Here is a 72,089-nt window from a genome sequence, read left to right on the forward strand (position 1 = left end):
TTGAGAGGTCCTGTAAAGAAGAATGGGTAAAACTGGCCAAAGATAGGTGTGCTAAGCTTGTGGCATCATATACAAAAGCACTTGAGGCTGTAATTGCTGCATCAACAAAGTATTGAGCAAAGGCTGTGAATACTTATGTACACGTGATTTCTTAGTTTTTTTATTTGTAATAAATTTGCCTCATTATGGGGTATTGTGTGTAGAATTTTGAGGGGAAAAGGTAATTTATTCCATTTTGGAATAAGGCTGTAACATAACAATCTGTGGAAAAATAAGATTTTAAACCTACTGGTAAATCTTTTTCTCCTAGTCCGTAGAGGATGCTGGGGACTCCGTAAGGACCATGGGGTATAAACGGGCTCAGCAGGAGACATGGGCACCTATAAAGAACTTTTAGTATGGGTGTGCACTGGCTCCTCCCTCTATGCCCCTCCTCCAGACCTCAGTTAGAGAACTGTGCCCAGAGGAGATGGACAATACGAGGAAAGGATTTTGTTAATCTAAGGCAAGATTCATACCAGCCCACACCAATCATACCATATAACCTGGAATACCCAAAACCAGTTAACAGTATGAACAAACAACAGCATCGGTCCAAGACCGATTCCAACTGTAACATAACCCTTATGTAAGCAATAACTATATACAAGTCTTGCAGATTTTCCGCACTGGGACGGGCGCCCAGCATCCTCTACGGACTAGAAGAAAAAGATTTACCGGTAGGTTTAAAATCTTATCTTACGTTCTAGAGGATGCTGGGGACTCCGTGAGGACCATGGGGTTTATACCAAAGCTCCCAATCGGGCGGGAGAGTGCGGATGACTCTGTAGCACCGACTTAGCAAATGCTAGGTCCTCATCAGCCAGGGTATCAAACTTGTAGAATTTAGCAAAAGTGTTTGAACCCGACCAAGGGGGTCATTCCGAGTTGTTCGCTCATTGCCGATTTTCGCTATATTACGATTAGTCGCTTACTGCGCATGCGCAAGGTTCGCAGAGCACATGCGCTTAGTTATTTTACACAAAAGTTAGGTATTTTACTAACGGCATAACGAGGAATTTTCATCGTTCTGGTGATCGTACTGTGATTGACAGGAAGCGGGTGTTTCTGGGCGTGCGCGAAAAAACGCTGGCGTTTCTGGGAAAAATGCGGGAGTGTCTGAAGAAATGGGGGAGTGTCTGGGCGAACGGTGGGTGTGTTTGTGACGTCAAACCAGGAACGAAACTGACTGAACTGATCGCAATGGCTGAGTAAGTCTGAAGCTACTCAGAAACTGCTAAGAATTTTCTATTCGCAATTCTGCTAATCTTTCGTTCGCAATTCTGTTAAGCTAAGATACAGTCCCAGAGGGTGGCGGCTCAGCGTGTGCAATGCTGCTAAAAGCAGATAGCGAGCGAACAACTCGGAATGAGGGCCCAAGTCGCCGCTCGGCAAAGCTGTAATGCCGAGACGCCTCGGGCAGCCGCCCAAGAAGAGCCCACCTTCCTAGTGGAATGGGCCTTTACTGAATGTGGTAACGGCAATCCAGCCATAACATAAGCCTGCTGAATCGTGTTACAGATCCAGCGAGCAATATAGTCTGCTTTGAAGCAGGCACGCCAATCTTGTTGGCTGCATACAGGACAAACAGAGCCTCTGTTTTCCTAATACTAGCCGTCCTGGCTACATAAATCTTTAAGGCCCTGACTACATCCAGGGACATGGAATCCTCCAAGTCACTCATAGCCACAGGCACCACGATAGGTTGGTTCATATGAAATGAAGACACCACCTTAGGTAAAAATTGAGGACGAGTCCTCAATTCTGCTCTATCCACATGAAAAATCAAGTAGGGGCTCTTGTGAGGCAATGCCGCCAATTCAGACACCCGCCTTGCCGAAGCTAAGGCCAATAACATGACCACCTTCCAGGTGAGAAATTTCAACTCAACCATTTTAAGGGGTTCAAACCAGTGTGACTTAAGGAACTGTAACACCACGTTCAGGTCCCATGGTGCCACTGGGGCCACAAAAGGAGGCTGGATGTGTAGCACTCCCTTCATAAAAGTCTGGACTTCTGGAAGAGAAGCCAATTCCTTCTGAAAGAATATCGATAAGGCTGAAATCTGTACCTTAACAGAGCCTAACTTCAGGCCCATATCCACTCCTGTCTGTAGAAAGTGGAGAAAACGGCCCAGGTGGAAATTTTCCGTAGGAGCTTTCTTGGCTTCACACCAAGATACATACTTCCTCCAGATACGGTGATAATGTTTCGCCGTCACCTCCTTCCTAGCCTTTATTAGAGTAGGTATGACCTCCTCCAGAATACCCTTCTCAGCTAGGATCCGGCGTTCAACCGCCATACCATCAAACGTAACCGCGGTAAGTCTTGGAACGTGCAGGGTCCCTGCTGTAACAGGTCCTCCCTTAGCAGAAGAGGCCAAGGATCTTCTGCGAGCATCTCCTGAAGATCCGAGTACCAGGCCCTTCGAGGCCAGTCTGGAACAATGAGTATTGTCTGTACTCTTTTCCGTCTTATGATCCTCAACACCTTTGTGATGAGAGGCAGAGGAGGAAACACATAGACCGACTGGAACACCCATGGCGTTACCAGAGCGTCTACTGCTATTGCCTTAGGGTCCCGGTACCTGGCACAGTACCTCCGAAGCTTCTTGTTGAGGTGTGACGCCATCATGTCTATTTGAGGAACTCCCCAGAGACCCGTTATCTCTGCAAAGACTTCTTGATGAAGTCCCCACACTCCTGGATGGAGATCGTGTCTGCTGAGGAAGTCTGCTTCCCAGTTGTCCACTCCCGGAATGAAGACAGCTGACAGAACGCTTACGTGATTTTCCGCCCAGCGAAGAATCCTGGTGGCTTCCGCCATCGCGAGTCTGCTCCTTGTCCCGCCTTGGCGGTTCACATGAGCCACGGCTGTGACATTGTCTGAATCGGAACCGGTAGGTTGCGAAGAAGACCCTCCGCTTGTCGAAGGCCGTTGTATATGGCCCTTAATTCCAGCACGTTGATGTGCAGACAGGACTCCTGGCTTGACCATAGTCCTTGAAAGTTTCTTCCTTGGGTGACTGTTCCCCATCCTCGGAGGCTCGCGTCTGTGGTTACCAGAACCCAGTCCTGAATGCCGAACCTGCGACCCTCTAGAAGGTGAGCACTTTGCAGCCACCACAGGAGAGATACCCTGGCCCTGGGGGACAGTGTTATTTTCTGATGTATTTGTAGATGGGACCCGGACCACTTGTCCAGAAGGTCCCATTGAAACGTCCTCGCATGGAACCTGCCGAAGGGAATGGCCTCGTAGGCTGCCACCATTTTCCCCAGAACTCGAGTGCATTGATGAACTGACACTCTTTTTGGCTTTAGCAGGTCTCTGACCATGTTCTGGAGGTCCTGGGCTTTTTCCAACGGGAGAAAAACCTTCTTTCGTTCCATGTCTAGTATCATGCCTAGGAACGAGAGTCGAGTTGTTGGAACCAACTGTTACTTTGGCAGATTGAGAATCCAACCGTGTTGCTGGAGCACTCTCAGAGAGAGTGACACGTTCTTCAGTAATCGATCTTTTGATCTCACCTTTATCAGAAGATCGTCCAAGTATGGGATAATTGTGACTCCTTGCCTGCGCAGGATCACCATCATTTCCGCCATTATCTTGGTGAAAATCCTCGGGGCCGTCGAAAGCCCACACGGCAACGTCTGAAACTGGAAATGACAATCCTGTACCGCGAATCTCAGGTACTCCTGATGAGCGGCATATATGGGGACATGAAGGTAAGCATCCTTTATGTCCAGTGACACCATAAAATCCCCCCCTTCCAGGCTGGCTATTACAGCTCGGAGTGATTCCATCTTGAATTTGAAACGTTTCAAGTACAGATTTAGGGATTTTAGATTTAAAATGGGCCTGACCGAACCATCCAACTTCAGGACCACAAAGAGGGTCGAATAGTACCCTTTTCCCTGTTGGCTCAGGGGAACCCCTATAATCACTTGCTGTTGACACAGCGTTTGAATTGCAGCTAACACTACTTCCCGCTCTGGGGTAGAAGCTGGTAAGGCCGACTTGAAATATCGGCGTGGGGGCACCTCTTCGAATCCAGCTTGTAGCCTTGGGAAACTATCTCCATCGCCCAAGAATCTACGTCTGACCAAACCCAGACCTGGCTGAAGAGTCGAAGGCGAGCCCCCACCGGTGCGGACTCCCGCAGGGGAGCTCCAGCATCATGCGGTGGATTTTGTAGAAGCCGGGGAGGACTTCTGTTCCTGGGAACCCGCCACGGCAGGTGCTCTTTTCCCTCTACCCTTACCTCTGGCAAGGAAGGAGGAGCCCCGACCTCTTCTGGGATTTTGCGACCGAAAGGACTGCTTCTGATACTGTGGAGATTTCTTTTGCTGTTGGGGAACAAAAGGTAAAAAGGTAAAAAGGTAGATTTACCTGCGGTAGCTGTCGAAACCAGGTCCGCGAGCCCATCCCCAAACAACACATCACCCTTATAGGGTAAAACCTCCATATGCTTTTTTGAATCCGCATCACCCATCCATTGGCGGGTCCATAAGGATCGTCTCGCTGAAATAGCCATGGCATTGGCTCTGGAACCCAACAATCCAATGTCTCTTTGAGCGTCTCTCATATATAAGACTGCTTCTTTAATATGTGCTAAAGTTAGCAAAATAGTATCCCTATCTAGGGTATCAAGGTCAGCTGACAGGATATCTGTCCAAGCTGCAACTGCACTACATACCCATGCCGACGCAATTGCCGGTCTAAGTAAAGTACCAGTATGTGTATAAATAGACTTTAATGTAGTCTCCTGCCTGCGGTCCGCAGGGTCCTTGAGGGCCGCTGTATCTGGAGACGGCAGCGCCACCTTCTTGGACAGGCGTGTTAGAGCCTTGTCCACTATGGGAGAGGATTCCCAACGTGCCCTGTCCTGTGTAGGGAAAGGGTACGCCATAAGAACCCTTTTGGGAATCTGCAGTCTCTTATCTGGAGATTCCCAAGCTTTTTCAAATAACTCATTAAGTTCATGAGATGGAGGAAAGTTTACCACAGGTTTCTTTTCCTTATACATGCGCACCCTCGTGTCGGGAACAGAGGGGTCGTCTGTGATATGCAAAACATCTTTTATTGCAATAATCATATACTGAATAGTTTTTGCAACCCTAGGGTGCAATCTAGCATCATCATAGTTGACACTGGAATCAGAGTCCGTGTCGGTATCTATGTCCACAATTTGTGACAAGTGACACTTTTGAGACCCTGACGGGCCCTGTGAGTCGGTCCAATCCGTGGATTGACCCCCTGATGTCTCCCTGGATTCTGCTTTGTCTAGCCTCTTATGCAATGATGCTACACTTGAATTTAACATATGCCACATATCCATCCATTCCTGAGTCGGCGCTACCGACGGGGACACACCACTCATCTCCACCTCCTCCTTTGATAAGCCTTCCGCTTCAGACATGCCGACACGCACGTACCGCCCCCCCCCCCCCCCACACGGATATAACTAAACGGGGACAATTCCCCAACCAGGCCCTTTGGAGAGACAGAGAGAGAGTATGCCAGCACACACCCAGCGACAAACTGACATTGGAAAATCCAGATAGCGCTTTTATATACACTGCTCAAAAAAATAAAGGGAACACTAAAATAACACACCCTAGATCTGAATGAATGAAATATGCTTATTAAATACTTTGTTCTTTACATAGTTGAATGAGCTGACAACAAAATCACTCAAAAATTATTAATGGAAATCAAATTTATTAACCCATGGAGGTCTGGATTTGGAGTCACCCTCAAAATTAAAGTGGAAAAACACACTACAGGCTGATCCAACTTTGATGTAATGTCCTTAAAACAAGTCAAAATGAGGCTCAGTAGTGTGTGTGGCCTCCACGTGCCTGTATGACCTCCCTACAATGCCTGGGCATGCTCCTGATGAGGTGGCGGATGGTCTCCTGAGGGATCTCCTCCCAGACCTGGACTAAAGCATCCGCCAACTCCTGGACAGTCTGTGGTGCAACGTGGCATTGGTGGATGGGGCGAGTCATGATGTCCCAGATGTGCTCAATTGGATTCAGGTCTGGGGAACGGGCGGGCCAGTCCATAGCATCAATGCCTTCGTCTTGCAGGAACTGCTGACACACTCCAGCCACATGAGGTCTAGCATTGTCTTGCATTAGGAGGAACCCAGGGCCAACCGCACCAGCATATGGTCTCACAAGGGGTCTGAGGATCTCATCTCAGTCCCTAATGGCAGTCAGGCTACCTCTGGCGAGCACATGGAGGGCTGTGCGGCCCCCCAAAGAAATGCCACCCCACACCATTACTTACCCACTGCCAAACCGGTCATGCTGGAGGATGTTGCAGGCAGCAGAACGTTCTCCTTGGCGTCTCCAGACTCTGTCACGCCTGTCACGTGCTCAGTGAGAACCTGCTTTCATCTGTGAAGAGCACAGGGCGCCAGTGGCGAATTTGCCAATCTTGGTGTTCTCTGGCAAATGCCAAACGTCCTGCACGGTGTTGGGCTGTAAGCACAACCCCCACCTGTGGACGTTGGGCCCTCATACCACCCTCATGAAGTCTGTTTCTGATCGTTTGAGTAGACACATGCACATTTGTGGCTTGCTGGAGGTCATTTTGCAGGGCTCTGGCAGTGCTCCTCATGTTCCTCCTTGCACAAAGGCGGAGGTAGCGGTCCTGCTGCTGGATTGTTGCCCTCCTCCACATCTCCTGATGTACTGGCCTGTCTCCTGGTAGCGCCTCCATGCTCTGGACACTACGCTGACAGACACAGCAAACCTTCTTGCCACAGCTCGCATTGATGTGTCATCCTGGATGAGCTGCACTACCTGAGCCACTTGTGTGGGTTGTAGGGAGGTCATACAGGCACGTGGAGGCCACACACACTACTGAGCCTCATTTTGACTTGTTTTAAGGACATTACATCAAAGTTGGATCAGCCTGTAGTGTGTTTTTCCACTTTAATTTTGAGTGTGACTCCAAATCCAGACCTCCATGGGTTAATAAATTTGATTTCCATTGATAATTTTTGTGTGATTTTGTTGTCAGCACATTCAACTATGTAAACAAAGTATTTAATAAGAATATTTCATTCATTCAGATCTAGGATGTGTTATTTTAGTGTTCCCTTTATTTTTTTGAGCAGTGTGTAATGCCAATGCTATTCCCACTCACTGCGCTTGAAATGTGCCTCCCTCCTCTTTTTTTCAGCCCTCTGATGCATTCAGCAGGGGAGAGTCCAGGGAGCCAGCGTTCTCTGCAGCTTCTGTGGGGAAAATGGTGCTGGTTAGTGCTGAGGGATCAAGCTCCTCCCCTTCCAGCGGCGGGCTTCGGTCCCGCTTCAATTTCATAAAAATGGCGGGGGATCGTCTATTTGCTGCCTCCACAGCCTAATATATATATTTGTGCCACAAACGAGGTTTATTGCTGCCCAGGGCGCCCCCCCTGCGCCCTGCACCCATCTGTGCCTGTGTGTGTTGTGTGGGAGCAATGGCGCGCAGCATTACCGCTGCGCGCTTACCTCATGAAGATCTGAAGTCTTCTGCCTCCTTGAAGTCTTCTTTTCTTCTAATACTCACCAGGCTTCTATCTTCCGGCTCTGCGAGGAGGACGGCGGTGCGGCTCCGGGACGAACCCCAGGGTGAGACCTGTGTTCCGACTCCCTCTGGAGCTAATGGTGTCCAGTAGCCTAAGAAGCAGATCCTATCATTTAAGTAGGTCTACTTCTCTCTCCTCAGTCCCACAATGCAGGGAGTCTGTTGCCAGCAGTGCTCCCTGAAAATAAAAAACCTAACAAAATTCTTTTACACAGAAAACTCAGGAGAGCTCCCTGTAATGCACACTATCTCCTCCGGGCACAAGATCTAACTGAGGTCTGGAGGAGGGGCATAGAGGGAGGAGCCAGTGCACACCCATACTAAAAGTTCTTTATAGGTGCCCATGTCTCCTGCGGAGCCCGTCTATACCCCATGGTCCTTACGAAGTCCCCAGCATCCTCTAGGACGTAAGAGAAAAGTGAAGCACTGTGAATACTTTCCAGATACAATACCCCATAATGACAATGTGAAAAAAGGTGTAGAGGGAGGACTGTTGTAAGCAACAACCATTGCGGCCCCAGCCGCCGGCAATTAACGGAACCCGCTGCTGTCTCACCCGTACAAACTTATTACAAAGCACTCCAAAAAGAGTTTTAAACATTTTACGAATAACCTTTTTGTTACAGGCATTGCATTGATATTTACACATTATTTTTCAAGCGCTCCCAACAAACATTTATTAAAACCTGAACTGCCAATGATCCTGGAGGACAGTTTGAGCAGCACTGATCTAAGGGCAACTATTTAAATCCTTGGTAATATTACAGATTGAATCTACATACGTATTTGAGACCCCATTTGTTGTCCAATAGGTTAACCCCCCCCCGCCCAAAAAAACAAACAAACACAAAAAAACACAGTTCTAGACCTCAGTGAAAAATAGTGCTAGGGGTATAAAATATATATATATATATATATATATATATATATATATATATATATATATATATATATATATAACATCCAAGAATAACGGCACTGGAGACTGTCAGCAAATATAGATTCTGTATTCAGAGGTAGACGTTTCGGAGTATATACTCCGTCCTCAGTACCACATACAATCAACTAACAGGACAAATACAAACATTTAAATACCTGTGCATTGCCGCGCTGTCCTCGCCGCCGCACGCCGGGTCCTCTCTTCCGGTCATCACCTCACACTTCCCCTATTTCCGCTGACGTCACCGTTGCCATGGTCACGCACAACGTGCGTGTCATCAGCCCCGCCGCCCGGAACTACAGGGGATTGGATGTGCGTCCGGCTATAGGAAACCCTGTGTGTTGGGTAACCGAGGGCAACTGCAGCTAAAAACATAAACATACAAACAAATTATATTGTACACACATAGAAAATGAAAAAAAAAAGGTTTTAAAAGACAAAATCACAAGCAGCATCAGGAAACATACTGGCCGAAGGTGCCTATATGGGGGGAACTCATCACAACGCTCAGATGTATACACCCTAACTGGCTCACTACTAATCTCAAAAATAGCTAAACATGAATACATATATTGTAACTACTGTAGTGCCCAGGCTATAACGCATTCCAATTGATTTTATCATTAAGCCCACCTGGGGCAAAAGTATTAAGTCGCATAATCCATCTGGACTCCCTTTCCAAAAGTGCCCCAGCCCTATCCCCTCCTCTAAGTGACAAAGGGATATGGTCTATTCCAAAATACCTAAGATCGTCAAGGGTATGCCTAGCCAACTTAAAATGGCGAGCCACTGGTTGGTCAATGGCCTTGCCCTCCAAGGTTAACTTAATGGCAGATCTGTGCGCCGCCATTCTCTCACTCAACTTACGTGTAAGTCTGACCGACGTAAAAAAGACCGCACGGACAGACTACAACGTATACGACAAAGGAAGTACTACATGTAATGACATGTCTAATGGTGTACATTTTATCAATGTGTGGGTGCTTGAACTTTTTACATACTACCATATATCGACATGTAGCACATTTAGGGCATCTATAACACCCTGGCGCCTTATAATGCACATTTGGAATGGCGCTGCCACCCATCCCAGTGATATCCGACTTCACTAAACGGTCTCTTAGATTACAACCACGCCTAAAAGCTATTATGGGCCTGGTATCCTTAAACACTGGTAGATCTGGATCCGAGGCTACAATGGGCCACAGAGCCTTAGATGCTCTGCGGACTATGGGACTTGCCGTGGTATAGTCACAAGCCCAAGGCAAGATGTTCCTATTACTCTTGGATCCAGATTGCAATAAATCTGCTCTGGGCATGTGCAAGATCCGCTGTTTCTGCTCTTCTAATAGGGTCCTATCGTAGCCTCGACTCACAAATTTAGCAATCATATTGTCAAGTAATCCAGGTACTTCTGCACTCTCACTAGTAATACGCGCCACCCGCATCATTTGAGATGCTGGTAGCCCCCTCTTTAAGGGCTCTGGGTGGTGACTAGAGGCTAGAAGAAGTGTGTTCCTGTCTGTGGGTTTGGAGTAGATCTCAGTCTGAATCATACCGTTTTTTAATCTAATTTTGACGTCAAGGTAATTAATTTCACAGCTGCTACAAGTGTATGTGAACTTGATAGGAGACGCCAAACCATTGATCTCTGACATGAGACTCAAAAGATTCCTGTCCTCCAACCCACATCGTCTATGTACCTCGTATACATTAGGATGTTAGCACTGACTGTTGGGTTGCTAAAAAACATCCTGTTCTCTTGTTCAAACATGAACATATTTGCATACGAGGGTGCGACTGATGATCCCATCGCGCACCCTCGTAGCTGGAGAAAAAAATCACCATCAAACAGGAAGTAATTTCTACACAGTGTAAGTTCAAGTAAGGTCAGAAACTATTTGTGGTCGAATGATTGTGGAGACAAATTAGAGTTCAAAAAGGCCTTCATTGCCCGCAACCCCTCCTCATGTGGTATTGACGTGTATAAGCTACACACGTCCAGACAACAGAGAAGGGTATGGGCAGGAATTTCTCCAAATTCCTGTAACTTCACAAGAAAGGAAGAAGTATCTTTAAGGAAAGTCCTTTGATTGACCAACAAGGGCTGTAGTATGCTGTCCAGGAGCTGAGCCACTGGTTGGTATAGGGAGTCTCTCGCGGAGATGATCGGTCTCCCAGGCGGAAGCGTTTCATGCTTGTGGAGCTTGGGGAGCGTATAGAGTATCGGATTTTTAGGATGACTCACGCACAGAATCTTGAATATTTTTTCAGGGAGTAAGTTCTTAACAGTAGCTTGTTTAAGGATCCCGAACAGTTCCTTTTGATATTCCAAAACAGGATTCACCTTTAATTTCTTATATACCCCAACCTCAGACAATTGTGATCTAATTTCATTTCTGTAATATTCCAGATCGAGGATCACTATGGCCCGCCCTTATCGGCGGGCCTGATAACTATGTCCTGGTATGAGGAAAGTTGATCCAATGCCGCCCTTTCACTTTGAGAAAGATTAAACCTAATTTTACCTGGCGCTGCCAGGAATCTCGTGACCGAATCATCCATTAATCGACTAAACGTCTTTATTGATGCATTCTGTGAGTTGGGATCAAAATTAGACCTGGAGACCTTGCCAAGAAATGGGTCAAAGATCGAAGAACAATTGGTTGACACAGAATTTTGGAAATGTTCTTTAAGACGTAGTTTACGTGTGAACTTATGTAAATCACGGGACCAATTGAAGGAATCATGTGTGTTGGTAGGAACAAAACTAAGGCCCTTATTGAGAACCTGCATCTCAAGGGCTGAAAATGATCTTTTAGATAAATTGAAGACTAGGGGTTCTTCTTGAGCGTTACGGCTCTTACCCCTTTTGTTCTGGCCACCCCTGCGGGTGGGAGGCTTGTTGTGCACGGGGCCCCATCTCGGCCACTCTGATCTAAAGGGACCGCTCTATGGTGGGTATTATCCTCTGATTCAGAAAAGATGAATTCACTGTCACTACTGGAGCCTCCACCCTTATCACCCTTCTTTCTAGGGTTTTGCCACGGCCTTCGTCTACCCATGGGTCTTGTTTTTCCAGTGGGTTCTGTACCCATAAGCCAACGGTAGACTTTGTTCTCTTCATAATCTTGGTCTACTAATGATTTTTTGTTGCGTTTAAATTTCAACAGTTCACGTCTCTATTGGTCACACTGTTTCTCCAATTTTTGTATCCAATCTTGGGAGGTATCTTTCTCCAATATAGATTTTTCTCTCTCCAGAGCTGCAATTTTGTTCTGCGTCAGCTCTAATTCTCGATGCGATTCTTCAATGACCAGAATCATAAGGTCAAATCCGCACCGATTCAATATCCCAATCCACTTTCTCACGAAATCTGGATTATGTCTCCCAATTGTGGGGACATTCCGTACCCTAAATCCATGTGGTATCTTATGTTCCCTGTAATATTCCGACAGGGATGTGCCATGTAGAAAAAAATCGATCTCACGGCGTTTAAGCTTCATCAGCTGAAAGAAATAATCATCCGCTTTCATGGTATGATTCATGGTTGATGGTGTGTCCTTAAATAGAATATTTTCAATTTGGGCTGGCGTATAGCCAAAGGTTTCACCAGGGGTCATCGCTTGCATAATATTGCATCCTGTGGGGTCAAGTGCTGCAGTGGAATGGCTTTCCATGATGTCCACTGAGCCAACAGGGATCACCAGATCGTATACACCACTGTTGCTGATGGTCAATATAGTCTGTCAATGATTTCTTGCAAAAATACAGCACTGCATACCACAAGGATTATGATGAATGCCCACCACTTGGCAACCTCCGCACACACCAGACCTGTGCTGCTTCTGTAAGGGAACAGGTATCTGAAGGCTTGTAGAAATAGTATATGTGGGTGCCCTGCAAACGGTGTCCAACGACACTAATGCAAACAATCCATAGCAGCCGGCACTCCGCAACAAAATGTAACAACTTCTCTCCGTGCCAGATGAAAGCAATAACATAACATCCAAGAATAACGGCACTGGAGACTGTCAGCAAATATAGATTCTGTATTCAGAGGTAGACGTTTCGGAGTATATACTCCGTCCTCAGTACCACATACAATCAACTAACAGGACAAATACAAACATTTAAATACCTGTGCATTGCCGCGCTGTCCTCGCCGCCGCACGCCGGGTCCTCTCTTCCGGTCATCACCTCACACTTCCCCTATTTCCGCTGACGTCACCGTTGCCATGGTCACGCACAGCGTGCGTGTCATCAGCCCCGCCGCCCGGAACTACAGGGGATTGGATGTGCATTAGTGTCGTTGGACACCGTTTGCAGGGCACCCACATATACTATTTCTACAAGCCTTCAGATACCTGTCGGAATATTACAGGGAACATAAGATACCACGTGGATTTAGGGTACGGAATGTCCCCACAATTGGGAGACATAATCCAGATTTCGTGAGAAAGTGGATTGGGATATTGAATCGGTGCGGATTTGACCTTATGATTGAAGAATCGCATCGAGAATTAGAGCTGACGCAGAACAAAATTGCAGCTCTGGAGAGAGAAAAATCTATATTGGAGAAAGATACCTCCCAAGATTGGATACAAAAATTGGAGAAACAGTGTGACCAATACAGACGTGAACTGTTGAAATTTAAACGCAACAAAAAATCATTAGTAGACCAAGATTATGAAGAGAACAAAGTCTACCGTTGGCTTATGGGTACAGAACCACTGGAAAAACAAGACCCACGGGTAGACGAAGGCCGTGGCAAAACCCTAGAAAGAAGGGTGATAAGGGTGGAGGCTCCAGTAGTGACAGTGAATTCATCTTTTCTGAATCAGAGGATAATACCCACCATAGAGCGGTCCCTTTAGATCAGAGTGGCCGAGATGGGGCCCCGTGCACAACAAGCCTCCCACCCGCAGGGGTGGCCAGAACAAAAGGGGTAAGAGCCGTAACGCTCAAGAAGAACCCCTAGTCTTCAATTTATCTAAAAGATAATTTTCAGCCCTTGAGATGCAGGTTCTCAATAAGGGCCTTAGTTTTGTTCCTACCAACACACATGATTCCTTCAATTGGTCCCGTGATTTACATAAGTTCACACGTAAACTACGTCTTAAAGAACATTTCCAAAATTCTGTGTCAACCAATTGTTCTTCGATCTTTGACCCATTTCTTGGCAAGGTCTCCAGGTCTAATTTTGATCCCAACTCACAGAATGCATCAATAAAGACGCATTCCTGGCAGCGCCAGGTAAAATTAGGTTTAATCTTTCTCAAAGTGAAAGGGCGGCATTGGATCAACTTTCCTCATACCAGGACATAGTTATCATGCCCGCCGATAAGGGCGGGGCCATAGTGATCCTCGATCTGGAATATTACAGAAATGAAATTAGATCACAATTGTCTGAGGTTGGGGTATATAAGAAATTAAAGGTGAATCCCGTTTTGGAATATCAAAAGGAACTGTTCGGGATCCTTAAACAAGCTACTGATAAGAACTTAATCCCTGAGAAAATATTCAAGATTCTGTGCGTGAGTCATCCTAAAAATCCGACACTCTATACGCTCCCCAAGCATGAAACGCTTCCGCCTGGGAGACCGATCATCTCCGCGAGAGACTCCCTATACCAACCAGTGGCTCAGCTCCTGGACAGCATACTACAGCCCTTGTTGGTCAATCAAAGGACTTTCCTTAAAGATACTTCTTCCTTTCTTGTGAAGTTACAGGAATTTGGAGAAATTCCAGCCCATACCCTTCTCTGTTGTCTGGACGTGTGTATCTTATACACGTCAATACCACATGAGGAGGGGTTGCGGGCAATGAAGGCCTTTTTGAACTCTAATTTGTCTCCACAATCATTCGACTACAAATTGTTTCTGACCTTACTTGAACTTACACTGTAGAAATTACTTCCTGTTTGATGGTGATTTTTTTCTCCAGCTACGAGGGTGCGCGATGGGATCATCAGTCGCACCCTCGTATGCAAATGTGTTCATGTTTGAACAAGAGAACAGGATGTTTTTTAGCAACCCAACAGTCAGTGCTAACATCCTAATGTATACGAGGTACATAGACGATGTGTTCCTGATGTGGGTTGGAGGACAGGAATCTTTTGAGTCTCTCATGTCAGAGATCAATGGTTTGGCGTCTCCTATCAAGTTCACATACACTTGTAGCAGCTGTGAAATTAATTACCTTGACGTCAAAATTAGATTAAAAAACGGTATGATTCAGACTGAGATCTACTCCAAACCCACAGACAGGAACACACTTCTTCTAGCCTCTAGTCACCACCCAGAGCCCTTAAAGAGGGGGCTACCAGCATCTCAAATGATGCGGGTGGCGCGTATTACTAGTGAGAGTGCAGAAGTACCTGGATTACTTGACAATATGATTGCTAAATTTGTGAGTCGAGGCTACGATAGGACCCTATTAGAAGAGCAGAAACAGCGGATCTTGCACATGCCCAGAGCAGATTTATTGCAATCTGGATCCAAGAGTAATAGGAACATCTTGCCTTGGGCTTGTGACTATACCACGGCAAGTCCCATAGTCCGCAGAGCATCTAAGGCTCTGTGGTCCATTGTAGCCTAGGATCCAGATCTACCAGTGTTTAAGGATACCAGGCCCATAATAGCTTTTAGGCGTGGTTGTAATCTAAGAGACCGTTTAGTGAAGTCGGATATCACTGGGATGGGTGGCAGCGCCATTCCAAATGTGCATTATAAGGCGCCAGGGTGTTATAGATGCCTTAAATGTGCTACATGTCGATATATGGTAGTATGTAAAGAGTTCAAGCACCCACACATTGATAAAATGTACACCATTAGACATGTCATTACATGTAGTACTTCCTTTGTCGTATACGTTGTAGTCTGTCCGTGCGGTCTTTTTTACGTCGGTCAGACTACACGTAAGTTGAGTGAGAGAATGGCGGCGCACAGATCTGCCATTAAGTTAACCTTGGAGGGCAAGGCCATTGACCAACCAGTGGCTCGCCATTTTAAGTTGGCTAGGCATACCCTGACGATCTTAGGTATTTTGGAATAGACCATATCCCTTTGTCACTTAGAGGAGGGGATAGGGGTGGGGCACTTTTGGAAAGGGAGTCCAGATGGATTATGCGACTTAATACTTTTGCCCCAGGTGGGCTTAATGATAAAATCAATTGGAATGCGTTATAGCCTGGGCACTACAGTAGTTACAATATATGTATTCATATTTAGCTATTTTTGAGATTAGTAGTGAGCCAGTTAGGGTGTATACATCTGAGCGTTGTGATGAGTTCCCCCCATATAGGCACCTTCGGCCAGTATGTTTCCTGATGCTGCTTGTGATTTTGTCTTTTAAAACCTTTTTTTTCATTTTCTATGTGTGTACAATATAATTTGTTTGTATGTTTATGTTTTTAGCTGCAGTTGCCCTCGGTTACCCAACACACAGGGTTTCCTATAGCCGGACGCACATCCAATCCCCTGTAGTTCCGGGCGGCGGGGCTGATGACACGCACGCTGTGCGTGACCATGGCATCGGTGACGTCAGCGGAAATAGGGGAAGTGTGAGGTGATGACCGGAAGAGAGGACCCGGCGTGCGGCGGTGAGGACAGCGCGGCAATGCACAGGTATTTAAATGTTTGTATTTGTCCTGTTAGTTGATTGTATGTGGTACTGAGGACGGAGTATATACTCCGAAACGTCTACCTCTGAATACAGAATCTATATTTGCTGACAGTCTCCAGTGCCGTTATTCTTGGATGTTATGTTATTGCTTTCATCTGGCACGGAGAGAAGTTGTTACATTTTGTTGCGGAGTGCCGGCTGCTATGGATTGATATATATATATATATATATATATATATATATATATATATATATATATATACATACATACATACACACACACACACACACACACACACACACACACACACACACACACATACATACACATCATATGAGGTATATGGGTCAAATTCAGAATTAAAGTGTAGTCTGTGTATAATATACATAATGTAGTGTGGTAAATAACAAGGCATTTAATATAAAGCCATAAAAAAGCCCCCCACTAAATTCATGTGACAATATGCATTAAAACAATCAGATTAACACAAGCAAACAGTCCCTACTAATCTAATGATGGATTGTTAATAATAAAATGGCTCAAATTCAAATGATAATTTAATGGGCGGAATTCAAATGGCACCCAAACGGAGCTAAATGAACGAAAAGGGACTTGTTTGGGCTCCCAAACTGCACTGTGTGTTCGTGCAATCAGTGTATTGAAAGGGACACAACTGTATATTGCCCCTGCAATCTCCCGTCAATTTAGACTGGAGATTGGGCACGATAATCAATTGAATTCCACCCAATGTATGGGTCAGAAACACTTAAGCCCCCTGTAATAAATACACAGGTCACTGGATATACAGTAGATTACTGTGGTGAGAGGCATCCAATCCCAATTAATGATCAGTAATATGGGCCAAATAAGTACCTTTTATTTAGAACAGTCAATGGATGCCATTCATAGGTGTATACAGCAGACAACTCCTGTATAATTGGCAGCAAAGAGGTGAATTGATGAGTCTGTAGACACCGCTAGCAAGGAATCCTTGCAGTATTTTGCAGGCATACGGTTGGTAGGGTTAACAATATCATCCAAAATAGGCACTGTTAGTCCGTATATACTGTAGCATTAAGTTTACAGAGATGTCTAGTATGAGCTCAATGTGTTTCAATATGGCAAATACCACATCTTCCTCAGGAGCATGTGACCTTTCTAGACATGCTGGAGGAAGAGAGATGCAGATGCACACTCTTAGCACTAATAATTTAAATAAACTCTCACAATTAACATGGAATATAATTGAAGTTCTTAACACACATTTGTGCAAATATGCAGGCCCATTCATCGCGGCCAGGTGACGTCATCACATGGGTCCCTAACATTCCTAATACTATCATATTCTATAGATTTATTCAAGAGTTACCTATTTAGTAATAGGATGTAATCTGATATGCAGGAACCCAGCTAATTAAAACACCTAAGGGTGAATGGGAGTAAGGCCAATACCAGAGGGAGGAAGGATACATTGATAAGGCCCTATTTAGAGATAAGTCCTGAATACATTAAATTAAAGAGTACAAACAGCATATTTCTCCCACCCCTAGTGCTGTTCATTTTCTTTTAGTGAACCAATACCATCAGACTGTCATTAGAAACCTCACCTTCTTGCTTTAATTCGTTTGCCACCATCCTGCAGATCATTAACACTTTATTTGCAGGCATTTCTGTGGTCTGCAAGAATTTTTACTGTAAGGTTAGCATATGTAACTGTACTTTAGTATTTTTAAATACTATCCTAGCGTGCTTATAACAGGACACATTCTTTGTTCTGAAATGTTCCACAACATATCCCAGTACAAAACCAAGTACAGTCTCAATCAAAAGTAAGCTTACAACTAACCATGATATATTAAACATTTATCCACTTTAAAATTTACCGTTATGGTAAGAACTTACCGTTGATAACGGGATTTCTCTTATGTCCACAGGTATCCACAGGATAACATTGGGATATGCCGGAGCGACAGCGGAATTGGCACCAATCGGTCACGAGCTTTCTGGCCTCCCAGGATGCATCGGGGCTTCTCCATATAATCCCGCCCACTGACTCAGTCAAATCCATTCTTTCCACAGCAATTTAGGCAGGAGCATCAGGCAGAAACCTATTTAGGCGATAAGAACACATATACACACTCTTCCATGCAAGAGGGAAGAGGTGGTGTGATTGTCAAGATCCTCAAATCAGGTGTGTCAGGGTGGGACCCCTGTGGATACCTGTGGACATAAGAGAAATCCCATTATCAACGGTAAGTTTTTACTATAACGGTAAATTTCTCTGGCTGGGTCCACAAGTTATCCACAGGATAACATTGGGATTCCCAAAGCCAGTTTAGTGGTGGGGACGCTCCTGATTAGACAGGAGAATCTTTTGCCCGAATTCAGCATCATGAGAGGCAAAAGTATCCATGGCATAATGTCTAATGAAAGTGTTAATGGAAGACCTATGTGGCTGCCTTACCAATCTGTTCTGCTGAAGCACCCTATTGTGCCTCTTACGTGTAGAGTATGCAGAGACATTAGCCGGAGTAGAGAGATGAGCACGAGAATAAGCTGCTGAAATTACCATTCGGAGCCCTCTTGCCAGCGTCTGTTTACTAGCAGGCCATCCTCTTCTAAATCCGTAGAGGATGAAGAGAGAATCTGTTTTTCTGATGGCACTAGTACAATCTATGAAGATTCTTACCCGGACCACGTCCAGCGACGCTTCTCCCTCAGAAAGTCCCGATACCTGAAAAAGCTGGGACTACAATCTCCTTGTTAAGGTGAAACTTTAAAACCACCTTCGGAAGATAACCAGATTTAATTCTAAGAACTACCTTATCTGGAAATAATATTAGAAAAGGAGACTTACACTACCGTGCTCCTAAATCTGACACTCTTCTAACTGGCACCCTTGCCAGTAGAACGAGCACTTTAGCCGTTAACCCTTCAAGATCTGCTCTCTTAAGTGGTTTAAACAGAGGTCCCTGAAAGATTTTAAGAACTAGATTCAAATCCCAGGGAACTGCAGGAGGAATGAATGGAGGTTGAATGTGTACAATTCCCCGAAAGAAAGTACACACAACCTGTAAGTCAGCATCTTTTCTCTGAAACTACACAGTTAATGCTGATACTTGAACTCTCAAGGAAGGTACTTCCAACTCCTTATCCAATCCTGCTTGAAGAAAAATCCAAAATCCTGGATACTTTAAAAAGATCTTGGATTCAAACTTCTTTCACTATACTAATGAATACATACAAGCTTAAGAAGGTTTTTCTTGCTCTAAGCATAGTTTGAATTACTTGTTTTGAAGATTCTCTAGCTTCTTAAGATAGAGCTTTCAACAGCCACGCCGTCAAAGACAGACGATCCAGATGGCTGTGACAACAAGGACCCTGCATTAGCAGATCTGGACGTTGACGGAGCAGTATTGGTGCTTCCATGGACATCCTTAGTAGATCTGTGTACCAATGCCTTCTGGGCCAAGCTGGAGCTATTAGAATTATGGCTCCTTTTGCTTGCTTTATTTTTCTCACTACCCTGGGTAACAGGGATGTTGGAGGGAACAGATATGCCAGATGACATTTCCATTTCACTGACAGTGCGTCTACAAGGACCGCTCCGGGATCCTTTGTTTTTTAACCGTACCTCAGAACTTTGTTGTTTAAACGAGAAGCCATGAGGTCTCTCTCTGGTAGACCCCATCTGTTTACTATCGTCTGAAACACTTTTGGGTGTAATGCCCATTCAGTTTCCTGAATGGTGTGTCGACTGAGAAAATCCGCTTCCCAGTTCAGTACACCTGGAACAAACACTGCTGACAATGCTGGAAGATGGAGTTCTGCCCACCTTAGTATGGGAGTTACTGCCTCCATCAATCTTTTGCTGTGAGTTCCTCCCTGATGATTGAGGTATGCTACTGCTGTTGCATTGTCTGAGTGAATCTGGTCCGGTCTCCTTGCAGACTGTCCTTTGGCTGAACTAGAGCCATATATATGGCCCTTATTTCTAACAGATTTATTGGCAGGCGACTTTCCCTTATGGTCCATTTTCCCTGGAACCAAAGGTTTTCGAACAACGCTCCCTAGCCTTGAAGACTGGCATCTGTTGTCAGGACTTGCCATTCTTTTATCCAAAAGGGTCTCCCCTTGTTTAAATGGTCTGTCTGTAGCCACCACGTAGAGACCTTTTTTTAAGTTTACCGGAAACGATCATCTGCTTTTTTATTGTCTGATGATTTCAGTTCCATTTGGTCAGAATAAGGTGCTGTAAAGGTCTGGAGTGGAATTGTGCATATTCCACCATGGCGAAGATTGACACCATCAGACCCAACAGTCGCATTGCTGCATGGACTGACATTGTCTGAGTGTGCAACGACTCACGAGTCATGACCTGCACCTTGGCTATCTTTTTCTCTGGCAAGAAAATTCTCTGTAGACCCGAGTCCAATATGCCCCCAAATGAACCATCCGTTGTGACGGAATCAGAGACGACTTTTCCCTGTTTATGAGCCACCCGTGTCTTTGTAGACAAACTACTGTCTGTTGAAGGTGGCTCAAAAGCCATTCCTGCGAATGTGCAAGGATTAACAAGTCGTCGAGGTATGGAAATATTCTTATCCCCACCATAACTTTGGTAAACCCCCTGGGTGCTGTTGCTAGCCCGAAGGTCAAAGCTTGGAATAAACTGTCAGTATATTTTTTTTTGAGTGTGGGAGGAAACCAGAGTACCTGGAGGAAACCCACGCAAGTACAGGGAGAATATACAAACTCCACACAGTTATGGCAGTGGTGGGAATCGAACCCATGACCTCAGTTGTGTGAACCAGTAATGCTAACCATTACACCGTCTGTACTGCCTGGAGGATGGCAAACCTGAGGTAACATTGATGAGACCGTGCTATAGGCACTTGTAGGTAAGCATCCTGTATCCAGAGATACCATTTAATCTCCCAGCTCCATGGCCAAAATTATGGAGCGTAATGTATCCATGTGGAACTTTAGAATCCAAATGTATTTGCTTAACCTTTAGAGATTGAGGATTGGTCGGAACGACCCATTTGGCTTCTGAATCAAGAAAAGAGTAAAAACCCTGTCCCCATTGCAACGGGGGTACTGGGATAATTACACCAGACTGAAGCAATTTCTGAACTGCTTCTTGCAAGGCCCTGGCTTTCGATTCTATTCGATACGGGCTGGTGCAAAAAAATCTTTGAGGAGGCTGCTTCTTGAAAGGGAAACCATAACCGAGAGATACCACCTTCTGCACCTAAGCATCTGTCGTCGACTGCTGCCATATGTGTGCAAAGTGAAGGAGTCGGCTCCCAACCCTGGAATCCTCCAGGCGGAGGCCCGCACCCTCAAACTGATGGCTTCTGGCTCTGGAAGCTGGCCGTCTATTGGCCCATTGCTTCCTACCCCTAGCTGATTTATTGTACTGGGGTTGGTTAGAATCATCCTTTCCTTTTGCTCTACCTTGCCATCGAAATGGGCGAAATTTTGAACCCCTCGGTTTAGGGTTATAACTAGCAGGAAACCTGACCTTTTTGGATTCAGCTTCCGATTCCAGAATATCTGTCAATTGCTTTCCGAACAGAATATTACCAGCGAAAGGCAACGCTTCCAGAGCTTTCTTGGATTCTGCATCCGCTTTCAAAGTACGTAGCCAAATTGCTCTACGAGCGGCTACCGTTAAGGCTGATGCTTTAGAAGCAATCGTACCCATATCAATTGCTGCTTCTACCAAATATTGCGCAGCTTGTTTTATATGGCCCAGATGAGACTACTGTTCCTTGGTAGGTGCGGAAAGGCCACTCTCTAGTTCCTCCGCCTATTCTACCATTGCTTTTGCCATCCAGGCTGAAGCCATAGCTGGCCTTACAACAGCCCCTGACAGAGAAAAAATGTTTTTCAAGAAACCATCTACTCTTCTATCTGTGACATCATTCAATGGGGTAGAGGGTAACGGTAAAATAGATTTTCACACAAGTCGCACGACATGTGCATCTACTTTAGGAGGAACTTCGCTTTTAGAACAGTCCTCAGCCGGAAAAGGATAGTAAGAATCCCTCTTTTTCGGAATTCTATATTTTTTATTGGGTGTAGCCCAAGGTACTTCCATGATTTCAGTCAGAACTTCTGACCCTGGAAACTCAATCCTAACTGCTTTTGGACGTTTAAACACAGGTGCTTTAGATTTTGATATTGCCTTGGCTGATTCTTCCAGAGACAGAACAGCCTTCATGGCATCAATAAGCTCAGCTATATCCTCTGAGCTGAAACCCTCCGACTGGTCGTCATATGGGGAATTTGAATACACAGTATCCTCATCTGTTGTATCGTCTTGTGTAGTCTGTAACATAGATGCATCTACACTGGCTTCACTAACCTGCTTACTTGTTGAAGCTGCTGGAATGAACCCACAAGAATGGAGCTGCATGTAATGGCTAATAGTGTATCCTACTCCCGGGTGTGACACCACAGGTGCTAATCTGTCAGCTATTGTAGACAAAGTCTGTGCAAACACACCCCATGGTGGGTCTACTGGTTGCTGAAACTGTCTTTTATTTTGCTGATACGCACACCAGTTAGCACATAACCCGTCATAAGTTAGATACTGGGCTAAAAACCCTACTTTACAAGATAGACATGTTAAGGGTGTAGGAGTCCCTCACAAAGTATCCTCGTCACTTTTGCCGCTCATAAACATGGTAAATAATCTGTTTATAAAATATACTACACTCTCTGTGACTGAGATCACTTACATAAATATAAAAGTGATATCAATCTGACCACAACCCGAGCACCCGAATTGAGGTTCAGAAACAATACCGACAAACATATAAAAGTCAGCAATCACAATAGCAGTCAGTCACATGTTAAATATTAGCAATTGTCATATGAGTATATAATCAACCACAAAATTACTAGTCCAGTATGTAGGAGTACAATTTACTGTTTCTGTTTTTAAACAGCTATTTTAATAATAGGATTTTAATACCTACCGGTAAATCCTTTTGTCTTAGTCCGTAGAGGATGCAAGAACCATGGGGTATAGACGGGATCCGCAGGAGACATGGGCACTTTAAGACTTTAAAAGGGGTGTGAACTGGCTCCTCCTTCTATGCCCCTCCTCCAGACTCCAGTTATAGGAACTGTGCCCAGGGAGATGGACATTTCGAGGAAAAGGATTTATTTAATTTTTAAACTAAGGTGAGATACATACCAGCTCACACCTCAAACACGCCGTACAACATGGCATTCAACAACAACGCATGCAACGGCATGACCAACAGTAGTCACAGACTGACTGAACCTAACTCAACATGAGTGTAACCATAACTAAACTGCAGATAGAGTCCGCACTGGGACGGGTGCCCAGCATCCTCTACGGACTAAGAGAAAAGGGATTAATCGGTAGGTAATAAAATCCTATTTTCTCATACGTCCTAGAGGATGCTGGGGATGCTTCAAGAACCATGGGGTTTATACCAAAGCTCTAGAACGGGCGGGAGTGCGGATGACTCTGCAGCACCGATTGACAAAACAAGAGGTCCTCCTCAGCCAGGGTATCAAACTTGTAAAACCTCGCAAAGGTGTTTGAACCAGACCAAGTAGCAGCTCGGCAAAGCTGTAATGCCGAGACCCCTCGGGCAGCCGCCCAAGATGAGCCCACCTTTCTGGTAGAATGGGCTTTCACCGATTTCGGTAACGGCAATCCTGCCGTAGAATGAGCCTGCTGAATCGTATTACAGATCCAGCGCGCAATAGTCTGCTTGGAAGCAGGAGCCCCAATCTTGTTGGGAGCCCACAGGACAAACAGAGCCTCTGTTTTCCTAATCTGCACCGTTCTGGCGACATAGATTTTCAAAGCTCTGACCACATCGAGAGACTTAGATTCCGCCAAGGCGTCAGTAGCCACGGGCACCACAATAGGCTGGTTTACCTGAAATGATGAAACCACTTTTGGCAGAAATTGCTGACGAGTTCTCAACTCCGCTCTATCAGCATGGAAGATTAAATAGGGGCTTTTGTGAGACAAAGCCGCCAACTCAGATACCCGCCTTGCGGATGCCAAGGCCAACAACATGACTACTTTCCAAGTAAGGAATTTTAACTCAACCTTACGTAAAGGTTCAAACCAATGAGATTGCAGGAACTGCAATACCACATTAAGATCCCACAGGAGGCACAAATGGAGGTTGGATGTGCAGCACGCCTTTCACGAAGGTCTGAACTTCTGGAAGGGAGGCCAATTCTTTCTGAAAGAAGATTGATAAGGCCGAAATTTGTACTTTAATAGAGCCTAACTTTAGGCCCGCATCCACACCCGCTTGCAAAAAATGGAGCAAACGCCCCAGCTGAAATTCCTCCGTAGGAGCCTTCTTGGATTCACACCAAGACACACATTTCCTTTAAATTCGGTGGCATTGCTTTGCCGTTACTTCTTTCCTAGCCTGAAGAAGTGTGGGAATGACTTCACTGGGCTAGGATTTGGCGTTCAACCGCCATGCTGTCAAACGCAGCCACGGTAAGTCTTGATACACGCACGGTCCTTGTTGTAACACGTCTTCCCGTAGAGGAAGAGGCCAGGGATCTTCTATGAGCAACTCCTGAAGATCTGGATACCAGGCCCTCTTTGGCCAGTCTGGAACAATGAGCATCGCCTGAACCTTCGTTCTTCTTATAATCTTTATCACCTGTGGAATGAGTGGAAGTGGAGGGAACACATAGACCGACGGAAACACCCATGGTGTCACTATGGCATCCACCGCTATTGCTTGAGGGTCCCTCGACCTGGAAATATATCTCTGAAGTTTCTTGTTGAGGCGAGACGCCATCATGTCTATTTGAGGAATTCCCCAACGACTTGTCACTTCTGCAAAGACCTCTTGATGAAGACCCCACTCTCCTGGATGGAGATCGTGTCTGCTGAGGAAGTCTGCTTCCCAGTTGTCCACTCCTGGAATGAAGACTGCTGACAGAGGGCTTGCATGTTTCTCCGCCCAGCGAAGCACTTTCGTGGCCTCGGCCATCACCGCTCTGCGCTTTGTTCCGCAATGGCGGTTTATGTACGCCACTGCTGTTATGTTGTCTGACTGAATCAAGACGGGCAGACCGCGAAGAAGATGTTCCGCTTGCAGAATGCCGTTGTAAATGGCCCTTAATTCCAGAATGTTTATGTGTAGACCAGTATCCTGGCTTGACCATTTTCCCTGAAAATTTCTCCCCTGTGTGACTGCTCCCCAGCCTCGGAGACTTGCATCTGTGGTCACCAGGATCCAATCCTGAATCCCGAACCTGCGTCCCTCCAGAAGGTGAGAATTGTGCAGCCACCACAGAAGGGAGGAAAGCCTGGTCCTGGAAGATAGGATTATTTTCCGGTGCATGTCCAGGTGAGATCCGGACCACTTGTCCAACAGGTCCCACTGAAATACCCTGGCGTGGAACCTGACATATTGAATGGCCTCGTAGGCCGCCACCATCTTCCCCAGCAACCGAGTGCATTGAAAAACTGACACTTGCCGGTTTCAGAATCTGTTTTACCATGTTCTGTATTTCCAGAGCTTTTTCCACTGGAAGAAAAACTCTGTAATTCTGTATCCAGAATCATACCCAGGAACGACAGCCGTGTCATCGGAACCAACTGTGATTTTGGCAAGTTTAGGAGCCAACCATGTTGTTGCAGAATCGTCAGTGAGAGCGCAAAATTTTTCAGCAATTGCTCCTTGGATCTCACCTTTATGAGGAGATCGTCCAAGTACGGGATAATTTTAACTCCCTGCTTGCGCAGGAGAACCATCATTTCCGCCATAACCTTGGTGAAAATCCTTGGTGCTGTGGACAGACCAAACGGCAACGTCTGAAATTGGTAATGACAATCCTGAACAGCAAACCTCAGGTATGCCTGATGTGGAGGATATATGGAAACGTGTAAGTAAGCATCCTTTATGTCGACCGACACAATAAAATCCCCTTCCTCCAGACTGGAGATCACTGCTCGGAGAGATTCCATCATGAATTTGAATTTTTTCAGAAAGATATTGAGGGATTTTAGGTTCAGAATCAGTCTGACTGAGCCATCCGGCTTCGGGACCATGAACAGACTCGAATAAAAACCCTCTCCCTGTTGTGACAAGGGGTACTGTCACACCCTGCAGTTTGTACTCAAAGCATTTTCAGCATAGCCAGTAACCTTGTCAGCGATCAATGTAGGAGATAACTATCTCAAAATGTGGAAAAGATGATGTTCATCAAAATTAACTGGAATTTCCATGAGGTAGACCTTTACCGGCAATAATATCAAATACATAGACTTCTGTAATGGTGGATTCCAGCGGGGATGCATTTCTATTGCGTGAGGATCATGTACACACTAATGAGGGCGAGGATAATGATGATGATGATGATGATGATAATAATGACGATAACATCATGCCACTGTGGAGCGATTAGCTTAGCTGCCTCACAGTGCATCCGGAAAGTATTCACAGCACTTTACTTTTTCCACATTTAGTTATGTTACAGCCTTATTCCAAGATGGAATAAATTAAATTTTCCCCTCAAAATTCTACACACAACGCCATTACAAATTTATTAAAAATAAAAAACTAAGAAATCACATGTACATAAGTATTCACAGCCTTTGCCATGAAGCTCAAAAGCAAGTTCAGGTGCAGCCTGTTTCCACAGAGCATCCTTGAGATGTTCCTACAGCTTAATTGGAGTCCACCTGTGGTAAATTCAGTTGATTTGACATGATTTGGAAAGGCACACACACTTGTCTATATAAGGTCCCACACTTGACAGTGCATGTCTGAGCACAAACCAAGCATGAAGGCAAAGGAATTGCCTGTAGACCTCCGAGACAGGATTGTCTCAAGGCACAAATCTGGGGAAGGGTACAGAAAAATATCTGCTGCTTTGAAGGTCCCAATGAGCACAGAGGCCTCCATCATCCGTAAATGGAAGAAGTTTGGAACCACCAGGACTCTTCCTAGAGCTGGCCAGCCGTCTAAACCGAGTAATCGGGGAAGGGCCCTAGTCAGGGAGGTGACCAAGAACCCGATGGTCACTCTGTCAGAGCTACAGCCTTCCTCTCTGGAGAGAGTGGAGAACTCTTCCAGAAGGACAACTATCTATGCAGCAATCCACCAATCAGGCCTGTATGGTAGAGTAGCCAGACAGAAGGCACTCCTTAGTAAAAAGCACATGGCAGCCCACCTGGAGTTTGCCAAAATTCTCTAGTCTGATGAGACAAAGATTGAACTCTTTGGCGTGAATTCCAGGCGTCCTGTTTGGAGGAAACCAGGCACCACTCATCACCAGGCCAATAGCATCCCTACAGTGAAGCATGGTGGCGGCAGCATCATGCTGTGGGGATGTTTTTCAGCGGCAGGAGCTGGGAGACTAGTCAGGAAAGTTGAATGCACCAATGTAAGAGAGAAACTCCTGAGTGCTTTTGACCTCCGACTGGGACGACGATTCATCTTTCAGCAGGACAACGAACCTAAGCACACAGCCAAGATATCAAAGGAGTGGCTTCGGGACAACACTGTGAAGGTCCTTGAGTGGGTTCACTACGATATGCCGGCGGCCGGGCTCCCGGCGACCAGCATACCGGCGCCGGGAGCCTGACCGCCGGCTTACCGACAGTGTGGCGAGCGCAAATGAGCCCTTTGCGGGCTCGCTGCGCTCGCCACGCTACGGGCACGGTGGTGCGCTACGCGCGCCACACTATTTTATTCTCCCTCCAGGGGGGTCGTGGACCCCCACGAGTGAGAATAAGTGTTGGTATGCTGGCTGTCGGGCTCCCGGCGCCGGTATGCTGGTCGCCAGGATCCCGACCGCCGGCATACTGAAGACCACCCCCTTGAGTGACACAGCCAGAGCCCAGACTTAAATCCTATTGAACATCTCTGAAGAGATCTAAAAATGGCTGTGTACCAACGCTTCCCATCCAACCTGATGGAGCTTGAGAGGTTCTGTAAAGAAGAATGGGCAAAACTGGCCAAAGATAGGTGTGCTAAGCTTGTGGCATCATATACAAAAGGACTTGAGGCTCTAATTGCTGCATCAACAAAGTATTGAGCAAAGGCTGTGAATACTTATGTACACGTGATTTCTTAGTTTTTTTATTTGTAATAAATTTGCCTCATTATGGGGTATTGTGTGTAGAATTTTGAGGGAAAAGGTAATTTATTCCATTTTGGAATAAGGCTGTAACATAACAAACTGTGGAAAAATAAGATTTTAAACCTACTGGTAAATCTTTTTCTCCTAGTCCGTAGAGGATGCTGGGGACTCCGTAAGGACCATGGGGTATAGACGGGCTCCGCAGGAGACATGGGCACCTATAAAGAATTTTAGTATGGGTGTGCACTGGCTCCTCCCTCTATGCCCCTCCTCCAGACCTCAGTTAGAGAACTGTGCCCAGAGGAGAAGGACAATACGAGGAAAGGATTTTGTTAATCTAAGGCAAGATTCATACCAGCCCACACCAATCATACAATATAACCTGGAATACCCAAAACCAGCTAACAGTATGAACAAACAACAGCATCGGTCCAAAACCAATTCCAACTGTAACATAACCCTTATGTAAGCAATAACTATATACAAGTCTTGCAGATTTATCGCACTGGGACGGGCACCCAGCATCCTCTACGGACTAGGAGAAAAAGATTTACCGGTAGGTTTAAAATCTTATTTTCTCTTACGTCCTAGAGGATGCTGGGGACTCTGTAAGGACCATGGGGTTTATACCAAAGCTCCCAATCGGGCGGGAGAGTGCGTTTGACTCTGTAGCACCGACTGAGCAAATGCTAGGTCCTCATCAGCCAGGGTATCAAACTTGTAGAATTTAGCAAAAGTGTCTGAACCCGACCAAGTCGCCGCTCAGCAAAGCTGTAATGCCGAGACGCCTCGGGCAGCCCCCCAAGAAGAGCCCACCTTCCTAGTGGAATGGGCCTTTACTGAATGTGGTAACGGCAATCCAGCTGTAACATAAGCCTGCTGAATCGTGTTACAGATCCAGCGAGCAATAGTCTGCTTTGAAGCAGGTGCGCCAATCTTGTTGGCTGCATACAGGACAAACAGAGCCTCTGTTTTCCTAATACTAGCCGTCCTGGCTACATAAATCTTTAAGGCCCTGACTACATCCAGGGACATGGAATCCTCCAAGTCACTCGTAGCCACAGGCACCACGATAGGTTGGTTCATATGAAATGAAGACACCACCTTAGGTAAAAATTGAGGACGAGTCCTCAATTCTGCTCTATCCACATGAAAAATCAAGTAGGGGCTCTTGTGAGGCAATGCCGCCAATTCAGACACCCGCCTTGCCGAAGCTAAGGCCAATAACATGACCACCTTCCAGGTGAGAAATTTCAACTCAACCGTTTTAAGGGGTTCAAACCAGTGTGACTTAAGGAACTGTAACACCACGTTCAGGTCCCATGGCGCCACTGGGGCCACAAAAGGAGGCTGGATGTGTAGCACTCCCTTCACAATAGTCTGGTCTTCTGGAAGAGAAGCCAATTCCTTCTGAAAGAATATCGATAAGGCCGAAATCTGTACCTTAACAGAGCCTAACTTCAGGCCCATATCCACTCCTGTCTGTAGAAAGTGGAGAAAACGGCCCAGGTGGAAATCTTCCGTAGGAGCTTTCTTGGCTTCACACCAAGATACATACTTCCTCCAGATACGGTGATAATGTTTCGCCGTCACCTCCTTCCTAGCCTTTATTAGAGTAGGCATGACTTCCTCCGGAATACCCTTCTCAGCTAGGATCCGGCGTTCAGCCGCCATGCCGTCAAACATAACCACGGTAAGTCTTGGAACGTGCAGGGTCCCTGCTGTAACAGGTCCTCCCTTAGCGGAAGAGGCCAAGGATCTTCTGCGAGCATCTCCTGAAGATCCGAGTACCAGGCCCTTCGAGGCCAGTCTGGAACAATGAGTATTGTCTGTACTCTTTTCCGTCTTATGATCCTCAACACCTTTGTGATGAGAGGCAGAGGAGGAAACACATAGACTGACTGGAACACCCATGGCGTTACCAGAGCATCTACTGCTATTGCCTGAGGGTTCCGGGACCTGGCACAGTACCTCCGAAGCTTCTTGTTGAGGTGTGACGCCATCATGTCTATTTGAGGAACTCCCCAGAGACCCGTTATCTCTGCAAAGACTTCTTGATGAAGGCCCCACTCTCCTGGATGGAGATCGTGTCTGCTGAGGAAGTCTGCTTCCCAGTTGTCCACTCCCGGAATGAAGACAGCTGACAGAATGCTTACGTGATTTTCCGCCCAGCGATGAATCCTGGTGGCTTCCGCCATCGCGACTCTGCTCCTTGTCCCGCCTTGGCGGTTCACATGAGCCACGGCTGTGACATTGTCTGAATCAGCACCGGTAGGTTGCGAAGAAGACCCTCCGCTTGTCGAAGGCCGTTGTATATGGCCCTTAATTCCAGCACGTTGATGTGCAGACAGGACTCCTGGCTTGACCATAGTCCTTGAAAGTTTCTTCCTTGGGTGACTGCTCCCCATCCTCGGAGGCTCGCATCCGTGGTTACCAGAACCCAGTCCTGAATGCCGAACCTGCGACCCTCTAGAAGGTGAGCACTTTGCAGCCACCATAGGAGAGATACCCTGGCCCTGGGGGACAGTGTTATTTTCTGATGTATTTGTAGATGGGACCCGGACCACTTGTCCAGAAGGTCCCATTGAAATGTCCTCGCATGGAACCTGCCGAAGGGAATGGCCTCGTAGGCTGCCACCATTTTCCCCAGAACTCGAGTGCATTGATGAACTGACACTCTTTTTGACTTTAGCAGGTCTCTGACCGGGATCAGTACGTAATCCCGCTGGACGGGATCCCGGCGGTCGAAATACCGACGCCGGAATCCTGACCACACAATCCCGACCACAGAATCCCGACAGGGGTGGCGAGCAGAACGCAGCCCCTTGCGGGCTCGCTTCGCTCGCCACGCTGCGGGCACAGTGCCTCGCTATGCTCGGCACACTATTATATTCTCCCTCTATGGGTGTCGTGGACACCCACGGAGGGAGAATATGTCGGGATTGTGGCGGTCGGGATTCCGGCGACCGCATCCCCTCTGACCATGTTCTGGAGGTCCTGGGCTTTTTCCAATGGGAGAAAAACCTTCCTTCGTTCCGTGTCTAGTATCATGCCTAGGAACGAGAGTCGAGTTGTTGGAACCAACTGTTACTTTGGCAGATTGAGAATTCAACCGTGTTGCTGGAGCACTCTCAGAGAGAGTGACACGTTCTTCAGTAATCGATCTTTTGATCTCGCCTTTATCAGGAGATCGTCCAAGTATGGGATAATTGTGACTCCTTGCCTGCGCAGGATCACCATCATTTCCGCCATTATCTTGGTGAAAATCCTCGGGGCCGTCGAAAGCCCAAACGGCAACGTCTGAAACTGGAAATTACAATCCTGTACCGCGAATCTCAGGTACTCCTGATGAGCGGGATATATGGGGACATGAAGGTAAGCATCCTTTATGTCCAGTGACACCATAAAATCCCCCCCTTCCAGGCTGGCTATTACAGCTCGGAGTGATTCCATCTTGAATTTGAAATGTTTCAAGTACAGATTTAGGGATTTTAGATTTAAAATGGGCCTGACCGAACCATCCAGCTTCGGAACCACAAAGAGGGTCGAATAGTACCCTTTTCCCTGTTGGCTCAGGGGAACCCCTATAATCACTTGCTGTTGACACAGGGTTTGAATTGCAGCTAACACTACTTCCCGCTCTGGGGTAGAAGCTGGTAAGGCCGACTTGAGAAATCGGCGTGGTGGCACCTCTTCGAATTCCAGCTTGTAGCCTTGGGAAACGATCTCCATCGCCCAAGGATCTACGTCTGACCGAACCCAGACCTGGCTGAAGAGTCGAAGGCGTGCCCCCACCGGTGTGGACTCCCGCAGGGGAGCCCCAGCGTCATGCGGTGGATTTTGTAGAAGCCGGGGAGGACTTCTGTTCCTGGGAACCCGCCGCGGCAGGTGCTCTTTTCCCTCTACCCTTACCTCTGGCAAGGAAGGAGGAGCCCCAACCTCTTCTGGGCTTTTGTGACCGAAAGGACTGCATCTGATACTGTGGAGATTTCTTTTGCTGTTGGGGAACAAAAGGTAAAAAGGTAGATTTACCTGCGGTAGCTGTGGAAACCAGGTCCGCGAGCCCATCCCCAAACAACACATCACCCTTATAGGGTAAAACCTCCATATGATTTTTTGAATCCGCATCACCCGTCCATTGGCGGGTCCATAAGGATCGTCTCGCTAAAATAGCCATGGCATTGGCTCTGGAACCCAACAATCCAATGTCTCTTTGAGCGTCTCTCATATATAAGATTGCGTCATGTGCTAAAGTTAGCAAAATAGTATCCCTATCTAGGGTATCAAGGTCAGCTGACAGGATATCTGTCCAAGCTGCAACTGCACTACATACCCATGCCGACGCAATTGCCGGTCTAAGTAAAGTACCAGTATGTGTATAAATAGACTTTAATGTAGTGTCCTGCCTGCGGTCCGCAGGGTCCTTGGGGGCCGCTGTATCTGGAGACGGCAGCGCCACCTTCTTGGACAGGCGTGTTAGAGCCTTGTCCACTATGGGAGAGGATTCCCAACGTGCCCTGTCCTGTGTAGGGAAAGGGTACGCCATAAGAACCCTTTTGGGAATCTGCAGTCTCTTATCTGGAGATTCCCAAGCTTTTTCAAATAACTCATTAAGTTCATGAGATGGAGGAAAATTTACCACAGGTTTCTTTTCCTTATACATGCGCACCCTCGTGTCGGGAACAGAGGGGTCGTCTGTGATATGCAAAACATCTTTTATTGCAACAATCATATACTGAATAGTTTTTGCCACCCTAGGGTGCAATCTAGCATCATCATAGTTCACACTGGAATCAGAGTCCGTGACGGTATCTGTGTCCACAATTTGTAACAAGTGACGCTTTTGAGACCCTGACGGGCCCTGTGAGTCGGTCCAATCCGTGGATTGACCCCCTGATGTCTCCCTGGATTCTGCTTTGTCTAGCCTCTTATGCAATGATGCTACACTTGAATTTAACATATGCCACATATCCATCCATTCCTGAGTCGGCACTACCGACGGGGACACACCACTCATCTCCTCCACCTCCTCCTTTGAAAAGCCTTCCGCTTCAGACATGCTGACACGCACGTACCGACCCCACACACACACAGGGACAACGCCTGGGCATGCTCCTGATGAGGTGGCGGATGGTCTCCTGAGGGATTTCCTCCCAGACCTGGACTAAAGCATCCGCCAACTCCTGGACAGTCTGTGGTGCAACGTGGCATTGGTGGATGGAGCGAGACATGATGTCCCAAATGTGCTCAATTGGATTTAGGTCTGGGGAACGGGCGGGCCAGTCCATAGCATCAATGCCTTCGTCTTGCAGGAACTGCTGACACACTCCAGCCACATGAGGTCTAGCATTGTCTTGCATTAGGAGGAACCCAGGGCCAACCGCACCAGCATATGGTCTCACAAGGGGTCTGAGGATCTCATCTAGGTCCCTAATGACAGTCAGGCTACCTCTGGCGAGCACATGGAAGGCTGTGCGGCCCCCCAAAGAAATGCCACCCCTCACCATTACTGACCCATTGCCAAACCGGTCATGCTGGAGGATGTTGCAGGCAGCAGAACGTTCTCCTTGGCGTCTCCAGACTCTGTCACGCCTGTCACGTGCTCAGTGAGAACCTGCTTTCATCTGTGAAGAGCACAGGGCGCTAGTGGCGAATTTGCCAATCTTGGTGTTCTCTGGCAAATGCCAAACGTCCTGCACGGTGTTGGGCTGTAAGCACAACCCCCACCTGTGGACGTTGGGCCCTCATACAACCCTCATGGAATCTGTTTCTGATCGTTTGAGTAGACACATGCACATTTGTGGCTTGCTGGAGGTCATTTTGCAGGGCTCTGGCAGTGCTCCTCCTGTTCCTTCTTGCACAAAGGCGGAGGTAGCGGTCCTGCTGCTGGATTGTTGCCCTCCTACGGCCTCCTCCACATCTCCTGATGTACTGGCCTGTCTCCTGGTAGCGCCTCCATGCTCTGGACACTACGCTGACAGACACAGCAAACCTTCTTGCCACAGCTCGCATTGATGTGTCATCCTGGATGAGCTGCACTACCTGAGCCACTTGTGTCGGTTGTAGGGAGGTCATACAGGCACGTGGAGGCCACACACACTACTGAGCCTCATTTTGACTTGTTTTAAGGACATTACATCAAAGTTGGATCAGCCTGTAGTGTTTTCCACTTTAATTTTGAGTGTGACTCCAAATCCAGACCTTCATGGGTTAATAAATTTGATTTCTATTGATAATTTTTGTGTGATTTTGTTGTCAGCACATTCAACTATGTAAAGAACAAAGTATTTAATAAGAATATTTCATTCATTCAGATCTAGGATGAATTATTTTAGTGTTCCCTTTATTTTTTTTGAGCTGTGTATAATGCCAATGCTATTCCCACTCACTGCGCTTGAAATGTGCCCCCCTCCTCTTTTTTTCAGCCCTCTGATGCGTTCAGCAGGGGAGAGTCCGGGGAGCCAGCGTTCTCTGCAGCTTCTGTGGGGAAAATGGCGCTGGTTAGTGCTGAGGGATCAAGCTCCGCCCCCTCCAGCGGCGGGCTTCGGTCCCGCTTCAATTTCATAAAAATGGCGAGGGATTGTCTATTTGCTGCCTCCGCAGCCTAATATATATATTTGTGCAACAAATGAGGTTTATTGCTGCCCAGGGCGCCCCCCCGGCGCCCTGCACCCATCTGTGCCTGTGTGTTGTGTGGGAGCAATGGCGCGCAGCATTACCGCATGAAGATCTGAAGTCTTCTGCCGCCTTGAAGTCTTCTTTTCTTCTCATACTCACCTGGCTTCTATCTCCGGCCCTGCGAGGAGGACGGCGGCGCGACTCCGGGACGAACCCCAGGGTGAGACCTGTGTTCCGACTCCCTCTGGAGCTAATGGTGTCCAGTAGCCTAAGAAGCAGATCCTATCATTTAAGTAGGTCTGCTTCTCTCCTCAGTCCCACGATGCAGGGAGTCTGTTGCCAGCAGTGCTCCCTGAAAATAAAAAAAAACTAACAAAATTCTTTTACACATAAAACTCAGGAGAGCTCCCTGTAATGCACCCTATCTCCTCTGGGCACAAGATCTAACTGAGGTCTGGAGGAGGGGCATAGAGGGAGGAGCCAGTGCACACCCATACTAAAAGTTCTTTATAGGTGCCCATGTCTCCTGCGGAGCCCGTCTATACCCCATGGTCCTTACAGAGTCCCCAGCATCCTCTAGGACGTAAGAGAAAAGTGAAGCACTGTGAATACTTTCCAGATACAATACCCCATAATGACAATGTGAAAAAAGGTGTAGAGGGAGGACTGTTCTGAACAATAAACCATTGCGGCCCCAGCTGCCGGCAATTAACGGAACCCGCTGCGGTCTCACCCGTACGGACTTATTACAAAGCACTCCAAAAAGAGTTTTAAACATTTTACGAATAACCTTTTTGTTACAGGTATTGCATTGATATTTACACATTATTTTTCAAGCGCTCCCAACAAACATTTATTAAAACCTGAACTGCCAATGATCCTGGAGGACAGTTTGAGCAGCACTGATCTAAGGGCAACTATTTAAATCCTTGGTAATATTACAGATTGAGTCTACATACGTATTTGAGACCCCATTTGTTGTCCAAAAGGGTAACCCCCCCTCCCAAAAAAAACACCTTTCTAGACCTCATAGAAAAATAGTGCTAGGGGTATAAAAAAAAAAAAAAAAAAAAATTATATATATATATATATATATATATATATATATATATATATATATATATATATATATATATATATATATATATATATATATATATACACACAAAAAAATGTCTTCCACCCCGCGCTCAACCCACCAGCTGCAATATGGAGAAAGTCCCTGTTAGTGAACTTTCAAAGAATAACATAAACAAAAACAATAACCAATTGCGCTTGGTATAACTTTAAAACACTCAGATTTTAGTATTTCCAGTAGCTGTTCTTCCACGGTGTGGATTCTTATAACTGGTATCGCCTGCAAGTATACCCTCACACCAGAGAACACACCCGAACAAAAAGACGGCCAGAATGGCCTAAATTAGATATGATACCAATTTGTTTTTATTAAAAAACATATAGAATTCCATAAATTCATATGAACATTTTTTTTACAGATAAAAGGTTCCATACATTCATATAAACATTCTTAAAAGAAAAACATCCAGATACAGTCAATAGGTTTTCTGTTCAAGCCTTTAAAGAACACCCTCACCCTTATAGGTGTATATTCTGTAGGGTGTATTAATGAACTAGATAAGAGACCGTAACGGATTCGACCCAACGCGTTTCGTCAGAACGACTTCATCAGGGGCTTCTGTATGGTATCACTAAAACATAAAACGGGTGATTGGATGGTCCTTTAAAATTTCTAGGATAATTTTTATATACACACATATATGCATATACACATAGGGAAGGAAAATGGAGGAGAAAATGGAGAAGGAAATATATACATACCAAAAAAAGGAAGGAACAAAGGCCTTCATGGATATAAAACATCCATAGCCCATATATATAGGACCAACTTTTAATAGAGATGGATAATTCACCCAGAATGGTTGTAGGATGGTAAAACCTATGGATATTATTAATTGGTTAGAAGACCATAATTTTAATATTCGGACATATTTTTACTGGGTGCTATCAGGTGTGGTGTCTTATCATATAATTTTATACATACCAAGCATAAACGCATACGCCTTTAAGGGTATTCAGCTAGTTAATGAACCTGGTTGCAGACTCTTTTCAGTTTTTATGCAGGGTCTGTTAAATTTGAACCCTAAAGAATATTTAACAACATTTCAGCTACATATACTTTAAAGTGCAATTATATCACAAACTCCAAAAAGTGAATAATAAACGGTGTGTTCAATAAATTTACATATAGTGAATAACTGCACCACTCAGTGTTGATTTCTATAGCATAGAGCTAATTTCATATATAATACTAATAATGGTATCCAATCTCATTACAATTGTGTTTCTTTCAATACCACATAGTTGCATCATATCTAACTCGTTTTCATAATATCTATTTAATATTCATTCCATTCATAATTTGAATACATGATAATACAAAAGATCAGGTGCTCACTTAGATCACAATATCAGTGATTACAATTTAAACATACAAGTCTTACATATTAGACAAATACAGTCCAGTACAATGCATTCCAAATACTTACTGCAGCCACCAGGAAAGAGACACAAGTAACAGCCACATCCAAAATGAACTGGCACAGCACTGAGACTGCTATTTATTCATCTCAGTGCAAGTCTCACTTCCTGTAATTAGTGGCTCTAATTATTAGTTTTTCCTGGATACTGCTCCTATTCCAAACATAATTCCACACTTAAAAGGATTAGAATAATCCCTAGATTTAGGTGATCTTTTTAATTTGAAAGAAAAAAGTGAATTGTGCTTAAAAACAACTTAAAAGTGTCTATGAACTAACTATCAGGTGTGTGGATACTGATTTCCTGCATGTGTTCCACTCAGCAAAGGCTGGAACGCATATGTAAGGAGACAAAAAAAAAAAAAAAAGTTTAAATCCTATACTTCATTTATATATTGCTAATGCAAAAAAGCAAGTGTTTGTATTCAATATGCCTATTACCGCTAATCTTTATATCTCCATAGTAAATATCTAAGATTGGTAAAAAGAATTTAAATCCTATATCTTATTTATAATTTGCTAGAAAAAAAGTGTCAAAAACCAAATTGTTCGTGTTCAAAATATATTTTACCACTAATCTAGGTGGAGCACTAGATAAACTATTCTTTTTTGTAACAAATTGTACCATATGTATATATACATATACACATAAAATAAGTATTCAAATGCAGAGTCCAAGGCTGGTACATTTATCCACATATTCTAACATGCTTTTAAAGACACAGTGATCGTATACTCCGTAATAAAATTTTTTTTTTCTTTTCTTTTCTTTATATTGCATTTATTTTCACATCATAGTGTTATTTTACATACATAGTTTTCAAAATAGCCCCATGTAAAATTTGAAAGAAAAAAAAAAAAAAAAAAAAATGAATGAGAGGGAGAAACAAAAGGGAGGGAATATAATCTGGATCTTAGTTAGAAAGAAGAATCTATAAAATTATGGGAAACTATAGATCTCATAGGAAAGATACTATATCAATGTTCTCATTAAGTCCCCCTGGTACCAACGTGTTTAAATTATAGATCCAATACGTTTCCCTTTTTGATAGAAGAAGGTCCCTATCTCCTCCTCTATCTCCTAGCCGTACGCACTCAAGGATTGTAAATGAAAATCCTTTTAAGTTCGAATTATGACATTCCAAGAAATGCCTCGGCAGGTTATGACTTGTTACCTTATTTTTAATGCTACGCATATGTTCTTGGATTCTAAGTTTTACTAACCGCTTCGTCTTGCCAATGTAGGACAAATTGCATGGACAAGTAATTCTATAAATGACATACTGTGAGTTACAGTTAACCAACTCTTTCAGTTTGTATTCCAAGCCATTATCCGATAGCCACACAAACGGTTTCTTTTCCATGTGTTTGCAGCAAATGCAATGTCCACATGGAAAACAACCTCCCTTTTTCTTCAGTGAAAGAAATGTATCTGGTCCAGATGTGGATACTTTAGTAGATTTAAGTTTGCTTGGGGCCAGAATGCTTTTCAAATTCTTTGCCCTTCTGAAAATAACTAGAGGTTTTGGAGGGAGAGAGGGTCCCAACACTGGATCCTTTAACAGGATATTCCAATGTTTCTCCAATGTTTTTTTCACCATCCAATTTTCTTTGTTATATTGAGTAATGAATGGTCGACATTGAAAGTGTTTTTCTACTTTCTTTCTAGTATTATTCGATAGGAGACTCAGTCTATCTTGTTTCAATGCTCTATCAATCGCCTCCTCTATTTTTAAAGCATTGTAACCTCTTGACAGGAAGCGTTCTTTTAGAATCTCCGTTTGAGCCAGAAAGTCGTTGACATTACTACAATTTTTCCGAAGCCTCAGGAATTGTGCATAGGGGACATTCTCAATCCAATTTCGATGGTGACAACTTGTAGATGGTATAAAACTATTAGTGTCCACATCTTTGAAAAAGGTTGAGGTCTTAATATTTTCATTTACTGTACTTTCCAATTTAATGTCTAAGTAATCAATTGTAATCGTGTCTGTTCTGTGAGTAAATTTCAGATTGAATTGGTTTTGATGGATAGCTTCTATAAAAGAGGCTATACTTTGTGAGTCACCATTCCATACAAAAATCAAATCGTCAATATAGCGCCTATAGAATCTAATATTTTCTGTAAAGAAAGGGGAACCATAGACAAAAGTGTTCTCCCACTCCCCCATCAGCAGGTTCGCATACGATGGGGCAAATTTTGTCCCCATTGCAGTCCCCTGCTGTTGGAGGTAGTGGGCATCTCCAAACTGGAAATAATTGTGTCGCAGAATATATTCAATACTGTGTAGGATAAACTCAGTTTCTCCCACAGTTTTTTCCAAATCAATTTCCAAGGTTTTCTTGACTGCAAGGACCCCCTTATCGTGCGGAATTGACGAATAGAGGGCTTGGACATCGATTGTAAGCCAAGTGTCCCCTTCTCTCCATATATAGTTTGCCAATTCCTGTAGTAAACTAGTAGAGTCTTTCAAAAAAGATGGCAACCTTTTTACATAGTGTTGTAGTTTGAGGTCTATATAGTGTGACAAATTTGAGGTCAAAGAGTTGATCCCCGAAATTATGGGCCTCCCTGGGGGACATTCACGATTTTTATGCACCTTTGGAAGGTGATAAAAAATTGGTACTGTTGGATGTTTTACAAACAGATAATCATATTCCGTTTGGCAGATTACATTTTTTTCCCTAGCATCAAAGAGTAACATATAAAGTTCTTCCTGAAAATGTGCAGTGGGATCTGAACTTAATTTAAGGTAGGTTGATTCGTCATCCAGAATTCTACCCGCCTCAGCTAGGTATGAATCTCTTTCCTGGATGACTACACCTCCTCCCTTATCTGCACTGCGGATAACTAAGTTATCATCTTTCTTTAGAAGGGAGAGTGCTTTCTTTTCTTGAGGTTTCAAATTAGAAGTAAACTTGTCTGGTTTTACCTTTAATTTTCTAAATTCATCCTTAACTGAATCAAAAAAGATTTCCAAATGGCTACCCCTTGATTCAACTGGGTAGAATTTAGATGGAAGGGCCACTACAGGTTTCTGTTCAGTAATTCTAGACATAGCAGGGGTTGGATTTTTAAAAAAATGCCTTTGCACTGTTAGATTTCTTATATATTTATTCAAGTCAATATAAAGATCAAATTTATTGACATGTGCGTCTGGAGCGAATTTTAGGCCTTTACCTAAAACCGTTGTTTGAGCACTCGATAATTGTCTCTTGGAGAGGTTGAAGAGTCCAACCTCTGATTCTCCACAAGATGAAAAAGTGGCCTTCTTCTCTTGTTGTTTGGTGAGTTTTCTCCCCCCTCTCTTTCCTCTCCTATAAAAAGACCTCTTTTTCGTCCCTGTTGTAGATCTTTCCGTGGACCCTCGTCTAAAAAACGTTGTCGAAAGACATTTGGGGACTGAGATCTCCCAACATCATGTCTTTTCCTATAAGACGGATATCTATCTCTCCAATGGTTTTGGTAAGAGGTAGTTCCATCTCTTTTTCTTCCATAATGGGGAGAATAATTAGAGGACCGTCTCCTTCTATTTTGCCAATTATCCCTTTTATAATTCTCTGTATATATAGGAGCATGTCTATATTGATCACGTCTGCTCCTACGTTCAGGCTCTTCATTACCTCGTTTTGAAAATTGATTGACGAATTTGGAATCTGTATTAGACCAACTAAATATTTTATTGTTTACATAATCATTTTTATCCCTAGAGAATTTTTTTTGTTTTCTATAGATAATTTCATCCTCAACTGCGTCTAGTTTCTCCTGTAGGTCAGTTACATCTTTTTTAAACTCCTCACTGTTTTCAAATTTAGTAATAGTAGTTTCTAATTGGTTAAGTTCAACTTCAAGTTTATTTAACTCCTTCTTCTTTTCAGTTGCTAATAGAGTCATGAGTTTTATGGAACAGTCCTCCAAAATGGAGTTCCAGTTTTTCATAAAACCCTCATCAAGGTTACCAAAGGTTGGTGTTTTAATCATTCTTAGCCCCCTAGGGACTCGACCCACTTCTATGTATTTTTCTAGCGTTATCACATCGTACCAATTCTTAAGTTCTTTGATCGCTAGTTTCTCTATCAGATTTAATTGTGGATAATAATCTTCCGCATCCTCCTCCATATCTCCTTCCACATATTCCTCTGAAAAAATATTTCTACATTTTTGAGGTCTTTTAGACCTATCCCTAAAAATAGGCATTATTTGGCAGCAGGAAAAGACAACTAACAGAAAAGATACACAAATACAAAAAAATGTCTTCCACCCCGCGCTCAACCCACCAGCAGCAATATGAAGAAAGTCCCTGTTAGTGAACTTTCAAAGAATAACATAAACAAAAACAATAACCAATTGCGCTTGGTATAACTTTAAAACACTCAGATTTTAGTATTTCCAGTAGCTGTTCTTCCACGGTGTGGATTCTTATAACTGGTATCACCTGCAAGTATACCCTCACACCAGAGAACACACCCGAACAAAAAGACGGCCAGAATGGCCTAAATTAGATATGATACCAATTTGTTTTTATTAAAAAACATATAGAATTCCATAAATTCATATGAACATTTTTTTTACAGATAAAAGGTTCCATACATTCATATAAACATTCTTAAAAGAAAAACATCCAGATACAGTCAATAGGTTTTCTGTTCAAGCCTTTAAAGAACACCCTCACCCTTATAGGTGTATATTCTGTAGGGTGTATTAATGAACTAGATAAGAGACCGTAACGGATTCGACCCAACGCGTTTCGTCAGAACGACTTCATCAGGGGTTTCTGTATGGTATCACTAAAACATAAAACGGGTGATTGGATGGTCCTTTAAAATTTCTAGGATAATTTTTATATACACACATATATGCATATACACATAGGGAAGGAAAATGGAGGAGAAAATGGAGAAGGAAATATATACATACCAAAAAAAGGAAGGAACAAAGGCCTTCATGGATATAAAACATCCATAGCCCATATATATAGGACCAACTTTTAATAGAGATGGATAATTCACCCAGAATGGTTGTAGGATGGTAAAACCTATGGATATTATTAATTGGTTAGAAGACCATAATTTTAATATTCGGACATATTTTTACTGGGTGCTATCAGGTGTGGTGTCTTATCATATAATTTTATACATACCAAGCATAAACGCATACGCCTTTAAGGGTATTCAGCTAGTTAATGAACCTGGTTGCAGACTCTTTTCAGTTTTTATGCAGGGTCTGTTAAATTTGAACCCTAAAGAATATTTAACAACATTTCAGCTACATATACTTTAAAGTGCAATTATATCACAAACTCCAAAAAGTGAATAATAAACGGTGTGTTCAATAAATTTACATATAGTGAATAACTGCACCACTCAGTGTTGATTTCTATAGCATAGAGCTAATTTCATATATAATACTAATAATGGTATCCAATCTCATTACAATTGTGTTTCTTTCAATACCACATAGTTGCATCATATCTAACTCGTTTTCATAATATCTATTTAATATTCATTCCATTCATAATTTGAATACATGATAATACAAAAGATCAGGTGCTCACTTAGATCACAATATCAGTGATTACAATTTAAACATACAAGTCTTACATATTAGACAAATACAGTCCAGTACAATGCATTCCAAATACTTACTGCAGCCACCAGGAAAGAGACACAAGTAACAGCCACATCCAAAATGAACTGGCACAGCACTGAGACTGCTATTTATTCATCTCAGTGCAAGTCTCACTTCCTGTAATTAGTGGTTCTAATTATTAGTTTTTCCTGGATACTGCTCCTATTCCAAACATAATTCCACACTTAAAAGGATTAGAATAATCCCTAGATTTAGGTGATCTTTTTAATTTGAAAGAAAAAAGTGAATTGTGCTTAAAAACAACTTAAAAGTGTCTATGAACTAACTATCAGGTGTGTGGATACTGATTTCCTGCATGTGTTCCACTCAGCAAAGGCTGGAACGCATATGTAAGGAGACAAAAAAAAAAAAAAAAAAAAGTTTAAATCCTATACTTCATTTATATATTGCTAATGCAAAAAAGCAAGTGTTTGTATTCAATATGCCTATTACCGCTAATCTTTATATCTCCATAGTAAATACCTAAGATTGGTAAAAAGAATTTAAATCCTATATCTTATTTATAATTTGCTAGAAAAAAAGGGTCAAAAACCAAATTGTTCGTGTTCAAAATATATTTTACCACTAATCTAGGTGGAGCACTAGATAAACTATTCTTTTTTGTAACAAATTGTACCATATGTATATATACATATACACATAAAATAAGTATTCAAATGCAGAGTCCAAGGCTGGTACATTTATCCACATATTCTAACATGCTTTTAAAGACACAGTGATCGTATACTCCGTAATAAAATTTTTTTTTTTCTTTTCTTTTCTTTATATTGCATTTATTTTCACATCATAGTGTTATTTTACATACATAGTTTTCAAAATAGCCCCATGTAAAATTTAAAAAAAAAAAAAAAAAAAAAAAAGAATATACATATGGTACAATTTGTTACAAAAAAAGAATAGTTTATCTAGTGCTCCACCTAGATTAGTGGTAAAATATATTTTGAACACGAACAATTTGGTTTTTGACACTTTTTTTCTAGCAAATTATAAATAAGATATAGGATTTAAATTCTTTTTACCAATCTTAGGTATTTACTATGGAGATATAAAGATTAGCGGTAATAGGCATATTGAATACAAACACTTGCTTTTTTGCATTAGCAATATATAAATGAAGTATAGGATTTAAACTTTTTTTTTTTTTTTTGTCTCCTTACATATGCGTTCCAGCCTTTGCTGAGTGGAACACATGCAGGAAATCAGTATCCACACACCTGATAGTTAGTTCATAGACACTTTTAAGTTGTTTTTAAGCACAATTCACTTTTTTCTTTCAAATTAAAAAGATCACCTAAATCTAGGGATTATTCTAATCCTTTTAAGTGTGGAATTATGTTTGGAATAGGAGCAGTATCCTGGAAAAACTAATAATTAGAGCCACTAATTACAGGAAGTGAGACTTGCACTGAGATGAATAAATAGCAGTCTCAGTGCTGTGCCAGTTCATTTTGGATGTGGCTGTTACTTGTGTCTCTTTCCTGGTGGCTGCAGTAAGTATTTGGAATGCATTGTACTGGACTGTATTTGTCTAATATGTAAGACTTGTATGTTTAAATTGTAATCACTGATATTGTGATCTAAGTGAGCACCTGATCTTTTGTATTATCATGTATTCAAATTATGAATGGAATGAATATTAAATAGATATTATGAAAACGAGTTAGATATGATGCAACTATGTGGTATTGAAAGAAACACAATTGTAATGAGATTGGATACCATTATTAGTATTATATATGAAATTAGCTCTATGCTATAGAAATCAACACTGAGTGGTGCAGTTATTCACTATATGTAAATTTATTGAACACACCGTTTATTATTCACTTTTTGGAGTTTGTGATATAATTGCACTTTAAAGTATATGTAGCTGAAATGTTGTTAAATATTCTTTAGGGTTCAAATTTAACAGACCCTGCATAAAAACTGAAAAGAGTCTGCAACCAGGTTCATTAACTAGCTGAATACCCTTAAAGGCGTATGCGTTTATGCTTGGTATGTATAAAATTATATGATAAGACACCACACCTGATAGCACCCAGTAAAAATATGTCCGAATATTAAAATTATGGTCTTCTAACCAATTAATAATATCCATAGGTTTTACCATCCTACAACCATTCTGGGTGAATTATCCATCTCTATTAAAAGTTGGTCCTATATATATGGGCTATGGATGTTTTATATCCATGAAGGCCTTTGTTCCTTCCTTTTTTGGTATGTATATATTTCCTTCTCCATTTTCTCCTCCATTTTCCTTCCCTATGTGTATATGCATATATGTGTGTATATAAAAATTATCCTAGAAATTTTAAAGGACCATCCAATCACCCGTTTTATGTTTTAGTGATACCATACAGAAGCCCCTGATGAAGTCGTTCTGACGAAACGCGTTGGGTCGAATCCGTTACGGTCTCTTATCTAGTTCATTAATACACCCTACAGAATATACACCTATAAGGGTGAGGGTGTTCTTTAAAGGCTTGAACAGAAAACCTATTGACTGTATCTGGATGTTTTTCTTTTAAGAATGTTTATATGAATGTATGGAACCTTTTATCTGTAAAAAAAATGTTCATATGAATTTATGGAATTCTATATGTTTTTTAATAAAAACAAATTGGTATCATATCTAATTTAGGCCATTCTGGCCGTCTTTTTGTTCGGGTGTGTTCTCTGGTGTGAGGGTATACTTGCAGGTGATACCAGTTATAAGAATCCACACCGTGGAAGAACAGCTACTGGAAATACTAAAATCTGAGTGTTTTAAAGTTATACCAAGTGCAATTGGTTATTGTTTTTGTTTATATATATATATATATATATATATATATATATATATATATATATATATATATACACACACACACACACACACACACACACACACACACACACACACACACACACACATATACATATACGCACACATCCACATCATATGAGGTATATGGGTCAAATTCAGAATTAAAGTGTAGTCTGTGTATAATATACATAATGCAGTGTGGTAAATAACAAGGCATTTAATATAAAGCCATAAAAAGCCCCCCACTAAATTCATGTGACAATATGCATTAAAACAATCAGATTAACACAAGCAAACAGTCCCTACTAATCTAATGATGGATTATTAATAATCAAATGGCTCAAATTCAAATGATAATTCAATGGGCGGAATTCAAATGGCACCCAAACGGAGCTAAATGAACGAAAAGGGACTTGTTTGGGCTCCCAAACTGCACTGTGTGTTCGTGCAATCAGTGTATTGAAAGGGACACAACTGTATATTGCCCCTGCAATCTCCCGTCAATTTAGACTGGAGATTGGGCACGATAATCAATTGAATTCCACCCAATGTATGGGTCAGAAACACTTAAGCCCCTTGTAATAAATACACAGGTCACTGGATATACAGTAGATTACTGTGGTGAGAGGCATCCAATCCCAATTAATGATCAGTATATGCGCCAAATAAGTACCTTTTATTTAGAACAGTCAATGGATGCCATTCATAGGTGTATACAGCAGACAACTCCTGTATAATTGGCAGCAAAGAGGTGAATTGATGAGTCTGTAGACACCGCTAGCAAGGAATCCTTGCAGTATTTTGCAGGCATACGGTTGGTAGGGTTAACAATATCATCCAAAATAGGCACTGTTGGTCCGTATATAGCATTAAGTTTACAGAGATGTCTAGTATGAGCTCAATGTGTTTCAATATGGCAAATACCACATCTTCCTCAGGAGCATGTGACCTTTCTAGACATGCTGGAGGAAGAGAGATGCAGATGCACACTCTTAGCACTAATAATTTAAATAAACTCTCACAATTAACATGGAGTATAATTGAAGTTCTTAACACACATTTGTGCAAATATGCAGGCCCATTCATCGCGGCCAGGTGACGTCATCACATGGGTCCCTAACATTCTTAATACTATCATTCTATAAATTTATTCAGGAGTTACCTATTTAGTAATAGGATGTAATCTGAAATGCAGGAACCCAGCTAATTAAAACACCTAAGGGTGAATGGGAGGAAGGCCAATACCAGAGGGAGGAAGGACACATTGATAAGGCCCTATTTAGAGATAAGTCCTGAATACATTAAATTAAAGATTACAAACAGCATATTTTCCCCACCCCTAGAGCTGTTCATTTTCTTTTAGTGAACCAATACCATCAGACTGTCATTAGAAACAGAGCCGGCCCTAACCAAAATGATGCCCTAGGCAAGATTTTGGCTGATGCCCCCTAGCACCACCGCTGGTTCTGCCTCTGACCTGACACCTCTTTCCCAGCACCATCACCCCTAGCAGTCCTTATTTTGGTGTTTGTACCCCCTATATTTCAAATAGGAACAGTTTGCACATTTGGCGCACAGCCCAAAAAGGGGTGTGTTTTTGCTGGCAAGGGGCATGGCCACACAATAGTAACCCCAATTCCAATTACGCCACCCAGTACTGGAACTTCATTCACATTTGAACATGCGATAGTGTCCATAATTCATATTACATCCCACAGTAGTATCACTTTACCTTATAAACATTACTCCTCACAGTAGAGCCCCTTATTCACAATACATCACACTGAATTGCTCCTTATTCACATTACACCACACCCTATTGCTCTTTATTCACATTAGATGACACAGTAGTGCCTTTTCTATATGCAACGCCACATAGTAGAGCACCTTATACACATAATGCCACACATTAGTAATGCATTTATACACATAATTCCACACAGTAATGCCCCTTACACATATGAGACACATTGTTAATGTCCTTATAAACATAATGCGCCTCACACATTATGATATCCTTTATTAATGCCATTTTACACATAATGTCCCTTACACAAATGCCGCACATTATTAATGCACTTATACACATAATGACACACATAGTGCCCCCTACACATTTGCTGCACATTAGTAGTGCCCCTATACACATAATGACACGCATACAGTAGTACCCTTTTACACATATGCCGCACATTATTAATGCCCTTATACACATAATGACACGCATAGTGCCCCTTACACATATTCCGAACACTACTGTACAAATAACCCACTCACATGCACACAGCAATCACACTGCCACTAACACTGTGACCTCTGCCTCCTCTTGGATACAGACGTGTCCTCCTAAATCTTGCCTCAATGCTAACGTCTGGCACCTTTTTTTTAATCAAAATGCATCTTATTTTGGCTAGGATGCCCAAGCAGCTTCTACTGATTAAAATGATATGCAGCATGCCCAGGGCCGGACTGGGACTAAAAATAGGCCCTGGCACTTTGAAGCACACAGGGCCACCTCTGTGACTCCTCCCCTTACTATTCCTGACTCCTCCCACTTATTAGTCTATGCTCTTACAAATATAATTAATATTCTAACAACATAAAAGCGTACATCATTCTCTATTAAAATACACACAACCAGTGGTTGAAGTGGAAATTTTTAAGTGGGGGTATGGAAATGCGAACTTTGTAATTAAGCGCGCGCCGAAGGCACGCGTTCTCCGGAAAAGGGGGCGTGGCCTTCAGTGTAGTTTACCACACCATACACCCCTTATACGCATTATGCACCACAATAGTAGGACCCCTTATACTATCTAGTACTGGTGCCTCTTTCACATTATAACACACAGTATGAGCCAAAATTCACATTATAGCACCCGGTATGAGCCAAAATTTACATTATAGCACACGGTATGAGCCGAAATTTACCTTATATGCCCCCAATAGTGCAGTGCCAGATCCACAATTGCCCCCACAGTGCCAGGTATACAAATGCCCCCACAGTGCCAGGTATACAAATGCCCCCACAGTGCCAGGTATACAAATACCCCCACAGTGCCAGGTATACAAATACCCCCACAGTGCCAGGTATACAAATGCCCCCACAGTGCCAGGTATACAAATGCCCCCACAGTGCCAGGTATACAAATGCCCCCACAGTGCCAGGTATACAATTGCCCCCACAGCAGCCAGTGCTGCAGCTGCTTACCGCTGCTGCACTGCTGCTTCTCCTCCGGGCTCCGGCTGTGAGGGACGGGTGAGTCAGGAGAGGAGAGCGCCCGCCAGCGCGACTGTGTCTGGCGCGGCAGCGTATAGCGGACTTCGTGCAAACCAGCCACGGACCGGCGGCTTCTGATTGGCTGCCGGTCCGGACCGGCGGCTTCTGATTGGCTGCCGGTCTGCGAGCTCTGATTGGCTCACGAACCGGCGGCTGGTTTGAAGTCCGCTATATGCCGCCGCGCCAGACACAGCCGCGCTGGCGGGCGCTCTCCTCTCCTGACAGCTGAGACACGCTGCCGCCGGACTGAGCGGCAGCGTGTATCAGTGAGCGCTGGACCGGCCCACGTGGCCATCGGCCCTTCTGGCATTTGCCAGAAGTGCCAGATGGCCAGTCCGGCCCTGAGCATGCCTATATACTGTGTGAGACTGCGGCTGTGTCTGCATATGAAATGATACACACAGAATATAGGCATGCTGCATATCATTTTAATCAGCAGAAGCTGCTGATGCCCCTAGGTATATCAAATGCCCTAGGCAATTGCCTAGTTTGCCTATACCTATGGCCGGCTCTGATTAGAAACCTCACCTTCTTGCTTTAATTCGTTTGCCACCATTCTGCAGATCATTAACACTTTATTTGCAGGCATTTCTGTGGTCTGCAAGAATTTTTACTGTAAGGTTAGCATATGTAACTTTACTTTAGTATTTTTAAATACTATCCTAGCGTGCTTATAACAGGACACATTCTTTGTTCTGAAATGTTCCACAACATATCCCAGTACAAAACCAAGTACAGTCTCAATCAAAAGTAAGCTTACAACTAACCATGATATATTAAACATTTATCCACTTTAAAATTTACCGTTATGGTAAGAACTTACCGTTGATAACGGGATTTCTCTTATGTCCACAGGATAACATTGGGATATGCCGGAGCAACAGCGGAATTGGCACCAATCGGTCACGAGCTTTCTGGCCTCCCAGGATGCATCGGGGCTTCTCCATATAATCCAGCCCACTGACTCAGTCAAATCCGTTCTTTCCACAGCAATTTAGGCAGGAGCATCAGGCAGAAACCTATTTAGGCGATAAGAACACACATACACACTCTTCCATGCAAGAGGTGGTGTGATTGTCAAGATCCTCAAATCAGGTGTGTCAGGGTGGGACCCCTGTGGATACCTGTGAACATAAGAGAAATCCCGTTATCAACGGTAAGTTTTTACTATAATGGTAAATTTCTCTGGCTGGGTCCACAGGTTATCCACAGGATAACATTGGGATTCCCAAAGCCAGTTTAGTGGTGGGGACGCTCCTGATTAGACAGGAGAATCTTTTGCCCGAATTCAGCATCATGAGAGGCAAAAGTATCCATGGCATAATGTCTAATGAAAGTGTTAATGGAAGACCTATGTGGCTGCCTTACCAATCTGTTCTGCTGAAGCACCCTATTGTGCCTCTTACGTGTAGAGTATGCAGAGACATTAGCCGGAGTAGAGATATGAGCACGAGAAAAAAGCTGCTGAAATTACCATTCGGAGCCCTCTTGCCAGCGTCTGTTTACTAGCAGGCCATCCTCTTCTAAATCCGTAGAAGATGAAGAGATAATCTGTTTTTCTGATGGCACTAGTACAATCTATGAAGATTCTTACCCGGACCACGTCCAGCGACGCTTCTCCCTCAGAAAGTCCCGATACCTGAAAAAGCTGGGACTACAATCTCCTTGTTAAGGTGAAACTTTAAAACCACCTTCGGAAGATAACCAGATTTAATTCTAAGAACTACCTTATCTGGAAATAATATTAGAAAAGGAGACTTACACTACCGTGCTCCTAAATCTGACACTCTTCTAACTGGCACCCTTGCCAGTAGAACGAGCACTTTAGCCGTTAACCCTTCAAGATCTGCTCTCTTAAGTGGTTTAAACAGAGGTCCCTGAAAGATTTTAAGAACTAGATTCAAATCCCAGGGAACTGCAGGAGGAATGAATGGAGGTTGAATGTGTACAATTCCCCGAAAGAAAGTACACAACCTGTAAGTCAGCATCTTTTCTCTGAAACTACACAGTTAATGCTGATACTTGATCTCTCAAGGAAGGTACTTCCAACTCCTTATCCAATCCTGCTTGAAGAAAAATCCAAAATCCTGGATACTTTAAAAAGATCTTGGATTCAAACTTCTTTCACTATACTAATGAATACATACAAGCTTAAGAAGGTTTTTCTTGCTCTAAGCATAGTTTGAATTACTTGTTTTGAAGATTCTCTAGTTTCTTAAGATAGAGCTTTCAACAACCACGCCGGCAAAGACAGACGATCCAGATGGCTGTGACAACAAGGACCCTGCATTAGCAGATCTGGACGTTGACGGAGCAGTATTGGTGCTTCCATGGACAACCTTAGTAGATCTGTGTACCAATGCCTTCTGAGCCAAGCTGGAGCTTTAAGAATTATGGCTCCTTTTGGTTGCTGAATTTTTCTCACTACCCTGGGTAACAGGGATGTTGGAGGGAACAAATATGCCAGATGAAATTTCCATTTCACTGACAGTGCGTCTACAAGGACCGCTCCGGGATCCTTTGTTTTTGATCCGTACCTCAGAACTTTGTTGTTTAAACGAGAAGCCATGAGGTCTATCTCTGGTAGACCCCATCTGTTATGTATCAGGGGAATAATAAAGAATAAAGTGGATAATGTAATTACCAAATTACAGTAATAAGCGAAGAAAACCACTGTTTTCTAATTTATCTTAGATTTGGTGGTGCACCCTGAGTCAGTAATGAAACATGCAAAGGGGAAGGAGAAAAGAAGACTCTTTTGTGGGCGCACTCTTGTATATCTTGAAGTCTCAGATGAAACAATAGTTTTTATAAAAATATAATTTTATTAACAATATCAATAAAATAAAATAGTAGTTGGATAAACGAACAAGAAAAAGAAAAGAGGAACAGGAACAAATAATACTAGCATAAATGCTTGATAAAGGTTCCAAAACTGTCCGGGTTTCAAATACAGATTTGCCACAACTGATTGCCTGAAAATGTATAATCCTAAACGAATGCAAGTCGGTAAACAAAAGCACCTCAATGATATTAGTGATTTTTGTAGGCTATGATTTCTTGCCACTTGTAATAAAAAAGAGGATAGAAAAGGCTGAATAGATGAGATGAATCTGCTGTCAGTGTTAGACGCTGAGCATGGCCGTCCAAATCTTCTACTGAACTGAGTATTCCTCAATAGTCTCCCACTTGAGTACTAACTCAGCCCAACACTGCTTAGCTTCGAAGATCCGAAGGATTCGGGCGTTGCCAGTGTGGTATGAAAGTAGAAAGAATATCCAATGTTGGTAGGCTCTGGAATCACTGATGAGAGTTCACGAATGTTGTTGTAAAGAATAGAATAGATGGTAGATGGGAGAGGAAAATAGGGGATCTGCTGCCAACGTTAGACAGGGATGGATATCCCTAAATCAATGGTGAGAGTCCTGAAAATAGGTAAATGTAAGAAAAAACCAAGAGAGACGTGGGAAGAATAAATTTCAGCCAAATGGCTCTCACTAGCAACCTATGGTAGATTCTGGCTGCACGCTAGAAAACTAATGAAAGATTTCTTGATGGTGATTTAACCAGAAATGGTTGTCCAAATATGCGGTTCACACTAAACAAATAGATATCCTATGTCTTCCAACATATCACTAGTGTAGCTGAAAGAATGGAAAAGATGGCTAGAAAGTAGCTAATTTATAACACAGCTCTATAAAGGAAGATGAATTGTAACTTATAAGGAAGATGAATTGTAACTAAATATAGTTCTATGTAAGGATTGCAAAAGGAGTCACTAGATAGCTAATAGCTTGTTCATAGAATTTGAATTATCAAAAACATCAGTTTTAGAAAGAAGACTTTGGTTATAATAAACCAGTAACATATAATATTTCACAGTACACAAGCTATAAATAAGAAAAAGAAAACTAATGGTCGTAATGGATCAGGTATAAATCAAAGTTTTTTTAAAGCAATATATAGAGCTGTTATAAAATTCGAAATATGTGATAGTAGGGTAATATGTAAGGATGTTACCCGAGTCCAAATAAAGTGGCCCTGCGCCGTGCTACTGGAGCGCGTTGTGGATGGAGAATACCGTCGGTCGCTGAATAAGGATTCGGTGCAGGCAGTAGACGTCCGTGGAAAAGGTCCGTCGCTGAAGCACGCTGGGTTAGGATGAGATGCGGTGCAGACAGAAGACGTCCGTGGAAAGGTCCGTCGCTGTGGTGTGGAATGCCGTGTGACCGCTGAGCCGAATGGTGCACGGCTGTCAAAGTCTGTGTAGGAGGTCTTACGATACGATGTCAGGTACCCCGTTGTGGAAGCGCATAGCGGACGGGAGATGTCGGGTAGACGCTGGTACTGGATAGGACGGGGCTGAACGAAGCTAAGGCAGGCAGAAGATGGCTGTGTCCCCGGACAGTGGGTGTGTGGAAGACGCGTTTCGCCCGTTCACCAGGCTTGGTCACTTCCTGATGATCCGTACTTCAGAACTTTGTTATTTAAACGAGAAGTCATGAGGTCTATCTCTGGTAGACCCCATCTGTTCACTATCGTCTGAAACACTTCTGGGTGTAATGCCCATTCAGTTTCCCGAATGGTGTGTCGACTGAGAAAATCCGCTTCCCGGTTCAGTACACCTGGAACAAACACTGCTGACAATGCTGGAAGATGGAGTTCTGCCCACCTTAGTATGGGAGTTACTGCCTCCATCAATCTTTTGCTGTGAGTTCCTCCCTGATGATTGAGGTATGCTACTGCTGTTGCATTGTCTGAGTGAATCTGGACCGGTCTTCCTTGCAGACTGTCCTTTGCCTGAACTAGAGCCATATATATGGCCCTTATTTCTAACAGATTTATTGGCAGGTGACTTTCCCTTATGGTCCATTTTCCCTGGAACCAAAGGTTTTCGAACACCGCTCCCCAGCCTTGAAGACTGGCATCTGTTGACAGGACTTGCCATTCTTTTATCCAAAAGGGTCTCCCCTTGTTTAAATGGTCTGTCTGTAGCCACCACGTAGAGACCTTTTTACGTTTACCGGAAACTATCATCTGCTTTTTTATTGTCTGATGATTTCAGTTCCATTTGGTCAGAATAAGGTGCTGTAATGGTCTGGAGTGGAATTGTGCATATTCCACCATGGCGAAGGTTGACACCATCAGACCCAACAGTCGCATTGCTGCATGGACTGACATTGTCTGAGTGTGCAACGACTCCTGAGTCATGACCTGCACCTTGGCTATCTTTTTCTCTGGCAAGAAAATTCTCTGTAGACCCGAGTCCAATACGCCCCCAAATGAACCATCCGTTGTGACGGAATCAGAGACGACTTTTCCCAGTTTATGAGCCACCCGTGTCTTTGTAGACAAACTACTGTCTGTTGAAGGTGGCTCAAAAGCCATTCCTGCAAATGTGCTAGGATTAACAAATTGTCGAGGTATGGAAATATTCTTATCCCCTGCTTGCGGCGATAAGCTGCCATAACCACCATAACTTTGGTAAACACCCTGGGTGCTGTTGCTAGCCCGAAGGTCAAAGCTTGGAATAAACTATTAGTATATTTTTTTGGAGTGTGGGAGGAAACCGAAGTACCGGGAGGAAACCCATGCAAGTATAGGGAGAATATACAAACTCCACACAGTTAGGGCAGTGGTGGGAATCGAACCCATGACCTCAGTTGTGTGAACCAGTAATGCTAACCATTACACCGTCTGTACTGCCTGGAGGATGGCAAACCTGAGGTAACATTGATGAGACCGTGCTATAGGCACATGTAGGTAAGCATCCTGTATCCAGAGATACCATTTAATCTCCCAGCTCCATGGCCAAAATTATGGAGCGTAATGTATCCATGTGGAACTTTAGAATCCAAATGTATTTGCTTAACCTTTAGAGATTGAGGATTGGTCGGAATGACCCATTCTGCTTCTGAATCAAGAAGAGAGTAAAAACCCTGTCCCATTGCAACGGGGGTACTGGGATAATTACACCAGACTGAAGCAATTTCTGAACTGCTTCTTGCAAGGCCCTGGCTTTCGATTCTATTCGAGACGGGCTGGTGCAAAAAAAATCTTTGAGGAGGCTGCTTCTTGAAAGGGAAACCATAACCGAGAGATACCACCTTCTGCACCTAAGCATCTGTCGTCGACTGCTGCCATATGTGTGCAAAGTGAAGGAGTCGGCTCCCAACCCTGGAATCCACCAGGCGGAGGCCCACACCCTCAAACTGATGGCTTCTGCTCTGGAAGCTGGCCGTCTATTGGCCCATTGCTTCCTACCCCTAGCTGATTTATTGTACTGGGATTGGTTAGAATCATCCTTTCCTTTTGCTCTACCTTGCCATCGAAATGGGCGAAATTTTTAACCCCTCGGTTTAGGGTTATAACCTTTTTGGATTCAGCTTCCAATTCCAGAATATCTGGTCAATTGCTTTCCGAACAGAATATTACCAGCGAAAGGCAACGCTTCCAGAGCTTTCTTGGATTCTGCATCCGCTTTCGAAGTACGTAGCTAAATTGCTCTACGAGCGGCTACCGTTAAGGCTGATGCTTTAGAAGCAATCGTACCCATATCAATTGCTGCTTCTTCCAAATATTGCGCAGCTTGTTTTATATGGCCTAGATGAGACTCCTGTTCCTTGGTAGGTGCGGAAAGGCCACTCTCTAGTTCCTCCGCCTATTCTACCATTGCTTTTGCCATCCAGGCTGAAGCCATAGCTGGCCTTACAACAGCCCCTGACAGAGAAAAAATGTTTTTCAAAAACCATCTACTCTTCTATCTGTGACATCATTCAATGGGGTAGAGGGTAACGGTAAAATAGATTTTCGCACAAGTCGCACGACATGTGCATCTACTTTAGGAGGAACTTCGCTTTTAGAACAGTCCTCAGCCGGAAAAGGATAGTAAGAATCCCTCTTTTTCGGAATTCTATATTTTTTATTGGGTGTAGCCCAAGGTTCTTCCATGATTTCTGTCAGAACTTCTGACCCTGGAAACTCAATCCTAACTGCTTTTGGACGTTTAAACACAGGTGCTTTAGATTTTGTTATTGCTTTGGCTGATTCTTCCAGAGACAGAACAGCCTTCATGGCATCAATAAGCTCAGCTATATCCTCTGAGCTGAAACCCTCCAACTGGTCGTCATATGGGGATTTGAATACACAGTATCCTCATCTGTTGTATCGTCTTGTGTAGTCTGTAACATAGATGCATCTACCCTGGTTTTACTAACCTGCTTACTTGTTGAAGCTGCTGGAATGAACCCACAAAAATGGAGCTGCATGTAATGGCTAATAGTGTATCCTACTCCCGGGTGTGACACCACAGGTGCTAATCTGTCAGCTATTGTAGACAAAGTCTGTGCAAACACACCCCATGGTGGATCTACTGGTTGCTGAAACTGTCTTTTATTTTGCTGATACGCACACCAGTTAGCACATAACCCGTCATAAGTTAGATACTGGGCTAACAACCCTACTTTACAAGATAGACATGTTAAGGGTGTAGGAGTCCCTGACAAAGTATCCTCGTCACTTTTGCCACTCATAGACATGGTAAATAATCTGTTTATAAAATATACTACACTCTCTGTGACTGAGATCACTTACATAAATATAAAAGTGATATCAATCTGACCACAACCCGAGCACCCGAACTGAGGTTCAGAAACAATACCGACAAACATATAAAAGTCAGCAATCACAATAGCAGTCAGTCACATGTTAAATATTAGCAATTGTCATATGAGTATATAATCAACCACAAAATTACTAGTCCAGTATGTAGGAGTACAATTTACTGTTTCGGTTTTTAAACAGCTATTTTAATAATAGGATTTTAATACCTACCGGTAAATCCTTTTCTCTTAGTCCTAGAGGATGCTGGGGATGCTTCAAGAACCATGGGGTTTATACCAAAGCTCTAGAACGGGCGGGAGTGCGGATGACTCTGCAGCACCGATTGACAAAACAAGAGGTCCTCCTCAGCCAGGGTATCAAACTTGTAAAACCTCGCAAAGGTGTTTGAACCAGACCAAGTAGCAGCTCGGCAAAGCTGTAATGCCGAGACCCCTCGGGCAGCCGCCCAAGATGAGCCCACCTTTCTGGTAGAATGGGCTTTCACTGATTTCGGTAACCGCAATCCTGCCATAGAATGAGCCTGCTGAATCGTATTACAGATCCAGCGCGCAATAGTCTGCTTGGAAGCAGGAACCCCAATCTTGTTGGGAGCCCACAGGACAAACAGAGCCTCTGTTTTCCTAATCTGCGCCGTTCTGGCGACATAGGTTTTCAAAGCTCTGACCACATAGAGAGACTTCGATTCCGCCAAGGCGTCAGTAGCCACGGGCACCACAATAGGCTGGTTTACCTGAAATGATGAAACCACTTTTGTCAGAAATTGCTGACGAGTTCTCAACTCCGCTCTATCAGCATGGAAGATTAAATAGGGGCTTTTGTGAGACAAAGCCGCCAACTCAGATACCCGCCTTGCGGATGCCAAGGTCAACAACATGACTACTTTCCAAGTAAGGAATTTTAACTCAACCTTACGTAAAGGTTCAAACCAATGAGATTGCAGGAACTGCAATACCACATTAAGATCCCACAGGAGGCACAAATGGAGGTTGGATGTGCAGCACGCCTTTCACCAAGGTCTGAACTTCTGGAAGGGAGGCCAATTCCTTCTGAAAGAAGATTGATAAGGCCGAAATTTGTACTTTAATAGAGCCTAACTTTAGGCCCACATCCACACCCGCTTGCAAAAAATGGAGCAAACGCCCCAGCTGAAATTCCTCCGTAGGAGCCTTCTTGGATTCACACCAAGACACATATTTCCTTTAAACTTGGTGGCAATGCTTTGCCGTTACTTCTATCCTAGCCTGAAGAAGTGTGGGAATGACTAGGATTTGGCGTTCAACCGCCATGCCGTTAAACGCAGCCGCAGTAAGTCTTGATACACGCACGGTCCTTGTTGTAACAGGTCTTCCCGTAGAGGAAGAGGCCAGGGATCTTCTATGAGCAACTCCTGAAGATCTGGATACCAGGCCCTCTTTGGCCAGTCTGGAACAATGAGTATCGCCTGGACCCTTGTTCTTATAATCTTTATCACCTGTGGAATGAGTGGAAGTGGAGGGAACACATAGACCGACGGAAACACCCATGGTGTCACTAGGGCATCCACCGCTATTGCTTGAGGGTCCCTCGACCTGGAAATATATCTCGGAAGTTTCTTGTTGAGGCGAGACGCCATCATGTCTATTTGAGGAATTCCCCAACGACTTGTCACTTCTGCAAAGATCTCTTGATGAAGACCCCACTCTCCTGCGTGTCTGCTGAGGAAGTCTGCTTCCCAGTTGTCCACTCCTGGAATGAAGACTGCTGACAGAGGGCTTGCATGTTTCTCTGCCCAGCGAAGCACTTTCGTGGCCTCGCCCATCGCCGCTCTGCGCTTTGTTCCGCAATGGCGGTTTATGTACGCCACTGCTGTTATGTTGTCTGACTGAATCAAGACGGGAAGACCGCGAAGATGTTCCGCTTGCAGAATGCCGTTGTAAATGGCCCTTAATTCCAGAATGTTTATGTGTAGACCAGTATCCTGGCTTGACCATTTTCCCTGAAAATTTATACCCTGTGTGACTGCTCCCCAGCCTCGGAGACTGGCATCTGTGGTCACCAGGATTCAATCCTGAATCCCGAACCTGCGACCCTCCAGAAGGTGAGAATTGTGCAGCCACCACAGACGGGAGGAAAGCCTGGTCCTGGAAGATAGGATAATTTTCCGGTGCATGTCCACGTGAGATCCGGACCACTTGTCCAACAGGTCCCACTGAAATACCCTGGCGTGGAACCTGCCATATTGAATGGCCTCGTAGGCCGCCACCATCTTCCCCAGCAACCGAGTGCATTGAAAAACTGACACTTGCCGATTTCAGAATCTGTTTTACCATGTTCTGTATTTCCAAAGCTTTTTCCACTGGAAGAAAAACGCTCTGTAATTCTGTATCCAGAATCATACCCAGGAACGACAGCCGTGTCATCGGAACCAACTGTGATTTTGGCAAGTTTAGGAGCCAACCATGTTGTTGCAGAATAGTCAGTGAGAGCGCAACATTTTTCAGCAATTGCTCCTTGGATCTCGCCTTTATGAGGAGATCGTCCAAGTACGGGATAATTGTAATTCCCTGCTTGCGCAGGAGAACCATCATTTCCACCATAACCTTGGTGAAAATCCTTGGTGCTGTGGACAGACCAAACGGCAACGTCTGAAATTGGTAATGACAATCCTGTACAGCAAACCTCAGGTATGCCTGATGTGGAGGATATATGGAAACGTGTAAGTAAGCATCCTTTATGTCGACCGAAACGATAAAATCCCCCCTCCTCCAGACTGGAGATCACTGCTCGGAGAGATTCCATCTTGAATTTGAATTTTTTCAGAAAGAAATTGAGGGATTTTAGGTTCAGAATCAGTCTGACTGAGCCATCCGGGTTCGGGACCACGAACAGACTCGAATAAAAACCCTCCCCCTGTTGTGACAGGGGGTACTGTGACAATGACTTGATTTTGACACAGCTTTAGTAATGCAGCGCATACTACCTCCCTTTCTAGATGAGAAGCTGGCAAGGCCAATTTGAAAAATCAGTGAGGGGGCACGTCTTGAAACTCTAATTTGTACCCTTGGGTTACTATTTCTAATATCCAAGGATCCAGATCCGAGTGCACCCAGACCTGACTGAAGAGTTTGAGACGTGCCCCCACCGATGCGGACTCCCGCAGAGGAGCCCCAGCGTCATGCGGTGGATTTGGTAGAAGCCGAAGAGGACTTCTGCTCTTGGGAACTTGCCACAGCCTGTGACCTTTTTCCCTTTCCTCTTCCTCTCGCAGTAAGGAAGGAGGACCCTCGTCCTTTTTTGAATTTATTGGGCCGAAAGGACTGCATCTGATAGTGGGGCGTTTTCTTCTGTTGTGCAGGAACATAAGGTAAAAATGACGACTTACCCGCGGTAGCCGTAGATACCAGGTCAGTGAGGCTGTCACCAAACAAGACACTACCGTTAAACGGTAAAGACTCCATTGCCTTCTTAGAGTCAGCATCAGCATTCCATTGATGAATCCACAATTCTCTCCTAGCTGAGACTGCCATTGCATTGGCCCTTGATCCCAAAAGGCCAATATCCCTTACAGCTTCTTTTAAATATGCTGCAGCGTCCCTAATATGACCCATAGTCAAAAGCACGCTATCCCTGTCTAGGGTATCTACCTCAGATAACAAGTTATCTGTCCACTTTTCAATAGCGCTACTCACCCATGCCGAAGCAACGGCAGGCCTGAGTAGCGTACCTGTAGTGACATAAATGGATTTTAGTGTATTTTACTGCTTACGATCCGCAGGATTCTTTAGGGCTGCCGTGTCAGGAGACGGAAGCTCCACCTTTTTGGATAGACGCAATAGAGCTTTGTCCACCGTGGGGGTTGACTCCCACTTTTCCCTGTCCCCAAAAGGAAACGGATATGCCACTGGAATTCTTTTGGGAACCTGTACCTCTTCTTGTCAGGATTTTCCCAAGCCTTTTCAAAAAGAGCGTTCAGTTCATGAGAGGGAGGAAACGTTACCTCAGGTTTCTTTCCTTTATACATACAGACCCTAGTATCAGGAACAGCAGGGTCCTCTGTTATATGCAACACTTCTTTTATCGCCACAATCATGTACTGAATGCTTTTAGCCAGTTTAGGATTCAATCTGGCATCACTATAGTCGACACTGGAATTAGAGTCCGTGTCGGAATCCGTATCTGCTATCTGGGTAAATGCACGTTTCTGTGACCCTGAAGGGTTCTGAGCTTGTGACAATGAATCCTCCATGGATCACCTCCATGTCTGGTTCTTAGACTCAGATTTATCTAATCTCTTAGTCAACCGAGCCACATTTGCATTCAAAACACTCAACATATTTACCCAATCAGCCGTCGGTGATGCCGACACGGTCACTCCCACTGTCTTTTCTGTCCCCACTCCAGCCTCCTCCTGTGAAGAGCACTCAGCCTCAGACATGTCGACACACACGTACCGACACCCACAACCACACAGGGGCTATAGGAGACAGACCCACAACAAAGCCTGTTAGAGAAACACAGAGGGAGTTCTGCCTTCTCACAACCCAGCGCGTATCCCGGTTCTGAAGCGAGTAAATTACTGCTCAGACCTGCTAGCGCTTTTACTTTCAAATAATTAGCACCAAATCTCTTGTGCCCCCCCCCCCCCCCCCCCCTGTTTTGCACCCTGTTACTTGTACAGCAGTGTGGGAGGCCAGGCTCAGCGTCTCTGCAGCTTCTGTGAAGAGAAAATGGCGCTGGTCAGAGATGTGAGGGCTAAGCCACACCCCCTTAATGGCACACTTCAGTCCCGCTTAATTTTACATATTTATACTGGCGGGGGTCTGTAATTAGTGCCCAGGCACTTTATACACTTCTGCCAGTCGCTAATTTGAGGATTTATGCTGCTCAGAGCACCCCCCGTGCGCCCTGCAGTGCCGTTCTTATGAGGGAGCATGGCGCGCAACGCGCCCGCTGCGCGGTACCTCAAAAAGCCGTCTTCTGCCGTCATTGAAGTCTTTCCTCATCCTCTAGGACGTATGAGAAAGGTTTTTCAGTCAAATAATGCAGAAAACCACAGTGCTGTACAGGCCTCATATGCATTGTGTACCAAAATTAACTATGCATTCTACACAATAGATAGAATTTTAGTACTGTATAACCCTTACTCAGTAGAGTGGGATACAGGGAGACACCCCACTTCCAGGATCGATCAATACGCTCAAAAGATGCCGAGTGGATTCAGACGTTACTAGTGTACACTGCCGCTCCGGTAACTGATGAGACACAGGCGCTCAATTTAACGGACACAGACGCTCAGTGAACGATGAGTGTATGCAGACGCTCCTGTCTGCGACCCGGTGTCGAAGTCAGAAAATATTACAGTACACACATCACGTACAAACACCACATAGATGGCCTCCGTGCGCGTATTTATTCGGCTGTGCGTGCACATATTCGCAATTTGCGTATGGTCGCTCCCGCGGTCCTGCATATTAGCGCGTGGTATGAGTAATTACGGTAGTATGTACTCGCATGGAAAAGCCACAAAGACATATCATATATCTAATCCATATATTGCATAAATCACCCACTGTCTGCTCACTCTTCTGATAGCATGAAGATGAGTCGCACATAAATTATCCTCCCAGAGACTCAAATACAATGTACCAGATGGCCTGATTTACACAAAGCTTTGAAATCCTATGAAGAAGGCAAATACCTTTGGTTACCCCTATTGTTCTAGAGTAGTCCAGTATCTGTCGAAGACAATAAATACTGGATTGTCATTGTCTTATCTGAAGACAGGACAAACAAAGACAATATCCAGGAACCTAGATTGACTGAAGAGAAACTCAATTAGCAATAGCTAACAAAATTACAAACCAGACATTTAGAAATCTGAGGTAATAACATTCATAGTCTAAACTCTTGGATATATATATATATATATATATATATGATTCCTAACAAATTGTAATAGCAGGAGTGTGTGTGTATGTGTGTGTGTGTATATAGATATATATGGATATATGTGTATCTTGAGGATGGAAATAATCATATCATGTGTGGGATCATATTGTTCAGAGTCACAAACATTAATCTGGTGGATATAAGAATATTATCATATATTACAACATTAAGTTATTAATGATACCAGATTTATGTATGATTAATGTGATGGGTTTAACTGGTCATGGGGCGGGAACTCAGATGCAAGCAACAGAAATCACATCTCAAGTCTTAGCCACCGCCCACCTCTTGAGCTGACCAATGATCCCCAGTGCACAGGATATGTCCCACCCCCGAACCAATGGAAGAAGAGCACACAGTGTCTATTGTATTATGTTTTGATCCACTGTATAAAAAGCCAGCGACAGGCCAGGTCACTATCACAGACTCTGAAGGTCATCTATCTTGATGACTGAGGACCAGACTGGGAAGCGCAGGCGAAACTAAAACGTATGTACCATTGACTGTAGCCATTTTTCTATTGTATTGTAATTGTAACCCCCTTTCAGTAATTATATGTTGGTGTGTCGGAACCCGGCATTTTAAATACAATCTGGTGTCGTGTCTCCTTTCCCTGCTAAGGTTATAAGTGTATTTCAGTCACACGTGTAGCTGCTAAGTGCTCACGGAGTATCTTTGGGTGTGTACGCACTGCGTGTACTTTGTACGGCCAGCGCGGCATTTGTACGCAAAGTACGTACACGGTACGGGGCTTTGTACGCTAATGGTGTAAAAAGTACGTAGGCTAAGGATTGATTACAGCGGCCGCAGCAGCTCCATTTAAAATGTATTGAATGTCTTTTTAAAGTGTTGCTTTTAGTCCTGTATGTAAATCAACGTTTACAATTGGGGTCTCCTCCGGTTTTTCACATGCTCACAGCCTAGCAGGTCATAGCAGACTTAATCTCTCAGCAAAGGGTGGAAAGTTATTCTACGTAACATTTTCCTGGTTGGTGGATGTTCTAAAAAACCCTATTTGTGTGCTGTTAGATTGCGTCTGCTCTGTCTGGTCTGCAGAGGTTTTGATAAAACCCGTAAACAGGAAAAAAGCCATTTAAAAATCTGTGAATTTTATTTGGCGCCAAAAGCGTACACAAAGGGCACCGATGCTTTGCATACTCTCTCATATTGTTCTGCCACAAGGTTTAGATTGCTAGATTCATTTAGATCTGTGTGAAGTCGGATACATTTGATGCTATATAGTTAAATTTGAAATAAAAAGTATTTAAGGAAGTGTAGTGTAAAGACACAAATGCAGGTCTGGCCCAGTCATAAATGGTTACACAGAACAAGTTGTCTCTAGTGAGCAATAGTAGTTAGTATTACTCACATTTATAGAGACTGTGTGATGTTTTATTGCGTACGCACATTGGTACGGAACGGGAGGACAGCGTACAAAAACAAGCACGTGGCGCAAGGCCGCACACGTGGCACAGGGGTACGCACGGTTGCGTAATTACGCAAGCTTGCATAGGGTTGTGTGCGCATAATAAAACCACACGATAGTTGTTCAATTAACGTGGGATAGTAGCCATGCTACAATAGCACATAACTATCCGGTTTCATAAGCAGATTAGTATAAGACTTTTGTTTAAACTGTATTGCCTCTGGAGGAAAAGCTGCCGATCAGAACGAGTGGAAATTTTCTGTACAGAAAAACAAGGTGTATTTGAGTGAGTGAAAGCGGATTGAGTGGAGCTGAACCCGGGAACTAGGTGGTCTAGGTGATATTCTGGAGTGGTAACACTGGGTTAGTAGAGGCCCGGTGGCGTAGGGTTCGCTACCTTGCATGATTAGAACTAAGTGGTCTAGGTGATCTGAAGAGGTCTAGGTGTCCCATACAACTAGGTGATTTCTAGGTGGTCTACAGCAATCCTAGGGCATATAGATAACTAGTATCTATATGCTGTGCGATTGCATCGCATGTTCGTGTGTTCTACACAGCACAACGTGATACCATTGTGTCATATGTGCTGTGGAAAAGCATACGCAGACGTGATTGTACAGACAAAGGGGTTTTTCTTTGATAACGTCGGGAAATCTCCCTGGTGGGCTTCACTGGAAAGGGTGAATAATAGTTATCTAATTTCTGTTTTTCACCCTACAAAAAATTCCAGTAGAAAGATACCGAAAAGGAATTTTTCGCTGCCTCTCTCAAGAAAATATTCCAACAGAACCTCCACCGAAAGAAATTACGGTGCTGTAAGGTCTGATAGTAGCCCGAAGTTGGGTACATTGCGATTAGCTATCAACAGTGTATCGTTGTACTGGCCAGCATGGGCGAGAGCGAGTGGAAGGCGCTCGGAGATACTTCCACCGTCTACTTGCATTGAGTATTTTGGTATTTGTAGGAATTTTTAGTTATTAAAAAGACCCACAAATATGGGAGCCAGTTGCTCAAGTGAGACGTTTGTGCAGGGTTCAGGCTGAAGAAGACCAAAAGGGTCAGCAAGGTTTATCATGTGTGAAAAATATGGTTCACACACGGAAGTTTTTTTGCAATGAGTGGGTATGTATGACTAAAAAAGATAGGGTATCATTCCCTAGGGTGGGCAGCTTTGAACCAGAGGTACTGCAGAATGTAGGTAGTAAAATATGTCTGATTAAATATAGAAAACAAAGGATTAGACATAACGATTGTTTAAACCTGTGGCAACAAGAGGGGGAGGTGCAAAGGGAACAAACTCGCAAAGCAAGTTCCAAACCTAGCAGGAATGAGGGCACGGACACACCATAATCGACACAGGTCGAAGGGGAAGAGATGGCTACAGTCAATGGTATATCTGTAAATGATAGTAGAATGCAAAAGAAATGTATTAACCCTAATTTTTGCAAGTTGTATCCTGTTTTGAAGTCTCTCCAAGGTTATAGGTCACAGGAAGATGAAGGAACCAGCCAAATCGCAGCTCTCATTCAGGCAGTCACCTTGCAGGAAACTCAAGTGGGGCCTGTCCATCCAGTTAGAGCAGTAATAATATTCCCCACTGAAAGAACTGGTGAGGTCACAGCTACCGGTAAGTGTGAGATGGGTCATTGCACAGGGACAACACCACCTTACAGCAAACAGATTAGGAACGGAATGGTAGGATTACATCCTGTCTTGGAAATAGTAACTCCCAATGGGGGAATCAATAGTCAGGGAGAAATCCTCACCAGGAATAATGCAATGTATTGCCCGTGGTCCAGAGCTGAGCTGCGGTCAATCATTTCAGAATTCCCCGATCCCCGGAAGCATTTAGCCAGATGTCAGAAGTTTATCAGAGATCTGGGTAATGCTCATGAACCAGCTAACAAAGATTGGCGGATATTTTTGAAAGCATGCCTATCCCCTAATATTGACACCCAAAAATGTATCACCGATTGTAAATTAGAGTCGAATGGTCCTATGACTGACGAACACAATCAAGAGAACGTGGAGCGAGTTAACATGCAACTAGAGTTGTATTTCCCCACTACTGTTAAGTGGAGAAGAATTTTCTCCATAAATCAGAGGGAAAATGAAATGACATCTGAATATTTCCATCGGGCTCTGCAAATAATGGATAGATACATTGGGGTATCGAATATAGGGAATGATGCGAATTACAGGGAGGTGGCTGTCTCTGTGCTACTGGACGGGCTCAATAAGACAGTAAGGGACAGGGTACAAACATCTTTGCCTAATTGGAGAGGAGTCACAGTAGCTAATCTTAGAGAGTGCGCAATTAAACACAAGAATATTGCTAGGCGCAGAAAACAACAGGAGGAGAAGCTGATGACAGTAAGTCTACAGGCTCTTGCAGCAAAGCCTCATCAGCCTAAACCCCTAAACCCTGGTAGTAGGAAAAGACCGAGAATATGTTACACTTGTAGGAAGGAAGGGTATTTTGCCAGAGATTGTAGGTATAGTAGAACACAGTCAATATAGACCCATAGACAGAGAAAACAAGCCACATTTTTAAACACATAGACGGGTTCAAGGGACATATAGTAAGGAATCGCGAGCCATATAGAAAACACAGATTCGGTTAATGGGAAGAACGGAATAAATGCAACTTTACCCTTTCGACAAAACTTGCTGGGGTTAAGATGAGGCCTCTAAACTTTTGCTTCTTTCTCTAGCAGAAATGGCCCCTGATTAACCTAACAGGAGTTTTGTTAGATATGGTGTACATATAGCGTGCTCCCGCCCAGGAAGTACAAAGTATGTTAGATACCCACGAAGACTAATGTTGCATTTCACTGTTCTAGATGCATGTCCATCACAGGTAGAGGAAATTATCTCACAGATACTGGGTTCCCTATGAACTTAGGATGGACAGGACACTGGATTGATGGCTGGGATAGTCCCAGTAGAGATACGACGCACATAGAATTTTTTTTAAGGGGAGCAGACCTAGTAGAGAATCACTTCCCCGTAGTGCCCAATCCAGTTGTCAAATTTTATAAATTCCTCTTTGCCTCTACAAACTTATGTTACTAACCTCTATGTGATTTTTCTTCAAAGTTTCCTCCTCATCTCGTACGTTCGCAGACAGGAGGGTACAATACATGGACCCGATTACAGTTCAAACGCCACACGCCTACTCGGTCCTTCAGAGTTCTGCCCAAATCCAGTATATCTCACCAGCATAAGGACACCAGTATTAATGCAGTGTGCCTGGTCATGCACAAAGGGTGGAGAATGAGAATACTGGTGAAGGGAGACTGTGTACAGACACCGATATGCATGATGGTGTGAAAGCCTGTTGGTGAATGCCAAACCTGACATTTTTTTTTTATTTACTATTTTTCCCCTCTCTTCTCTCATCCAGAGACTGTTTACTTCACACAACTGATAACACACGATAGTAAATTAAAAAGCAAAATTTGTGTTCCCTACAGGAAAAGGCAGTCTGGAGGTCAAAGTGGTATGGCCAGGAGTCCTCAGGACTTTGGACAGGTGGACACGGTAAGCCGGTGGCCCCCAGAGCATATCTTCCAAGTCTAGCTGAGGCGGCACACGATCTGACTCGTCTGGGCAAAGAGGGTATGTGCAAGCTAGTAAGAGCCTACTGGTGTGCGCCAGGATTCTCTTCTCATGCACGTAAGAGAGCAAGGACATGTTTTACTTGCTTGAGGAATATTGGTAAGACAATACCAACAGAGCCATCCCATATCCCTCCGACAGATGGACCTTTTCAGGTAATACAAATCGACTTCATACAGTTACCACCCTGTAGGAATTTGAAATATATGTTAGTATGTATTGATGTATTTTCCAACTGGGTAGAAGCGTTCCCTGCTGCCACAAATACTGCTACGTTCATTGCAAAGAAAATTGTTCAGGAATTTGTGTGTAGATATGGTATCCCTAGAAGGATTGAAAGTGATAGGGGTACCCATTTTACAGGTGAAGTCTTTCAGGTCAAGTGCAAACTGATGGGAATTAATAGCAAGCTACATCCTCCGTACCGACCACAGGCGAGTGCGAAGGTAGAGAGAGTGAACAGCACTATTAAGAACAAGCTGAGCAAAGTGATGGCTGAAACTGGATTGCTGTGGCCAGAAGCTTTACCACTAGTGTTGTACAGCATCAGAACCACTCCCAGGTCTTCACTTAACTTATCACCCTTTGAAATTCTTTTTGGTCGACAACCTCATGTAATGATAGACCCCCAGGATGATTTGAAATGCAATAATGAAGTGACTGTGAAACATTTGGTTGGGATGAGCCAGCAGCTGAGAAATCAACAAAGAAATCTAAAGCTGGTGATTCCTGACCTACCGGACAGTAATTGTCATGACATTGAGCCTGGGGATTATGTGATGATTCAAAATTTCTTACACTCAGGTTGATTCATAGACAGGTGGGAAGGACCATACCAAGTCTTGTTAACCAGCACGACAGCATTAAAGGTCACCGAAAGAGACTTGGGTCCACTCGTCCCACTGCAAGAAGGTCGCTGACCCGGAGAGGACTCGTGACAAAGAGCAAGGTGAAGAGAACCTCGTATCACTAGAGTGTTTGTTCTGGGAAAGTTGAGAGGCAGGACTGTTGAAAAAGGCACCTGAGCACGGAGAGTAACAAGATCTAGGACGGTTGTCGCACCATTTTCTTTTTTCACCCCCCCCTGCATTTTCCTTCCTTTTCTCCCCTAACGAAATGGATCTATCACAAGAGACTGCGTTTCGGGTTCTGATAGTAATTCTGTTTGTGATCAGGACAATTTGTTTTGGTGAGGGTCCCAGAGAGGTCGAGCAGGGATCTGGAATGGGTTCTGATGGATAGTACAAATTTGTAGGATCTCAGGAGCAGCACATCACTCGAGTAAAGGCTGGTATCAGTAAGCGCTCTGGTAGTCATGGAGCTCGGAGGCACTGTGAAGGGTTATTGTCTGATGAATATTGTATTTGTAGGAATTGTGAGAATATAGTCGAGGATGGGTGCATCCAGAGATGTCAGTCCAACCTTAATATCAACATGGACCGCCATCCGTTGAGTGATTACCACTCACTAGTGGGTAAGGTCTTAAACCAGACAGAATGCTGGGTGTGCTCACAGGTACCTCAAGGTCAGAGTAAGTCAGGATTAGTACCGTACCCTTTAGCAATAGATGAGGTACTCGAATTACGGGGTGGGAGACCGGTGGACAAGAAATTCAATATCTCTAGGCCCCCTAGCTTGAAGCTCCACCAGTATCATGTAGACAGGTCCTTATTGTGTTTTAATATTTCCAATTACCGAAAATCAGGAAATTGGGAAGGGACGTGGAATAACCAATGACCTTTTCACACAGAGCTGATAAGATACCCATAGACTCTGAACTTGTACGCCAAATAGCCAACAGTGGGAGGTATTTTCGGTATAGGTATACCCGTGGAAGCAAGACCAAGTATCATCAGGGTATTGTGCCCATATCATCCAGACCGATACTTGTACTGAGCAAATGGGAGAACTAGGGATTGGTTTCTTTATTTGGAAAGTTTGCAATATGGTGATGTTACATTTTGTCCCCTATGTTCTCCCAGATGATGCCTATTTCATATATGGGAGGAAAGCGTACAAGTGGCTTGCCCCGAGCTGAGGGATTGCGTTATATTGGGAGAGTACTACCGGAGGTCATGACCATAACCCACGATAAAATGAAAGACGTTCACCGCAGTGCTCAGACTCCTTATACTCATACTCACTATGAACACATCATCAAGAGACACCTCATAGATAGGGCAGAGCACGCAGCCTCTGATTTGATCCACGAATCCTCCGGGATTCAGTTCCTTCTCGCATTAGACATCACCCGTACTGCCAGAGGAACTATAAATTATAGGTATATCCATGCGCTAGTGATCTTGATAATATCACTGAGATGTATGATGACACCTTCAGGTATATGGGAAGGGAGTTACAAGCCTACAAGGAACTGATCCAGCACAGGATGGTCCTTAATTACGTCAAAGCCGTGACAGGTGCGTACTGTGTTACTCTGGCAACTCAATATGGCGTGAAGTGCTGTACATATATTACAAACAGCACTGACGACCCCACGGAGATCGATCAGAAGATGGACGAGATCTTGCAGTTGAAGTGGGAGTTCAGGAGGAAGCACAACCTTACCTTAGCGACTATGGGTAATGAACTGACCGGCTGGGTCTCATGGTTGAACCCACGCAAATGGTTCTCAGGTTTAGGAGAGTGGGCTCACAATGTCATTATGAGTGTGGGGACGTTTCTCCTTTGTATCCTGGGAGTCATCATAATTATTGGTTTGATATTTAGGTGTGTTCCAAATTCTAACGCGGCGCAAGCACAGCACAAATTTGATGAGTCTAAGGCGCGAGGGCGCTGTTCTAGCAGCAGATTTAATTTATGATCCATCCATAGAGACAGTGTTATGATAAGGATTGCAAATTAATTTCATGGCCTGTTTCTTTCACCCGTTTTTCTGTTTCCCCCTCTGCCCAGATACATCCAACCGGAAAAGACGTCAGCCCTACCCAAAATGTTTATGTGAATGTATTTTTATATATGTGTCTTAGCTTCATCTCTGCAACCTCCAGTTAATGGCACACATATTCGACAGGTGATATCCACATATACTAGCACTCACGTATGTTCCCTCTCCATGTATCAACAACTAAATGTGCACCCCATTTGTTGAAACAAGAAGCCGAAAAGAGCTCGGTAGGGTTTGTTGGCCCATTTACAGACCCTTAATACGGGATGAGAAGGATTTAATGTATACTTCGCAATACCTCAAAGCTTATTTAGACCATATACGGCACGATGATACATGCCCCTCAGACATTGATTCATACATACATGCTTTTTACTATCCCACTAGGTCATACATTTCCCACCTACAACTCTCCCCGATCATCCAAGCTTTTGTATATATTGTATAGGCAATATTTTTTTTCTGTTTATTGATTAGTTAGTGGCAGTTATCGATGACTACCAAAGGGTGGACTGTCAGTCTGAAAATATTACAGTACACACATCACGTACAAACACCACATAGATGGCCTCCGTGCGCGTATTTATTCGGCCGTGCATGCACATATTCGCAATTTGCGTATGGTCGCTCCCACGGTCCTGCGTATTAGCGCGTAGCATGAGTAATTACGGTAGTTTGCACTCGCATGAAAAAGCCACAAAGGCATATCATATATCTAATCCATATATTGCATAAATCACCCACTGTCTGTTCACTCTAATAACATGAAGATGAGTCGCACATAAATTATCCTCCCAGAGACTCAAATACAATGTACCAGATGGCCTTATTTATACAAAGCTTTGAAATCCTATGAAGAAGGCAAATACCTTTGGTTACCCCTATTGTTCTAGAGTAGTCCAGTATCTGTCGAAGACAATAAATACTGGATTGTCATTGTCTTATCTGAAGACAGGACAAAGACAGACAATATTCAGGAACCTAGGTTGACTGAAGAGAAACTCAATTAGCGATGGCTAACAATTACAAACCAGACATTTAGAAATCTGAGGTAATAACATTCATAGTCTAAACCAGAGGTTCTCAAACTCGGTCCTCGGGGGCACACACAGTGCATGTTTTGCAGGTCTCCTCACAGAATCGCAAGTGAAATAATTAGCTTTACCTGTGGACCTTTTAAAATGTGTCAGTGAGTAATTAATACACCTGTGCACCTGCTGGGTTACCTGCAAAACATGCACTGTGTGTGCCCCTGAGGACAGAGTTTGAGAACCTCTGGTCTAAACTCTTGGAGATTTTATATATTTATATAGATTTATTTATATAGATTTATTTATTTTCTAACAAATTGTAATAGCAGGAGTGGGT

At 43.8% G+C, this 72,089-nt stretch overlaps 2 long non-coding RNA genes across 4 annotated transcripts; one reads left to right on the forward strand and one right to left on the reverse strand.

Moving 5' to 3' along the window:
* Positions 1-36,363: 36,363 nt before the first annotated feature.
* On the reverse strand, positions 36,364-42,724 carry LOC134929073 (uncharacterized). Of its 3 annotated transcripts, XR_010178254.1 has the most exons (5): positions 42,624-42,724; positions 42,401-42,518; positions 36,987-37,085; positions 36,764-36,881; positions 36,364-36,633 (listed from the first exon to the last, which is right to left on the reverse strand). It is a non-coding gene; the product is annotated as an uncharacterized LOC134929073 (long non-coding RNA). The 3 variants fall into 3 exon arrangements; XR_010178256.1 differs by lacking the exon at positions 42,401-42,518; XR_010178255.1 differs by lacking the exons at positions 42,401-42,518; positions 42,624-42,724 and adding an exon at positions 37,492-37,539.
* A 1,863-nt stretch (positions 42,725-44,587) lies between these two features.
* Positions 44,588-45,750, forward strand: LOC134929074 (uncharacterized). The gene is made up of 4 exons (XR_010178257.1): positions 44,588-44,622; positions 45,029-45,127; positions 45,233-45,349; positions 45,480-45,750. It is a non-coding gene; the product is annotated as an uncharacterized LOC134929074 (long non-coding RNA).
* Positions 45,751-72,089: the final 26,339 nt, after the last annotated feature.

Source organism: Pseudophryne corroboree, chromosome 5 (genome assembly GCF_028390025.1).
Source record: "Pseudophryne corroboree isolate aPseCor3 chromosome 5, aPseCor3.hap2, whole genome shotgun sequence".
Taxonomy (NCBI): domain Eukaryota; kingdom Metazoa; phylum Chordata; class Amphibia; order Anura; family Myobatrachidae; genus Pseudophryne; species Pseudophryne corroboree.